This window comes from Melanostigma gelatinosum (assembly GCF_949748355.1).
Source record: "Melanostigma gelatinosum genome assembly, chromosome: 14".
NCBI lineage: Eukaryota > Metazoa > Chordata > Actinopteri > Perciformes > Zoarcidae > Melanostigma > Melanostigma gelatinosum.
In genome coordinates this window covers 12,000,534-12,072,622 of record NC_136647.1, presented here as the reverse complement: position 1 = coordinate 12,072,622, position 72,089 = coordinate 12,000,534, and the positions used below count along the sequence as shown (strand labels likewise).

Sequence of the window (72,089 nt, the reverse complement as noted above, 5' to 3'; positions counted from 1 at the left end):
ATCAACGCGACCGGTGTGAACGCAGCATAACAGTTGAGAATCTACAGCAGTAAATCCAAAGATTTGAAAACATGGTATCAGGAATTTGTTGTTGATAGAGGATTGGAGATGTTTCCTCACTGGTGCTGCGAGCAATCCATTTTAAAAACAACTTATGCATTATCTACACGCTTATACTATTAAAGCTTTGAACTGCAACTCTATTTTTTCCATTCGCTCCATCAAAAGCAGACTAACAGTTGATAGAAACAATGCCATCTGAAATGATAAAATGTTTGAACGACTGGATGCGAATGGGGGATTTGCTGCCCCCAGTGTCACAGCCATACGGTATCACATTCTGCAGCTGTAATATTTGATAGAATCACATCCATCTCTCAATCTGCATTTTAAACACCCACAAGCGAGAAGCAGAAAGGTAAACACGCCTGCACACATTTCCCTCAGATCGGCTCAAATGTACAGTATACACACACACACACACACACACACACACACACAACTACGGACACTATATTGCACAATGAAAAGCAGAATAATTTAGAGGATATAATTGGAAAGAATAGAAGAGGCAATGCAGAGGAAGAAGGAAGTCAGATATAATGCGATGATGAGGAAAATACAAAAAAAAGAAAAAAAAGACTGCAGGCGTAAACGGAAGGCAACGACGAAGCAAAAGCAATTGGAAATGCAAACTAACACCATAAGCACTATCACAAGTACGTGTCAAGCCGACTTATACTGTTGAAAAATGAATGGGACCAGTGGGAACACCGTATGGAGTGGTCTCGTGTGACGTCACAGTTTAGCTGTCGGCCATGTTGGAGTACACACAAAGCCACTGGCATGCACGGCTGAGTCGCATAACCTATCGGTGGTGAACTTTTGTGCTGTCTTTGGTTGTGGCAGCAGAGCTGATAGACAAGAAATCATTCTTTCGTTTGCCAGCGGTCATTACACATCAAGGAAATGACACGAAGGAGCTATCCAAGCGACGTCGCGAGAAATGGCTGTCACGCATCTCTCGAGATATAAAGGAATGGAATTTGGCGTACACTAGAGTATGTGCGGATCACTTTATAAGTGGTCAGTGATTTTATTTACAAATTCGTTTGTGAACAGTATTTAATAAAGGAAATATAAATTAAACTTTTACATGAGAAGGTTACCGAAGCTTCATCGGCCCGTGACAGCAGTCGGTACCAGAGACGTGTCGAGCGTGTACAACAGGCGAAACACAGAGATGCAGCCTCAGCATTGCTTGATATGAGTTTAACGTCAGATCATATATATATGTATGTATATATATATATATATATATGTGTGTGGGGCGGGGATGAAGTTAGGAGTTAGTTGAAAGTGAATTCCTACACACACGCACACAATGACGTGCATGTACAATGTAAACAAACACACGTGTCTGTTTGCACTGAGTAAACATTGAATATTGCTAAATATCTGACCAGATCTGTATATATTAACCCTTCCAATGACGAGATGAGAATTGTCGACGACCGTTGCTTTGACGTCTCGGACCCATCCACTGACAAACTGATTATAAGCGTCGAGCCCTTTGTAGCACTCCAGCTCGTCTTTTGTGTAAGGACTCGGGGTGTTCACGAGATACGTGTAGATGTTGGCGTAGTTTACCGATGGAAGATAAGTAGGATCGGCACTGAAACCATCTGCACTCATCGTATAGGGATCCAAGTTACCAATAACCTTCAATTTGACCAGGTAGCGAACCTTTGATGCACTATCCAGTGATTCAAAGTATTGTATTTTCGCCGCACTTCCTTGCTTACGCGCCGCCATGTAGGATCTGTATGTACTCCAACATGGCCGACCGACCTCGTAACTAAGGAGATCGTGACGTCGGTGAGACCACTCCATTGGGAAGTTTAACAATGTAAACTCACACTACCAGCTGATGAATGACCATTGTCATCTGTGACGATGTTGAGGTTTGAACAAAAGGACAATTGCTTAATTCTCATTTATCGAAACCCTTTGTAGTCCCATGTAGTGCGTACTTCACCAAGACATGAAGGCCTTAAGATATACGTACACAAAGAGCTAAATGTCATGGTCATGTCACCTTATACAATAAAACATAAAAGTTTAAAGGAACTAATGAAACCTCAAACCAAGACAATTCAGTTTTGTCAAGTGATTCTCAAAAAGACACACAAAGACAAGGATACAAAGTCACAGATACATACAGACATGCACATACAGTCCAAGATGCTCTATAACACAGTACACATTTTTACGCATACATTAAGTAGCAAATAGCAGCTTTATAACCTATTAACAGATACAGCATGCGGGACGGAGCAGCACATGACGATAAAGCTGTGGCGGAAGGAGGCAGAGAAGCATGAAGCAAAGGGCAACACACATGAACAAATAAAGTAGAAGAGAAGAAATCATTTTGATTACCCTTAGGGACTGAATACACACTGTACGTTACAGCTTACAGTATATAACGTTTGACCAATCAATGCTATAGGCAGACTGAGAGAAAAACCAATCAGTATGAAACAGATAACAGTCAAAGGAGGAGAAATGGCAGAGAGTCCAGGTCCAGGTGGAGGAAAACAAATCAATCTCTTTGTATTTTTCCAAAAGAAAAGGAAGGGTAAAAAAGTTAACCTCTATGATCTATGGTGTGAAATACGTTTCACGAGTGTAAGAAAGACAGACAGACAGCAGATGATGGAGAGATAAACAGTGCATGCACATACACACTGCACAAACTGTATCTGAAGATTGTGTGTGTGTGTGTAGGTGTGTGTGTGTGTGTGTGTGTGTGTGTGTGTGTGTGTGTGTGTGTGTGTGTGTGTGTGTGTGTGTGTGTGTGTGTGTGTGAGCGAGTAAAAGAAACCGCTTTTAAGATTCCAATAAACTAATGGTAACATTCAATGTTGGAGGAAGTACTCTGATCTCCACTTCTAGCAAAAGTAACAATAGTATCGTGTAAAATACTAATAAAAGTACAAAAGTTTTAGCGTCATATACTGAAAGAAGGCTACCAAAATGAAGTTCATCCTATGGGGGACATGAATATCTGTACTAAATTACTCTAATCCATGCAGTAGTTATAATAGAAATGTAATACCCCTGTCCTACATGATCAGAAGTGTTTGCTCCATAAATTGATGATGAATTGTGTATTACTATTAATGATCAAATAGTAAAAAACACACGAGTAAAATGCACAAATAATTAAGTTGTTGTTGCGGACATCGTTTTTCACGCACTGATCAATTTTGAGATACTTTACTTCGATAACGTCTTTTTGTGGAAAGAAACCATCTGAAATACACATTCCGGAGTTTTTACTCAATGTTTCCATTTGCATCTGTAGATTTCTCCTGAATTCACCACAAGGTAATCTTAGATAATGCCTCATTTGCATATTTCAGAAAACTTGTCGAACAAAAATAATTGTCTTAAACTGGGAAAGTTTCACGGTGAAATCTATTTGTAAAAAAATCCCCCTGTTCCTGGGGAGTCTCCCTTTCACCATCTTTATTCATAAATGTTAATTCATACAGTATTAAAGAGGACTGCATTGATTTGTTGTTGGTACCACAGGACAGAAGACTGTCTCCCATGAGGACAGCTGGGATTTTTGTTATGAAAAGGTCAGCCTTGTCAAATACGACAGACACTGCTCTCACAATATGTTCCAGATAAAAGGTCACGTATACAGAGAGACATGAGGACAAACGCATACGTACCTGTGCGTCTGTGGTTACGCACAGAGCTATACAGACACAGAATACGGCTCTGTCCTCTGCTGACATTTCCGAACATGTTGTTCTTTACAGAGCCGTAGCGTCCTGGACAACCTGACATCTGCCGATCACATCTGTCCATGTCACTGACACAAACGAACACTAAAGGCTGGACACATGTCAGCACATGATGTTCATATTGTACCGTAACCCTCTCCGTCCAGTAATCACTCCCCGGATCAGCACGTCTCCATCCTCAGCTCCTTCAGCCATTTCTTTTTTTCTGTTCTCCTTTTACCTCTCTGGCCACACAATACATCAAACACTGGAGTGATCCAACGCAGGGGAAAAAAAAGGAAAGAGATGAGGGGAGTCTGAAAACAAAAAGTAATATCCACTTCACAGACATGCTGCAGATGATTCCCGCTTCATCCTCCATCTCCTCCCCTTTCTCGCTTTCCCTTATTGTGGGAATGTATTACAGGCGAGGTGCGTGTTCACTTGTAAGTAAGAGAAACATCGATTTTTCTGTCGCCTTTCGAGGACAACCAAAAGATAGAACGCTGCGCGGCGCCTGATCAGATGCTTAGATGCTCAGATGCTCCAAACATAGTTTGTTTTTAAGCGTGTGTGTGGTGGTGAAGGCGCCTCTTAGTATTAAGGATTTTCAAGGTTTTTGCTAAACGTTAAAAAACGGTCCCGAGTTTGGATTTGAGATGAAGATGAAGTGAAGGGTGGGCAAGGTTAAGGCTTGGGGTAAACAGTTTGGGAATAGAAATATGGGCTCACAGAACAATACATGAATGTCTGTGTGTGTTTGTAAGAGATTTGTAATTTGTCTGCGCTGAACCATGCCCATTGTTGTCCTTGTAAACTGAGAGCAATGAGTGTTCCATTGAGGATGTGTCTGATAACAGGAGCTCTGCTGTACGACTCCAATTAATTCTGCTCGTCTTTTTCCTCATGCTCTCTTTCCGTTCATCTCTTTCCTTCTTTTCAAATTCTCCTCTCGTCTCTCAGGTTATGGTGGAGTGGAGTTACTGTTGGTGCTGTGTGGCCTGGATCTCTCTCTGCCCTGCCCTCGCCACTGCATCTGCTACACCTCACCTAGCACCGTCTCCTGCCAGGCCCACAACTTCCATGCCGTGCCGGAGGGCATCCCTGCCCAGAGCGAGCGCGTCTTCCTGCAGAACAACAAGATCCAGCGGCTGCTCCGCGGCCACTTCTCGCCCACCACCACCATGTTGTGGCTTTACTCCAACAACATCTCCTACATACAACCCTCCACCTTGCATGGCTTCGACCGCCTGGAGGAGCTCGATCTTGGGGACAACCGGCACCTGCAGGCTGTTGCTTCAGACACCTTCCAGGGCCTGGGGAGGCTACACGCCCTGCACCTATACCACTGCGGCCTGATCACCCTGCCTCCAGGCATCTTCGCGGGCCTCAATAGTCTCCAGTATCTCTACCTACAGGTACATGGATAACAGCCGGCTTTTATCTCTACTGTGCTTTACATCTGCCACCAGAATCTGATTATGGTGTAATCTGTCCATCAGCCTGGCTCAGCACTTACCGCATATTCTGATTCATTTCAATTGGACAGTGATCAAATGCTCGCCGTTATCTTGAGTACAGAGAAAATAGCACAAAGCAGCTCTTACATACATAACCTACAGCATAGCTTCTGGGTTAAACCGCTGATAGCAGTACAGGAATGCAAATGCAGGATTGGGTATACAATATCATTATTTACTTTGTGGGTTTATGAGGAGAAAAGACTCTACTATAAGGATCTCCTCTCCATATCATTGATGGGAAAATCGATTCATATCGCCACTGAGTGAGTGGGGTGAAGTTACAGCTTGGATAGCATACGTCATCAGCTTGTCAAACGTACAGTTTGTGTGTGTGTGTGTGTATGTGTGTGTGTGTGTGTGTGTGTAAGAGTACCACGAACATTTCCGACGGGCCTCCCTTCCTTTAACAGAGCCCTCGACCTCAAACGCACCACTCAAAGGGCAAAGAAAATCCTTTCTGAGCCCTCTTATACCGCTCACCACTTTTTCAGCTACTGCCCTCTGGAAGCCGTACAGATCATTCTGCATCAAAAAAAAGGATACAGACTTTTAATTCCTTGCATAGCCCATCTATTACCTGCACTCGATGTGCTTTGTTAATGTATTATGTGCAATCAGGCAAACCTATTCTTTGTGCTGTATAATGTATGTATGTATGTAATACTGTACAGAACTGAGCTAAAATCTGTACAAGAATCGACTACTGCTGAAATCAATGTACAGTAGGATAATAATGTTTTTCCAATAACAATATATCATAATGCAGCGAATGTATCTTAAATTACTCATACAGTATCAAAGTGGTGTTCAATGCACTGCACCCCATTTTAAACTTCTCTTTGTTTGTTTTTACCGTCCATCCTTCCCCTACGTCCTGGCAGGACAACCAGTTGGAGTTCCTCGAGGACGATCTGTTCATCGACCTTCTGAACCTCAGTCATCTCTTCCTGCATGGCAATAAACTATGGAGCCTTCGCCAGAACACTTTCCGTGGTCTGGGGGTCTTAGACCGCCTGCTTCTGCACCAGAACCGAATCCAGTGGGTTGACCGCCAAGCTTTCCATGACCTGCGGCGCCTCACCACCCTGTACCTGTTTAATAACTCCCTCACTGAGCTATCCGGATCCAGCTTGACTCTACTGCCGGCCCTGGAGTACCTACGACTGAACGACAACCCGTGGGAGTGTGACTGCAAGGCGCTGTCACTTTGGGATTGGCTGCGTAGGTTCAGAGGCTCCACCTCAACTCTGATGTGCGTCTCACCACCAGAGCTGGCGGAGAAGGACCTGAAAACGCTGAAGAAAGAGGACCTGCCCAGTTGCCTGCCAGCAGAGGGTCATGCACACGGGGCCCCTGGTGGGGAGATGGAGCACGGAGATTCTTTGAACCACCTGAATCGTCAAAGAAACCATCACACCCACCATCAGCGGCCGTACTTGCCCCACGGGGATCAGTACAGCTTGCCTTCACCCTCGCCCCTGCCGCGGCCACCCAAGGGGGGCCGCAGAAACTGTACCCGTCGGGGCCGCAAGGCAAAGGGGGGGCTGAATGAGGTGCAGGTACTGCGGGAGGCGGGTGAGAAAGACTATACTCCAGATGGAGGTAAATACGATCTGTCTGGAACTGCAAGGAGGAAGAACAAGTGCATCCCCAGAACTTCTGTCGGCCCACCGAGTGGGGTCCAGAGAGCCAATAATAACGCCGGGTCACACTTTGCAGATTATACCTTCAGTTTGCTAACAGCTCTGCTGCTGTCACTCATCTCTGTCATCCTACGCTGAGACAGGAATCGGCCACTTTTCCAACCTTATGATTAAAATTTGTCCACCCTGTCCTGGCTCTTTCAATGAGGCATGTGTGCATACCTGTGGAGTGTGTACATGACTGTGTTCAAAGAACTTTGTCAAATATCTACTGAAAAGGAATCCCTGCTGCATTAAGGCAGGAATCTTCATGACTCATAATCAAAACGTGGGAAAACAGGGAAAACAATTGAACCTTTTGCTTTGATGATGTCACCTCTGGAAACATCAGGAAAACGTAACATTCCGTCTCTGTGGCATCGATTGCTTCACTAGATCCACGCTCTTATGAAAAAAACGTACAGCCACATCAAATAACAAGCCAATGACTCATTCAAGTAACAGCGAGGAGACAACAAAAATAAGCACAATATGGATCAAAACAGCTCAAGGCTCTGACTCTATGTTTAGCCCTCCGCACAATAATGCTCTCTCAGAGCACCCTCCGTCTGTCACTCACGCTGAGATGAAGACAGTCATTCATAACTGTCACACTGCTCACTCAACGACACCTTAAGATCCAGAAGCAAGATACTGCACGACACCAGTGGCAGTAAAGTGAATCATCGTACTGCCATCGCAGTAATAACTGGAATCACTGTATATCTAGTCATAAAGGGATTTTACTTGCATGTCTCACAGGAAGGTGAACCCACTTTGATTCACATCTTTAGTCTCAACTCACTAAAACACCACTGGTGTTGTGACGCATTTACATAACTGACAATTCTTCAAACTAGTCCTAGTTAAAAGGTGTGCTTTGTCCTTGCAACACATCTCCTTCAAAGCCATTCAGAACCAACCTTTCATTGTAAAGAGCCAACCGGTCACAGCCAGTGTAAATGAGTGAGTGAAGGAATGTCTGTATAACTGTTTGTATTGTGTGAGTTTGTGTCTAAAAAAATACAACAACAAAAACAAACAAACACTGAAGCCATGCGGGTAGAACGACAATAGATAAGAACGCCTCATGAGAGCGAGTGGCCAAGATGGACAAACTATGGAGGTACGGGACGGCTTCATTCACTCTTCAACCTCACTGGCTACAAAACGGAGGCTTCGACGAGCCTGAGAGGTCAACACATGCAGGCCAACGGACAACCAGAGCCTGGCTCACAGAACGTCTGACTTCCAGTACTTGGGGGCAGCTCTGTAATGCTGTGGAGGCGAATGAAAAGAAGATATCCTTCAAGTACAGATGATTCAATCCAAACAGTCACAGGAATGTTTCAAACGCTGGGGGGAAAAGAAATGGCCCTACAATCAGGGCGGAGTGATAACCACCACAACATACATCCTGCAATGGTTTAAACTACTGCACAACAAAAAGCAGCTCAGAATATGTGATGATCACCACAGGGCAAAGGGACTGACAAACTCCTGCTGCACTCCCGTCCTCTCTGGTGTGTTTCATGTGCTCCAAAACAGGTGGACTCGACAATCTGTACGCACCGAGCGGAGAGTTGGATATTCATGCTGCTACATCCGAAAAGGCCGCCACTTTCTGAGGCTCCTTCAGGATATAACAAGGACAGGGAGGACCACGGGACACGGTGTTCTGTATGAACCGGAGCGGTTCAAGCACACACACACACACACACACACACACACACACACACACACACACACACAACCCTAACGAAGCCCGATCACCTTCACAGCCTTCCTGTCACACTGCAAACTACTAACCCCGGTTAGTCCGGGGATTTTCAAATCCCACAGCAGAGCACCACAGGTTATGACTTCAGACCTGAACTATTTCAGAGTCCTTCACTTAAAAGTCTCAAGTGCACAACTACAATAGGTGAAACCTGTACAGATACACACGGGCCATCCGGGTACCTTAACTAGCCAGTAATGCTAAAAGTCTTTATTTCTTTTCGCATTACAGTTATAAATTCTATTTTAAGAAGGAGCTGCCCTTGTATGCAAAATATGACGACGCTAAAAAGCTAAAATCATGGCATGCTGACAAAAAGCACAAAAGGTTATCAGTACGGTTTGCCGGCGACCTAAACACGCGTGGTTTGGCGGGGAATCGGAGCGCAGGGGCCACATTTGTACCCTGCTAGTGTGCGTCTCCTGCTGAGCCCCGCCTTTTTATGTCTAACTGTCTAAATGTTGGGGACGAACAGAAGCCCGTCACTGGTGTCATTCTTCTGACATGTAGGATTAGAGACCCCCCCCCCCCCCCCCTCTGGTGAACTTGTTTGTGCTGCTGTGAACCCAGAGGTGATGTAAATTGTGATGATTTTCTTTTCTTTTTGTAAAAAAAAAAAAAAAAAGAAGAAAAAAAAGGGAGAAACTCTCCGCTGTGTCTCGGTAGTTCCCTAAATAAATAAACATGGAAGCCAGGAGCTGGAACTTTATTTTTTATTATATAAGATTATTATCATTATTTCATTTTTTTGTATTGTTTTGCTGACTCATTCAAGATACGGTACACTAACACAACACTGCCCCCCCTCCTGGTCCTCCTCTGTGCTTTGCCATCCCCCTATTCATCCCTCTGTATTTCCCTCCCTGCCTGCTTGCATTTCTCTCCCTCCTGCTCCACCTACTCCTCTCCTTTCTCTTCCATCCTCGTTGCTGCCTCCTTCTATCTCCTTATTCTTTTTCTCTCTCCTCTCTTCCTTTGTGCAGCCCACATGTTTTGTATGTGGTTGTCAAACAATGCCAGACTCAAAAGCTGTTTATAAATAACATTAAACAGAAAGTGTGAGGTGGTCTGTGTTTGTTTGCCTCGCTTTAGTAACATGCACATTTGTGTGTGTGTGTGTGTGTGTGTGTGTGTGTGTAGGTGTGTGTGCATGCGTGTGTGGTATGTGTGTGGCTAATAGACAGACCTCCAAAAAGAGCCCTGAGGCTGACTGATAAGACGGTGAAAGGAAAGGAAAATTGTTTTATCGTCACAAAAAGGTAATGGAATAAGTGCGCAAATTCACCTACTGCTGCTGGGAGAGAAACACACCCACATTTACCCAGGATGTATTTAGGCCTCCTTTATGCCCTAGTTTCACTCATACGCTCAGCAGCCTCACATTAAATATGCAGCAGAATGACTGTCAGCACCTGCACGCACACACAAACTCAAAAAACTCACGCACCTGTCGAGCTGTATTAGCTGTAGGGGGGGGGGGGGGGGGTGAAGGTGAGATCAAATAGAGCGCGAGCATGTGCTGCGACCGCTTTGATCGCTCGCACAGTGTTCACATTTGTTGTGCACGAGCGTTTTGCACGTGGCACCGGATTGTTGGCTGTCCGTTTGTGTATTATATGCGCGTGTCCACCGGTGTACCAAGTATGCCCACTGTCACAGCAGATCCAGCCTGACAGCCGGCGAGGGCAAAGGGAAGAGATGCACCTCTGAGAGACAGTATCACTGCTCTGTTTGTAAAACAAAGCTGACAATTGGGAGAGGAGAAGAGAGAGAGAGAGAGAGACTAAAGCACAAGGAATAAAAAGGCAGAGAGGTGGAGATGTCTGCGGAAGAAACCCAATTTTTTTTTTTATATATATATATATGATAAAGTTAAGGGCAATTAGAGGCATGTGAGAAGTTTAGGAAGGAAGGGTTTTAGTGAGAAAACAAAGTATGTGAGAAAACAAAGAGGACGCACAGGGAAAGACAGAAATCATCCATAGAGACACATGTATTACAGGCCTCATGATCAAACAGAAGAACAGCTCATCCACTAGTTCGTTCCCCAAGCTGAGGATCTGAAATAGCCGCATGTGAATATTTATATATGCCTATGTTCCCTTCCAAAGGCAAAGAGGCCAAGCTAAATTGATTTCTCTGTGCGAATCCCCGAAGAGTTGAGACTAGGCAAGAGAAAAGAGCAAGGGAGAGTGAGAAGAAAGAAATGAAGCACTAGAAAGAACATTGGGAGATTTTGTGAAACATGAGGAAGGTCAAAGTGTGGGGCCGGAATGGAGGCGACGAGGACGTGCTTTCCTGTTCGATCCAACCCGAGCTGTCGAGGGGAAACAAAACGTCCGTTTCCATTAAAACCATTCACTCGCACTTTTGCTGTACATTTATTGACGGCTTTTACTCCATCTTAGTCCAAACTCGCCACACCAAGTTGTTTCATTGTTCAACATGTCTTTCTCTTTTTAAAAGGTTAACAAAAGTTCATGTGCACATTAACTAAAAGGGGAGCAGTCAGACACAGCTGGAGACAGTTAACCTTTTCGCAGAAGACACTGGCACCAGGAAATCTGAGAAATGCCATTTGAATCCGTCTTCATCATCTGCTGCGCATGCTGAATCATGTCAGTGTGTTTTCCTCGGGTTTTACAGTCTTGCTGCAGCTTCTTCAAATGTTTCGTCATCCTGGACGAATGTTCAAAACAACTGAACTGTCTCTGTATCTGCACTGTAACACGGCGAGCTGCGTTGTCAGAAACTTATATTTGTGTTTCAAACTACATTTTGAATGCACTGCTCCCTCATCCAAACTATCTCGAAAAACAGATCGAACAAATCAATTGAAGCACATCTGTAGAGAAGAGACAGCTGAATAACACTGACGAACCATGCTTGGATATTTGTGGGCCTAAATAATAAATACTGCGGAGAGCAAAACAAAGACAGAGGAGACCGAATGTATTTTGGACCAAGCATACATTAACAAGAGTCTACAGGAACACTGGCAGCTCTGTGAGACTGTACTTAAGCACTTTAGAGCTAAATGCCAACATCAGCATCCTAATTTGCTCACGATGACGACACTGAAGTAACGTAGAGTAGACGTAGAAGAAGTGACATGAGAGGGTGGAGCGTTGTACAACAGAACGCTGAATAAGACATTTTTAGGTTACCTTTCATGAACTGAAAACACACTGAAAGGGTTGAAGTTGTAAGACAAAAACACAGACAACTCCTACAACAGACAACGCCGTAGTAGCGACCTGTCAATCACAAGGTAGCCCCGCCCTAAAGCACAACCTGCCTTATCGTCTATTTTACTCGAAATGGGACTATATTTTACTCAATGAACAACATGCTCGACTTGAAACTATAGCGATTGAGATCATAAACTCATGTCCACAATGTTTACTGAGGTAATAATTCAAGTGAGAAGTAGAGTCATGTGATCATATAATCATGCCAACATGGGTGAAGGACTAAATGAAGGTATTTGATTAAAAACTTTTGACCTGATGGTGGCGCGAGAGGAAAAGGCAGGTGGACTCATCCTCTGGGTACAATGAATGTCTGTACAACATTTCACAGCAATCAATACAGTAGTTTTCGAGATATTGAGTAAGTGTTGGATCAACCAGCAAACTGGCAGACCGACATTGCCGTTGTTGGAGCCACTGCGTTCGCATGGCTTAAATGTGTCAGTGGTGGTAAATGTTTGACCAGAACACGTAGAAAGAGAAGACCTTTTGGCTTGAAGCAGCTGCACATGAACATGCGGTTATATCTCAAAGCTTTGCCGATCTGGACCCACACTGGCTGCCCACATGGGACTGTGTGTGGCTGCCTGAATGAACAGCAGCCTGAGCAACTTGTCTGCTGCTGCCCCACAAAAGGTGCTTTCAGTTCTACTGAAAGTGCTTAACTGTCCTAGATTAGACACACCAAGATCCCAGTGCCCTGCGCAGATTACTCACTTCAAGATCTATGTGTGAAAAGAAAACCTGTAATCTAGATGCTGTCCCAAACTCATTCCTACGCCACAAATCCATCTAGATTATTAATTATTTGCAGCTTTTAAAGCAGTGACTCATTCTCTTTTTTGTGTTTTTAAGATGCAGAAGTTCACACCCACCTCCCCCCCCCCCCCACCTGGATACATGTGAACACAGAATGTGTCCACAGTTGATATCTGAATTCTACACTCCACTCTGATCTCGTGATGTTTTCACGAGCTCACACCAAGATCAGCACAGCAGAGGTCGATCGCACAGTGATGATAAACTTCCTCCGAAACCACATTATAGATACAGAGCTTAGATATTATGTGGACGTGTGCTTATTCCCCGGAAGAGCAACTCCAACCAGAGCGTGGAGTATACTAATTAGTGCACCGATACGGATCAATCTAAGCCCAACGATCCACTTGATTTGCAGCAGCAGCAGCAGCCTGGCTAAACACATGCGCTGCATTTTCACTCACTGACATGAGCACATTGAATATCAAACACAAATACATACCGTGGACCAGACAATTACAAGCTGCTAATCATCAGCACATCAACATAAAGCATTGCAATGCATCAGCTAAACAACATTCAAATTAAAATAACAAATAAAGGAAGTAATCCATGCAGGTTATGCAAAAAGATAGATGACCCCAGACTACCACGCATCTAGAGACTGTACATTATTGGTTAATATGGAAACCTTGGAGTGGGCCCAACATAGGAGGCGTTTTCCTCCACAAAACCATCCTGAAGCGACATGATTGGACAGCTGGCAGGTGTGTCCTTATAAAAGGCGACATGAGAAGTGTTTGAAACATGCAGTTGGCAGACGGCAGCATCAGCAGAGCAGAAGTAAAGAGGAGGCCCAGCGGTACAGCTGGTTTCAACAGACCGCCTCGCTGCAAGGCTGCGTATAACCTGTGAATCGACAGTTTGAAAGCACAAAGTCTCAAACGGGAAGTACCATAACTTCACTGGCAGAAATAATAACTGGCAGATTCAGCCAGCTGTAGCTCACTATTATTATCCAGAGACTTCACTAACATATTAGCTTAATTGCACTTGTGGGTCAAACTGCATGGTGTTCGGTTTGTATTGGTACGCTCGGTCAAAGATAGTTTAATTCGGCAACTATTATTTTGATGTATTATAATAGCATTGCCCTTTTTGGAGTACAAGCAGGGAATAGCTAAAACTCAATTTAAGTATCCTCAAAAATATACTTGCTAGGTACTGTATACTTGAGTAAAAAATAAATAAAAAATAATTGCAATTTATCGCTGTGTTGCTGTCCAGTACTTCGTGAAAAGCAGGCAGACTTCATTGTATTTAGAATAACAGTCTCATTGAGAACAGTACAGAGATGGGCCGGCAAATTCACCATATGGCAGACAAGAGTACTTTGCACCGAGTACGTCTCAGTAACAAAGCCTAAGTTATGAATAATTATGAATCTCAGCACACAGAGCGATGTTCACTTTTAATCCTCTTAGTCCTGAGTGCAAGGATCAATGCTGAATCAAATCACTGTGAACTCTCTCACGAACTTGGCAGATCTTACTCATATTGCACGTCTGATAAATGGCCGCATAGGAACAGAAATTCTCAGATAACACATGCATGAGATTGGAATAATCAGAAGAACAAAATATAAGTGTACATTCCCGGCAGCCAGTGCAGCAGCTGTGGCACAGCTCTTAACAGAGAAGAGTCTGTGAGTATCTCAAAGTGCAGTCGGCCGCGATACAAAAGGGCCAATCAGGCCTCAGAGCACACAATACTGAGACCGTCCTTCTTAGAAGTCAAGAATGACTTTCGTCTGGCCGCGGATGACGTTCAGCTGTAATCCTCTGAGCCCGGAGTGCAGGTTTCAACTCAGCACCGCTCCATTTTTGATCGTCTGTGTCAGAAACTGTCCGTAAGGTTACTTACATGGCTTCTCTTGTGCCATAAGTAAATCACATGAGGTCAAGAGGCCAGGATGTGTTTCTGTGTTATTTGAGCGATACTGTGAGATTTGAGGAATTTGTCCCACAGTATTTTAAGACTCAAGCGTGTGGTGTTCTAGCATGAGGAGTGTAAAGCATCGCATTGTTGAGAGGGAGAAAATGGAGCAGTCCTCTGGAGTAGTATAGTTTATATTCTCAGGAATGCTTTCAATTAAGGGCTTCTCTCTTTCCCTTATTAATCAAAGTATAAGCATTTGGAAAATGGAAACCAGAGCGAGAGAGAGAGAGAGAGAGAGAGAGAGAGAGAGAGAGAGAGAGAGAGAGCAAGAACAGTGAGCTAAGTGTAGGTGGCTTGTGCCTCGAGCGTTGTGTGTGTGTGCGTGCACATCTTTAGTGTTCACATATTGGCAGACAAAACAGTCAGGAGGAGGGAGAGAGCAGGGCGGCAGCAGAACTCAGAAACTAACGGAGAAACAAAAGAGCTTCTTGTCATTCTCATCCTTATCTTTTTCTCCACTTCATAACCTCGCCCTGCTTATCTGACTTGTGTTGCAGATCCATCATGTTTTAATCTGTTTTTTATGAGTCTGCCTGAGCCATGTGTGTGTGTGTGTGTGTGTGTGTGTGTGTGTACGTGTGTGTGTACGTGTGTGCGTGTGTGTGTGTGTAGCAGAGGGCAATGTGTATTTGGTGATCATTAATTCCAAGTCACGAGACTGCTCAGTGTGTCCTTAGAGACCAAGGCTGATGTAGCATTCATGTACATCCTCAAGGCAGGAATACTATTGACTTGTTGACTTGTTGTAATTGAATGTTGCAATGGTATTTATTGACAAATCCTTTGCAGGGATGGTTGCCACAGTATTTATCATCATTATGAATAACAATTTTGTTGGGTGGGCAGCTTACTTGTGGTCCAGCAGAAAGTAGTTTAGAGACGGAGACTGGAACATGTAAGCAAGCATAACAGAATTAATCATAGGGATCATCAGTGCCGTACACTGCATGTATATCATCAGTGTTGCTTCTCTTCTTCTTTTAAACCTTTATTCAAACAAGTACAAGTAAGATTACAATCATTTTTCAGATAATTTTATCTAAAAGAGCAGCATAACATGTGTAAAGACAACGAATATGATGCACACAATATAAACAAGCGGTGTGAATTGCCCCACTCTACACAATAGAGCAAAGAAAACACAGTTCAGTTCAACTTTTAAAAAGGCTTTTGAATTCTCAGGTGACCATGGAAATACAAAACCTTTGACTGAGAGAGTTAAGTGAAGTCAGTTCTTAAATACTGACTTGAATTCATCAAGAGCAGTCACCTCAGGCAATTTCACATGGAGGGAGCAGCATATTTAACCCCTCAAACCTCTCTGACGTGCCGTCGTTACAAACCCAGAGAACTTAAATCTAAAAGTTTCCAAAGTTATCACATACATCAGGCTCAACTTGGGGGAAATTAGCATTCTAGGTGGTGCAGCCATAAAAAAACATGTACTTTGAATATTTCACTCAAGTGTTAACATTATACAGGTGCAATGAAGGGTTGGAACAAGCTCATACAGAATATATATATATATATATATATATATATATATATATATATATATATATATATATATATATATATGTGACATTGTGGATTAAGTCGATTTTCCAACTTTAAAAACTGTATGTTAAGGAGTGAAATGCCAGAACACAGCATTGGTTGTTTGTTCAAACGCTTGAAATGATCCAGGTTTACTTTTGCCTCAGAAGATCTTGTGCATATAGCGTCTCTTCTCCAGCTTGTGAAACTAGACGAAGACTGTTGCTTCCAGCAAACTCAAATATACATATAAACACAAATGGGACAGTTTGTTCAACATTCATATGAAGTTCCTCCCTCACCTTGTTATCAGCACGCATCCCACTGGCTAGCTCATGGCCGCCGCTCTGCACTGGGCTCATACAGCAGTAACTGCTGATAACGACATCCCAACCCGCGTTGCTCCGTGGAATTATATTATTGTCACTCTCCCGCTGCCCTCAGGTAAACACTGTTCGCTCTTGTCAGCACTGTTGCTGGTTGTTTGCGCTGTTATCACCGTTACCTGCTAGCGAGCTACCTGAAAAGGCAAAAGATGTGCTCTGGATTCCATGCAGAGAACCTTTAACTTTTTGACGCAATGTTTTGTTTCCTGTTTTTTTACCCAAACTAAATTATGGCAATTTGATTTGAACCTTTTACCTCAAAATTGTTCTTAATTGTACAAAATAACATTTGCAATTTAAAACTGCACAGGGGAAACCTACTATTACTGCACAGCAGTTATAACACGACTCAACGTTCTTTTTCGTATGCAACAGAGTGACCAAATGCTAAAGAATGAATTCCCGAGAAACGGAGGGAATCTATCCATCACTTGCTGGTTCATGATAAACTCAATGGAGCTGCGTATTGCTCACGCTCTTCTAAAACGTCCCCCGAAAAAGGCGATCCAATACTCATTGCCACTCACTGAAGCTTTTCTCAGCTCCCCATCCAAGAGCCCATTAACATCTGAAGAGAAAGTGAGGGAATTGAAATCTTTCTTTTCTCTTTTTTTCCTTCTTTAGGCAGAAAAGCTGTCAGCAGATTATGTTGGAGGACAGCGAGTTGACAAGATTTGTCAGTATTCACTCTCTTCCTCCCTCCTGCTCTCTCTCACACGCTCACACACACACACACACACACACACACACACACACACAGCAGGGAAAGCCCATCGCCCTGACAAGCTCTGACCAAATAAATAAGCGAGCCACGAATGAGGATAGAAGGATAAACATGCAGATTTACATGTGTTACACTTTATTTGCCTCTCTTTCTGTGCTCATCATCCCTGCCTTACTTATTGCTTTTTGTTTCCTCCATCAAACCCTCTCTACTTTTAGTTTTCTCCATCATTCTGTCTGCTTTTGTCTCCCTCACCCACTCTCTAACTCTGTCACCTCTCCTTATGTCTCACATCTCAGTCCCCATCCCCTCCTCCCTCTTCTTTCCTGTCAGATGCCTATGATTCACATTCAAAGTGTAAATACATCCTGCTGTTCCTCTCTTTCCTTCCACCCTCTCACTCTTACCTCATCTTCACGCTTTCTCCCCCTCTCTCTCAGCTGTGCTCCTCTCTCCCCCGTTCTTTCCCTCTCCGCATTTCTTCTTCTTCCACCGTTTTTCCTCCTGTGCCTCTTAGATAACTGTCTTCGCTGCAGACACTTTCATCACTGTGAGACCGATAGGAACGGAGGGTGTGACACCCATCCGTGACACCGTGTCAGTCCATCTTCATCCCTCTGTGAGGATTCCTCCCATCTTTTATTCTACAGCAGCTGTCTGAGATCCATCACTTCCACCATCCTCTCCTCCTTGTTGCTCTGTGAGACTTTTTCTATGTTGTGCTGTGACAAAGTTGTTTTAACGTCCTCTCATGAAGGCCTCTATATATACACATATGGTTCATATATGGTTCAGTAGTTTCACCAAAACAAACAAGACTGCTATGTAAGTTCCCTTTTTTTAAACAGAGATATTTAAGGCATTAACTTGAAGGATTTGGGAATGATTCAGTCATGTGTTCAGCTATAATCATGCAGCATTGTCTCATTTTGACTTTCTAACCTGTAGTTGTGTCTTTAATTGTTAATTGTGAGGGCTAAAAAATATGGTTAAAGTTATGGTAACCTTGATAAAATACAAGAAGCTACATGAGTTTCTGGCAAAATCAAATCTCTACTTTACCCGAGGCTACCGTTCAGTCAATTAATGAGCCCCTGGTGACCTTTTCTGAAAAAGAATGGGAAAGCGCTAACATTGCATCGTGGTTGAGGTATGAATGCACATGAGAAGGGGCACAGATGTCCAAGCCAAACACATGAGACAATAATAGATATTATGGTGCAGTTGCTGTTGTCTGTCTGTAAAGCTGCTATAGTCAATGCTATTTCCTACATCAACATATGTGAAAGGGGTCGCTTATAGTGACAAACCCACTGAGAATTATCAAGCATTTCTGCAGTTGCCCTCAGCTCTACGGAGCATTTTTTAACTCATTGGTTCACTCTTAGAGCGCTCGTCAGTTATCCTTTCAGTCGCAGCAGGCAGCTGTTTTCAGCAAAAGTTTTTTTTCTAAAAACTCAATGTACACCTGACAGACAAAGTGAGCACCTGATGAACATAGTGGAGCATTTGTGGCAGCTAAAAAGCCAGATATTTCTCTGATAGCCAGTGATGCTCCATGTCATTGTAGATAGTGGATTTATGCTGCATCTGTAAATAAGCAACTCTCGGCGCTGTTGGATTTAACTGACTTAGTCGTGATTTATAAAACGTTTGTTGATATTTTGATATCATTGTGATTTGATTGTGATATATGTATATATATATAATTTAGTTTCCATTTTGTGATTGAGTAATGTGACCTATTTATATACTTAGGTACTCGGTGTAATCAATCTGTTTTTATTATTTCCAGCCAGTTGAAGGCCCTGTGAGGTAGAAACCGGTCTGTATTGAAAAACCATTGACATGCCCCACTAATTTAAAGTAACAGCTCTCCTTGCTCTGTCCAGAATCTTTCTTCTCTGAGTAAAAACACTTGCCTCACTAACTAAGCTCACTTAGCACTAAGCTCTTCAGCTGATGTAATATTTGGCCTCAGTGGCTGAGAACATATTACAGTATCTGAAAACATCATATGAATGATATATGGCTGTTGTTCACAATTCAAAAGAGAGTTCAGAGAAACACAGCACATTTTCTCTTCATACATTAGCTTACAATTCACAAGGAGTTCGCTTAAGTCACGCACACACACGCGCACACACACACGCACACACACACACACACACACACACTTGGGTGACTCAGACAATGTGCTCTGGTGATACCAGATTGGGGGGGTTGGGTTTACAGCTGACAAATACAGCTGGCCATGTTGTCCACCAAACCATTTGTTCTGCAAACACACGTCAATGCTCCAGACACAAAAAAACAAACGCACACATTCACAGTCGCCCACATGCGCGTGGAGATGTTCACTTAGCACCAAGTTCTGTCAAAACAAATCCAGCATCGTCATGATCACTTATGCAACATGAACTGCCGTCATTTTCCCAAAACATGGCCTTTTTACTTCTGCTTTTATTGTTGCACTACAGTATTTTATTTAAATCACCAACTACAGTATCGTTTCTCATGTTAAATAATGCTGATCTGACAAGGCTCCAGTCTGTTCCCATATGACTGATGAACCATGTGCATGTTCTGTAAAATCCTCTTGCTCAGGCCTTCAGTTCTTCTAGATCAGCACTTTCAACACGAATAAAGATTCCTCTAATTTTGGCATGAGAGACAACTGATAGAAATCGGACCCAAATTTTTTCTTTCACGTAACAAAACACAGTCCATTAAAAAGTCAGGCAGAGGCATGCTGCATGAAGTGAAGCTCCATCCAGTCCTCGTTATTTCTGCCTGCCCAGTACCACACATGCAGCTATTTACTGATGACAGCTAACTTACTCCACAGGCCGGGAAACGTTTGCGCTCTCCTAGGACTTCTGGGTAGAAGGCACACAAAAACATACATACATCCATCCATGCCTCTCAGGTATTACTCCTGAGGTTATACTGAGGTTAACAAGACTATCTGGAACAGGTGGTGGAGAGGAGGACACTGAAGGAAGTATTATCCACATTGGATAACCCGGACCACCCTCTCCACCACCTCCTGCAGGGACAGCGGAGCACTTTCTCCAACAGATTGATTCAGCTCCGCTGTCACAAGGAAAGACACAGGAGAACATTCCTGCCCTCTGCTATTAGACTGTACAATAAATCACTTCCGGCCAGATCATCCTTCAAATGATTACGGTTGGCGATCTTTTGCACTACTGTTTAGTTTTAGTTCATTTAATACCATTCTATTTCATTGTATATACTGTGCATTTTTTCTGCATTTTTTATTACTTTATGTTCTTTAAATGAATGGGTTCTGCTCTGTTATTTTATTGTATTGTATACTGTTCATTTTCCATACTTTTATTTTACTGTGTAACTTCGTTCGCTGCTGCTACAGACAAATCCCCCCTGGGGATGAATAAAGTAAATATCCATCTACTCACAGACATTCACACTTTTTGTCTCGGGTGTATTGTCCCAGAGAGATAGTCCTGCTCCCTCATAAATGTTAACCTACATTGTACGTGCGTCCTAGTTCTGCCTGGTGGTCTGCATAACCGCTCTATCTTATGAACAGACACGCACACTTTAACTATTTATTTCGGCTACAGAGCGGGTAACCTCAGTAGTCCTCTCATGCACTTTGACCCTAAATTATTGTTAGTCCCACTGAAATCAAGGATCAAAGATAACTTTGATGTGTGCATGGTTTGTGTGTGTGTGAGTTACAAAATTGTATCTAAAAATGTCACGGCTAAAACACTGCACTGTACAGTGTGAGTGCAACTGAACTGTGGTTGTGTTGGACTCCACGTCAAAACAAATACATCAGCCCTTTAGCACCCTGTCTTCACAGGTCTCTCGAAGAAGTCAATCAGACAACTGCAGATGATCCAGAAAGCTGCTGCCAGCGTCCTCACTCGAACAAACAGAGAGGAGAGCATCACTCCAGTTCTCAGATCTGTAAACGGGCTTGAAGGTTGGGGTGTTGAAGGTCCACAAGGAAGAGCAGACAATGCAGGGTGGATAGGACAAAGCACATTGACCCACTTCCGTGGCCTGGGAGTGGATGAACTGTCGACTGTCAGCCGGCTGTGTGATTTACGGAATTAGGAACCAATGTCAGTGCAGTGGTGTACTTCTCCCTGTGACTGCAACCTTCTGTGAGTTTTCCCCTCTGTACCGCTGTGCATCAAACAAACACACGCTGAGCAGACGGAGGTGTGTCACTGATTGAAGCAGCCTAATTACATGTTGCCTTCTCAGTCAGTGCTTTTGGAAATCATAACTTAGTGGTTACATTATTCGTTTTTATAGACGAGTCTGAATGCAGCATTTTACATACAGTATATTTCAGCTTTTTTTTTAGCTCTCTGGCTTCTGCCTGGAAGAAGGAACGTGAACAATGTCCTCCTGCAGTCTTAAGACAACACAATAACTCACTGTTCCCATGAACAGCCTCACTACAAGACTATAAGTAATGAAATATGTCATTATTCCTCTGCGAAACACATCTTTCAGCTGCCACAGAATGATAACCTTCCCTCCAATTATATCCGTGCGCCAGAAACACGCTGCGAGAAGAGACTTCTTTGTGTTAAAGTAATCTACTGTGACTCTTGAACGAGGACAAAGAAAACGGCTTTCTTTGGAAAAAAAGATGAAAAAATAATAATTTTTCTGATGAAATGAAAAATCCTCGTGAATGATCTCAACATTTCATTGGTTTCTAAGTGAAATGGGATGCCTGATTAAACCCAACTCATTAGCAGAAGGTGCAGGATAAATGGAAAGGCAAAGAAGTGAGAAGAGAGTTTCTTTAGACTGAAGACAAAACGACCAGAGAGGATTTCTGTTACGTTATTAGACGTCTCCATTTAAAAAGGGGAGAAGATGCCTCTTACAGAGGATCAAAGGGCAGATGCCATTATTAGAGCACATCCTAATTTACACTCTCCTATTTTACTATCAACATTTTGATACCTAATTTGATGGAACAACAAATACGAATTTTCCTGTAAGTTTTATTTTGCTAACTTCTGTCATGTTTGAGCCTTAATGAATATGAATGCTTGCTGCCAAAATGTTTAAGAGTTTAAGCAATAAACGTTTCAGTTTAGGTTTTAACCACTTCCTGTAATAATATGCATTTTAATTCAACAGGGGGAGGCTGGGGAGGACAACTGAGCACAGCCAGGTCTATATAGAGACACAGGCTGTCCATATATAGACCTGGCTGGGCTCAGTTGTTGATATCCATGATTGGAGGATGAATGGAACATGTGACTATAAAATTGATGATGCTGTATGCAAAGCTCACGATCACACAGCGTATTCTAATACGAAGTGTGTAGATACATTTTCCCAAGAGAAGATCTCCCAGTCCTACAGCTTGTTGCTATCTACACATATTCTGCTTGCCTTATATAAATATTTGCTGTGCGTTTACAGAAAAAGCTGCTTTTCTTTGTACACTGCCATGTACCTTAAAGGGGCTCAAGCATTGTTGCATTTAACCCCAAATATTAAAAGCTAGAAAAGAGCGAGGAATAGTTTACTGGATAATAATGCATTCATTAAAACTACACTCATTAATAGTTCAAGCGTATCATAAAAAACTGATAACACCCAAGGCAAGTGTCACATAGTTGCAGTTTTATGAGACATCAAAAGAATAGAATATTGGAATTCGTGTAAAGAGGGAAATAGCAGCAATATCTTCAAGGTACGAGCCAACGTTAATGATTTAAAACCATATCCCTACTAATTATCATCAGCAGTATTCTGTGTGATCTGTCATCTGTAATAAAGGATATTTGTGTAAGCACAGAAAGACTGGTGTCTCTTGATGTTGCTGATGCTGACTTTGAGTTCATGGTTTTTTTTTCAGCCAGGAAATCCAAAAGTTTGCAGAGTTTGATAAAGAAACAGCTGCTGAGTGTTGGTAAATCATGTAATCATGTCTTTAAGCTTTGAGGTCCTTCTTTGTGATCAGTTTTTCAAAAATGTGTCATTAAAACATAGAAGTAGTCAAATGTTTTCGACATGCATCTCACCAAAATGAAAGGTCGATATCTATCCGTAATGCCTTGCAAACATGTTGAAGCCATTTCATACCTTTTTGAAACTCTTCCATTGGAGGTTTTAAATGTTTTTAAACTTATCCTCCAACAAAGATGTTTTTTTCCCATTTTCTAACACCAGAACAGTCAGCAGAGTGGAGGAGCAAACATACATTTTTAGGGGACAAAGAAAAGAAGCAGGTGCACAAAGACAGAGACACACCCCATCTGTCTCTTGCTTCTTCTATTGTGCCGGGTTATGCAATACTCTCTTTGAAACTGTTTTTGATATGTCACATAAACCAAACTGTTTTGGGAAAGGATGCAGCAACATGGGGTCCAAGGCAAATTTCCCTACAGGGACAATGAAATACTCCTCGAAGGTGCCGCTGCCGCTCAGCGTCCTCAAACACGAAGGACAGATGCTACACCTTATGTGCAACCGTGATAGGTTTTCAATTGAGTCGACTACTTTTATTCCACTTTCTATTGCTGTGTTTTTCATCTCTTCCTGTGTTCCTGTGTGAAATTCATGAACACTTAGCAGGCAGGAAAGAGACTCGAGGCTATGATGATAATTATAAAAAAAGAAGACGTTGAAATAATTGCAGCATTTTGTGAGTGTGATTGATAAGCGTGGGCTTTGTGTGTGTGTGTGTGTGATTAAATAAGTGAACTCACATGCTACATGTAGGTTCAATTTAAGGCAAAGAATGTGAGCAGGTTGATATAACAGCACAAGGAAGAAAAGATCATTTTTACACATTAACTCCACTCTGACAGCCTCTATTCTCCAATCCCCCATTTAATATAAGCCCTTTCATTTCTCTTTCAAATCTAATTCAATACAAGGTTGCGAAATTCCAGTATCACCACCTCCTGAGATTGCGTGTTCAGGAATGTGGTCGGCAGCATTGTTGCTCACTACCTCGTGCACTGATAATCTGGCTGAATAACAGCTTCAGGCATGTGGTGCGTCTGTGATTAGCCACGTCCCTCTGGGAGAAAGACGTATGAGCTTAAAGCTGCATTGTTTTATTCTTAATCAGATACAATGAAAGCTCAATAGCTTGACAGACATGTGCTTTTATGTCCCCCCCCCCTATTGAATGCATATTTTATTGTTTGTTTAGATGTATCCTGCTTGAACAGTAATATTTAAAGGGTGTTTGACTGCTTGATTGAATGATGTACCTGAGATGAATCCACTCACTCAGAGGAGAGAGCCTCCACACCCTCCACTTCCTCACATTCAGTACGTACTGCAAACTCAACGCGTAAGTCTCCGTAGGGGTGTAATTACGTTTGTGGTGTACACTGGGTAATTAGCCGTGTTTCTACTTAGCTCTCAGCTGGAAACGTGGAGAGGAGCGAGCAGAGCAGCAGACAGCAACACCACATCATCGGCAGACTCTGATTCCATAGCCGGATAATGCAATTCCTCAACAAATCATTACAAAACATATGCTAGCATAATGAGAACTATCCATATGCTGCATAGACAATCACCATGGTTCCCTTTGATGTTTACCCCTCCCCTCCTGAAGCTAAGAAAACTAACGCACCAGGCAAGGAGTTCTCCACACCCATGCACGGTACGAGGATGTGAGGATTTCAATTCTGCAATATTAGTTTTGTTTTCAGACAATCTTCCATCTGATTTGGTTCATTTAAATCAGATGCAGCGGGGAGCACTGGAAAAGACAAGCAAGCAGACCTTTTCCAAAGGTCAATAACGATGCACACAACACCTGTACTTTGTTAGATTTGATCAATTATTTCAAATGCCGAAAACATTAAAAAAAAAATAATAATTTATTCTGAATATTTTGGATGAAATAATTGCTTTAGGCTGCTGTGAGTGTCGTTATGATGCACGGTAACCAGTTCCTTCATGAGTGTATGAAAAGCCAAGTCACAGCCATCTATGCAGACTTCATTGTAATAGCACACACACACACACACACACACACACACACACACACACACACACACACACACACACACACACACACACACACACACACACACACACACACACACACACACACACACACACACACACACACACACACACCTCTTTCTGACCTGATAATGGAAACGTAGAATAAGAAGCATCCCAGCAGGTGCATCTAATTCTGCAGATAAGCAAACAAGGGGGAGTTATAGATGTCATCTCTCTGAGATCAGATATTAGAGGTGATGCAGATAGAAGCTTAAGAGAGTTATCCACTGGCTCATCCTGAAGACACTACAGGTGCACACAGAGATTACATCGCATGGACTGACTGAAACATGTTGAGCCACTGGATGGGTACAGCGGGAGGAATAATTAAGCATACTGAAGCTAAATTACGTTTGGAAATATTCAAAATCTTGCACGGTTGTCATGCTCAGACCACTTTGAGGGTGTAGTGGGTGAAACGAGGTGGAGCTGGTGAGGCAGGCAGCAGCGTCAGATGGGAAAACACGGGGGGAGCCTGGTGGACAGGTGAGGAATGACACTCGTACCTCCAGCCAATGACGGTTCACCCAAATTACAAAAGAAACAGTTTTGGTTTTGCTACTGGTTCTGTATGCATAAATATCAAACTGTTTCTTGGATTGGATCATCGATGTCTTACAACAAGGCATTAACGTGATATAAAAGCTAATTTAATTTAAGGCGCCACATATTCACTCGCGGCAATTCTGAAACTCCCACACAAGGACACGAGATTCCTCTTGAGAGAAGACTTTGCAGTGAATCCGCTTCCAACGGTTCTCCGTATCACTGATTGAGCTCCAAGAAAAAGAAAAAAAAAGACTAATTTGATTGATGATGACTGATGCGAGCCCTTACCACATTCTGATAATATATTTCTCATAATCGCAGCCGGTTTCCAACTTCAATTGTGCCACATGCCTCCAGCAATGAAATATCTAAAAGTCAGCTGCCACAGCTTGAGCGCAGCCCTCTGCACCATTGATTCTTTACAACAGAGCCCAGAGACAGCAATCTGTGTCTCGACCGCAGTCACCAGTCACAGTAGACAAAAGCACACTGTTATGACTAATGCCTGCTGCGATTCACACCGTTTTCTCATTCCGTTTCCTTTAAATGTATGATTCTCCTGCTCTCACGCCATTGCTCCCGTTCACTGACATCATAAGAGCAACAAGTTCTCCTGTCCTTTCACTGAGGGGTACTGCAGGGCCTTCTGGGAAATCATTAACCAAAACGGAGGTAGTCCACACCGTGTCCCAATTCAATTCTATAAACATATTATGACACACTGTATTCAATATATTGCATGATTTTGGCAATTACCTGAGAATAAAATAAATGATTGTATTTTACCATGTTTACCACAGAGTGGGATTGTCTGGGTTAAAAGCACAACATGCCCTTTGAGTCAAGCTACAAAATGAGTGCTTGGTCCATTCAAATGTGGCGCAGTTATCACTGAAAAAAACACCTAAAAATGTACATAATTTTCACCTAGAGGGTCCAGAGTCCACCCACCAAAGTCCCACAAAATCTGTGGGAAGCACTTTGTGAAATTGGAGTCGGACTGGACATCAGGAGCACCGGAGGGCTGGGACTCACTAACTCAGCTTCCCATCATGCCCTAGTGCCCTCTATGATCCATGGCCTCCAGAACAACACATAACATACAAGCGTCTTCTCATCAGATGTCACTATTGACAGGAGAAAAGCAGTTTTCTGATGTTACACCTCTGTGGTAAAAGTTTGCTTGGCTTGAGGCACAAAAACAATTGTGGTTTGGGTACATTGTTAAGATAATGGGATCTTTATCATCATGGTTACAACAATATAACACTTGGTAATGGTTACAATGAGCCATGTTGGCCTCTGAGGAGTTTCTATAACAACTTCACAATACTCACATTTACTACGGCCGCTAGAGGACTCACTTTAATGTGATCATGTTGTTTTGGGGCATTTGCTCTGGTTTTTCGAGGGGAAGAAATTCTCATAAAGCACCGTCGTCCACTTTTATGTCACTTTTTAAAAGGCAGTGAGGCGCTGTCTGGATAGCACTTCAGAGAATGGGACTCAAAATCACTGCCCCCTGAAAATGAAATCAATGTTATGTTTTAAAACATGTCTGGAGACGATCTTTAACTGCGGAAAATCATAGGATTTTTCATATTGTACACAAGAAGATCATGAGGTATAATTCCATCCCTTCATCATAAAATGATTCCTGCTCATAGATCACGACAGACGCATGGCATTTAACGTTAGATTCATATCTTAACCCCAAATTCCCACACTGGAGATAAAATGGGCAACACGAACTGCACCAGTCTGTAACCAGGACCATTTCTAAATCACTCCGGGTAAATGCAACAATCAAATAAAACATGGCACAGAAAATGGCTTTAAAGAGTAACATACCCAAGTCAACATCAAGTAAAAGCTGATGGATTAATGTGGCAAATATTCAGTCTATGATAATGTTTCTTGTGTCCAATGGTGTCAATTAAAATGTTCATTTTTAGTAAAAGAATTAATTGACATTTTGACATTTAATGTAACACTCCAGCTCCCTCTGACACCACTCAAAGCCACCCGGGGAGTGCTCTTTTATCTAATTATCCATTTATTAGGTATGCATGGCATATAAAACATGCCATCTGCCAGTCATCCCGTTCCGACTGAGATAGCTAATGTCCAGCTTAAACACCATACACTATGTCATTACTGCATCCAATAATATCCCCATTCAAGTTAGGATCCATCATGTGCCTCGATTCATGTTCACAGCTTTGTGAAATGGCAATTCTAAATCTTTCCATCCCTGGGGCGTTATCGTGGTACAGGCACATAACGTGCACAGTGCACGCTGGCCTTGGTGTTGGCCTTGGCCTCTGGCTCTTCTAGTGGAGCAGGGGGACAAAAACGTACATAAGCCCTCAGGCCAAATGTGCTTGTGGTGGAGGGAGAGAGACAGCGGAAGGGAAGGTCTATTTAACTGGTGGTGGGAAGGAGAGAAACAAAGACAAGAGAAGACGAGAGGCAGCGCGAAGCGGAGAAAGAAATCGATGAGCTGAGAGAAAATGATGACGATGGTGCTGGTAGGAACAACTGATGCTGTAGGTGGACAGGAAGAGACAGATAAGGAGAATAATGGAACGAGTGGGGAGTTAAAGGGGGATCGGCTAATTTATGTAAAGAGTGGAAGGAGGCAAGAAAAGAGGGTTGTGCAGAAGAATGGCCGCCTACAAGAGAGAAGAGTTGAGAGCGAGAAATCTTCACCTACACGGCTCCCTGCCATGAACATGTGACATGGAAGATCCTGCAGAATACCTGTGCTGCCGCCTCTGGAACCCTTTAAAGTGGGATGACTGAGATCAGGCAAACACTCACACACAGGAAACAGAACCTATAAATACCCTTGAGAGAGTCAAGTGTCCTTGATATCACTGAGAACTCTTTGAGCAGAAACAGGCAGTGAAAATGTTCCGTTCCTGCCAGTGGATGCACGTTTTTGGATAAAACAAGATTTCTGAAGTTATGCGCATCAAAGCACAACATTCACTGGCTGAGTTCAGCTTCTTTTGCCACAGACTTTCTGCACATATTTGGTAGAGTCTGAGGCAATAAGCCAAACGTACAACAATGTATCAAATGACATGAATGAAAAGGGGCCACACACACATACAGATATTTCCCTCAGCATTTGGTTCAGATTTAAAACAGAGCTAAAGGAGGGTGCATACCGCCACAAGCAAGACGCCAAATGAATGCTAATGTTGCTCTGTAACTGCTGGATGTGAAAACAAGCAACTGTTGGCTAAAAATGTGCAAAATCAACTTAACAGGTCAATGTTGTGTTCACTTGTTTCAAACGAGCCTATTGACAGCTTATATTACTGTAAGTAATAAAACACTTCATGTTTACTTAAAACACAGTTTAAACACAAATTAAGTACCACAAGAACATGATTAATAGATTCAAATGTGCCTTACTCTTCCTCCTTGCCTCACAGTCGGCCACACCTGCAGTCCACTTTAGATGACGTGAAACACTGTGATTGGCTCATAGACATCCAATCAAATACGTTTGTGCATTTGGGTGGAGTCAGATGACACCAATCGTAGATCTGGACATCCTAGAGTATTTCCACAGCGTGGTATTAGTTCTTTTGCTTACATAAAGGTTCTGAATCTTTCTTCCACCGCTGCAATTGATACCGTGATTATTGGTATTAGGTCATAGAGTTTGGTAATATGTTAATCCCAGCATAGCTCCACCCAACGTCAACCTGACTCGAGGTCTTAACAGAGGTGACACCTGTGTGGGTGTGCAGGACCTTTGAGTGTGGGCATCTTTAAGGACTTAACCAAATGTGAATGCCACATGTACACAGTACCTAAATATAAAGGCTTCTTTCCGGTGTTACGCCGACAACACACGTGTCGAAGACCTGTGTCTCCGCTGTAAACTGATGGTTCCAGGTTGTGGGGTTACACAATGTAGGCATTGCATGTACTGGTTCTGAGGGATGATGGTCTCTTGCAAAGTCTCACACACACACACACACACACACAGCAGGGCTTGACTGAACTACAGTGTCTTTTAAGATAAGACTGCGGAGTCTGCGGTCACATAGACTGTGATCAGGGCTACGACCTCCACGATAACCGCGGCTCATTTCCATTCGTTGTCCTTGTAGCCTGACATTCTGCAGATAGAGAGAAACTGCATATTCACCAGACTGAAGGTCCCACATTCCCAGAAAGAAGATATGACAACCTCACCAGCAAATCAGTTCACAAACTGCTCAGCACGTCCCATTCGATAAAGTTCTCTTGGGGGTAATACAAAAAAAATGTATTTCTCTTAATCTCTTCACTGTGTCCTCCTCTGTCCCATCATGCCTTGGGGCTGCAGACTGACATGTCTCCATCTTAAGTCTCAATCACCAGCAAGGCTTTAAGTTGGAAATGACTTTCTGATCGCACGGACTCCTTTTTAGAATTGCTGAACAGAACACAGAGTTACAACCGCTGCACCTGCTTATGCCAGGAAAATAAAATGTCTTGGGAAGGTTTCAGAGTAAAGCTTATGTGAACCGTTGTTTTGAATTGTGTGGGGCCGTTCCCTTTTGTTCAGCAGCGACACATGAATCAAAAGCATCCTTTTATCATTCACTTAGTCCTTTTTATTTTCACTTGAGGTTCAAAATGCAGTCTGCGTTACACGTTGGGCCACGACGCTGCACGCATTAGGTCTGCTTGTGTGGTTGTTAACAATAGATAAGAGACTCTTTGGCCTCAGAACACAGAAAAGAAGGAAGACAGAGATAATGGAACAAGTTAAGGGAAAGGTGACACCAGGATGAAAAGATCAGTGTGTGTGTTTAATCTCCCAAACCTCCACACACTCAGCATGGCAGCAGGCAGGAGATGCTCAGAGACGGCTTGCTGCCAACATAAATCAGTGCCATGCCCTTGAGCCACACCTTCAGCAGAGGCACGTCACAGAAGCCGTCTGAATGGATACCAACAGCGAACAAAACGTGGTTTCAACTGTTAATACTTTCAATTTGACAATGATTTCAACTACAGTGTAAAACAGCTATGCATGATGCAGCTAAGAGGAGACTAAAGCCTGATTCATCAGTGAAATGTGATTCTTAAAAAGGGTTTGTGCTGGAATTAACTATATGTATATATATCTCCTGATAACAAACTGAATTGGATGGATTAATCAACACAAAATGAATTGATTGAACTCTATTGCAGCTTGTTTGTGTGCAGTTACTGAGGCTAGTAGCTGCTGGGTGGTCAGTAAATCCCTCAATGCATCATTTTCTATTCCCCACACGTGAAACACAAAAGATGTGACGTTTGTGTGAGGAGGATTTGGGGAAATTGGGTTGTGATTGTGTAACAGTGATGAAGACAACCACTGATTTGATTGCGACATCCTTTATCACTTTTCTTATTTAGAGGTGCAGAAACAAACCAAACACTTTTTTTATTCAAAGAATAATTTTAATAAGCTGAATACACAGTCAGTAAGAAAGTTAAAACAAATGCCAACACGTGACACGTCTCCCACGCACACTTTGGCCACAGAACAATGAAAATTAAATCAAATCCGACTCATCCATGTCTTACTCAAATAACACTGAGCATCACCACCACATATTGGAAACAAAGATGAATCATTTGTATTAACAAAAAAAAAAAAAAAAAAAACCCTGTGGGAGCGTGTACGACACATGAATTATGATAGAAATGTGTGTAGATCTGTGTGTAGATCTCAAACACAGTTCTGTGTCATCAAATTGTGAAAGCTCGTTAAATGTCAACAAATTTAAACGGTAAGTCATTTCCATCATGTTCCAGTGTTCAGTCTAAATATCAGTCTTTTGTTCGGCTGCCATCTAATCAGATGAATCACTGACCTGACCCCCCCCCCCCCCGCCGCCTCTGTCAGATATGCTCCATGTCTGAAAAAGCCGGACACCAGGCAGAGACCAGAAGAAGAAATGTTGAATCACCAGGCAGCCGCGTGGATGACCGGGACTATATTCGGCCGGCCAATTTGCGGATGTTACCGAGGAGCCTCCTGCTGTATTCCCTGTGGTCGATGGGCTGGACGTCCATGACTGTTACCTTCACTCGGCTCTCATCCTGAGGAGGGGGAAGAAAAATCTTCAGTTAAGTGGAGCAACATCTGATGAATAGACGTGTCAAGCCTCTATGATCAGCATCATTCAAGAGATAAACGCTGTAAGAGAAAGCACTGAACCCAACAGGTCTCTGTTTGAATGGTCTGTGTCAGCGGTGTAAGCCACTGCTGACACGGTGGAGTACTGAACGGTCCATCTGCTCTTGGCTGGTCTGGACGTGGCTTTCTGTAAATCAGTGGTCCCACATTTTTTACGGCACACCGTTGTAAGCAACGGATTTCATAGGCAACATCTGTATCAGCATTTCTTTGAGCTGTTTTAATATGGACACATCTTTATCCCGCTTACTCGGACGGTCACTATTTTTGACTGCACGCCTGGAAAACTGACGACACGATGATTTTGTTATGCATTGCTTCGTTCTTCTGTTTTGAAATGTTGTGAATGTAAAATAATTTAGTTCATGGAAGACTTTTTATGTGGTGAAACTTAAGATTCGCATAATAAGCAAATAATGAAAAAAATAAATCTTACAGCGTCCTTCGCTTGTCACCAAGGCCCCACTGTGGGAACCACTGCTGTAGACTACAGATACCTCTGTAGATACAAATGTGTGTGGTGGAATGCGTGGATGTGCTGCAGGTTTGCTGGATTGATGCTTCATAATGAGGTTATTAGGAGGTAATTCAACTGTAGTAGGACAGCACTGAAGGCCCAGGTATAAAATCCACGGCCCGCCACTGCTTTTTGCCCATTATCTTATATGTGGTGTAACACCTCTATTAGTATTTTCAATTTGCATCTACCCGAGGATAGCAGGAAAATTAAACAATACGGGGGGGGGGGGGGGGGGGGGGGCTGCCGCCGAGACAAAGGTTCCACTTGACGAAAGGTGACAACTTATTTAAAAATAATGGTCTTTCAAAGGAGGGGAAACTGTGTGAACGACGGCTCGTTAATTTAATGCGTGGATAGTAATATTCCAATCGCATCAGGAGAAAACAATTACCCAGGGGCCTAACATTCAACCCCTACCCGGCGACTCCGTTTCAGACGGTGGGGTTTGTCCTCGAAGAATTAACACAACTTCTGGATGCTGGCACACGGACTAGACAAAAAAAAAACACACCTACACCCCCCCCCACACACACACCAGAAGAATAGCAGACACACACCTTTTAGTGGCTCACAGAGAATCAGTGAGATACTGAACAAGGAAATGACATGAAACTGAGGATCCTAGCTGAAATTTGGATAATTAAAGCGTAAAGAATACAATAAACCGATGTATATTATTGAACTATCTTCTGTCAAGTTGAATTAACGTTTCTTAATAAAAACACAATGAGCGTCATCAAAAGTACACTGAAAGGCTGCTGCATCGTTAAGTGTCTTTGATAATTGTTTCACCCACACAGTCATGAATGCTCATTGTCAGATACGAGTTATAGAAGAAAGTAACAGAACCAATTATGTAAATGTTCATATTCAGAAAGGCTTTGAGCGGCCGCCTCGAGGAATATTTCTGTGCATCATTTACACTGGTGGCTTTCACCTTCAGCCACAAAATAATCTTCTCAACCCCCCTTTCACTCACACAAGGACGGAGGAAAGACCCGAATGTGATGTTGACAAGGATTACCACGAGTGTGGTTTGTTGATGATGTAAAGTGTGTGTGTGTGTGTGTGTGTGTGTGTCTCTCTCAATGGCCGGCCTCTGACACTAATGTATTCATTGAGACTGAATCCATTTATTCACTTCAGACACATTCTCACGCACACGCACACAAACCTTATACGTCCACATACATTATTAATACAGTGTATTCAAAACAAACAACCATCCAGCTTGGAATGGACTCAAACACTCACCAGGACCGGGACTCAATATATTGCATCGAGTTATTAGTTGGAAATCAGATACACTTTCCCAAATTCTAAGTGCATTAATCATCTTTGGTAGCCTTTTAAACAAATGCAGATCCGATGTTTATGGGGAAAATGCAGTCATCCGAGCAGTAAATCCAATCCTTCACGCCAAATCTGATCATCACCATCATCTGAATCCCATTAACTCCACTAGGAGATGAGATGGGCCTCTGCTACACTGCAGCGCTGATTCTCTGCCCACTCTCGGGCCTCTACCTTAATGAAACATGACAGTCAAGATGGAATTATATTTAAATGCTATATTGCATTTTTTTGTATATTGGTTTGGCCTCTAATCTACCTCCTAAACGTTATTTGTGTATTTATCAGTTTTAGGTTTATACCATATGTTATCATTGAAGTTCAGCAGCTGTTTCTTCATCATAAACTATCAAAGTGGACAATGACTGGTGATTAGCAGTGGTGAGGGTACCGTGTGCTTTCAGAGATCACTCGACGTGGCGATCATGCAACAGCAACTATCAAAAACATATTCCATCTAAACAGAAGGATGGAGCTGCTGCCTAAACATAAAAGAACAATCACTTCCTGTGTGGAACATCAAACGCTCCAATCTTCAAAGCTCCGGACTACAATAGCGGTAAGTGGCCCGTATGCTTCAACAGAGGTGCTTGTTGGATGGCCGAACAGCGTCTGAAATCCTCTCACCGCACACCTTTCTGACGCCTGACAAAAAAAAAACACTCCAGGTGCTCAGAGGATGATTTACAGAGCACATCCGGACTTGTATCCTACGACTCTTCCTGTAATGCAGCCATGAAGACAAACTGTATTTTGAGTGAGTGCACGTCCTGACCAACACTTCTTTATTGTGGTCGGTAATGAAAATCGCAGCATCTGCTGAGGCTTCAGGCTCATTCTGGTCCGATAGTGAGTAGCAGTGGTGTGCTGACATTTACTGCAAACAGACGGGCAAGACCATTTCATTTTGTGAGTGAACATTCCTCTTCAATGTCAACACTTTCGGTACACTTTGTGTAACTTGCCCTCAAATAGGCTTCTACATCATTTTCCAGACGATAAAGAACTTTGTGCTCCTGGGAGGTTTTCTTGGAGTCGGGACACAGACCGTTCAGAGCTCATCCTACATTTCAATCATTCCACTGACTCTCGGCATGTGCCGCCAGTATCAAATTAGCCACTGAATAATTAAGCTAATTAGGCTTAGACAGACAATAGCTAAATGCTAATTAGTACCTAATTAAGAGAAATGAATCCACAGCTGTATTTGTTTTCAGTTACCCAAAATACACTGGTGGATACATAACAACTCCCTTGTCACTATGATGCTAATTGAAATGGTTTTGGATTCATGTTGTGTGACTGACGGTGCGTTATGATTGTATTGCATTGTGCGCATCTTGTTTAGTGGCTTTAGATAATAACAGACGACGAGTCTGGTTGTTACAAATTCATGGTTGGCAGGCAGGCGGCCTATTCATTAAAACACCACACCTCGATGTATCATGCTCAACAGGAGGGGATGCATCGCATTAAACAATAAATGTTCACTTCTTCTTTGTTGTATTCACTGCGAGGATTCATTATTTGGAAAGAATCCCTCCCACCTCTACCTGCAACCGCTGCTGATCCATAAAAACTTTGTGCAAATAAAAATACTGAATCAGCAAAAACCACAAACTTTGACAAATATTAAGTGCTGCAATTTCCAATTACACACAGACACACACACACACACACACACACACTGCAGCTGGTCGCAACTTTTTGGTTTGATTGTGTCATAAGACCATCGACTGTTTTTAGTCCATTTCCCCAGAACTACTAATAGTGCACTGCTGGTGCATTTGCTCAGAACAGCAAAAAGACGATTTGTGACAGACATACACGAACCAATGAGGGACAAGTATTCCTGCATGTAGAGATCATTAAAACATTTCTCCCAGCTTGCAGGACAATGACGAGCACCACTGTCCGTCATTATATTCTGCTCTTTCATTCCTGGGAAACGAAATTGCATCAAATTCTATTGTGCTCGTGTTTAAGGCAACTTACGTTGTACGTCTCCAGCTTGACTCGGCTCCTGAAGATGTAAGTTGTGAAGTTGATTTTCTGAAAGACTTCATCGAATGCAGTTTCGTCCTTACGAGCGCACACACACACACACACACACACACAACAATGTAAATACAGAGTCAGGGCAAATGGTTTACAGGAAACCGGGTGTGGTAGCATATCCGTGTGTGTGTGTGTGTGTGTGTCTCACTGTGTCTCTGAGCTGTCCTAGTGTTTCTGCACTGTGACCTAACAAGATCTCAGCTGTCTCCTGGAAGCATGTCACCCACTGGTTATCCCCGAAGTCTGCTAAGTTGGCCTGAGAGTCAGAGAGAGTCAGAGAGAGTCAGACAGAGACAGAGAGAGAGAGAGAGAGAGAGAGAGAGAGAGAGAGAGAGAGAGAGAGAGAGGATGAAAGGGCGAGAGATTATTCATGTGTGTACGTTTGAGTGTGTATGTGTGATCACATCAGTTACAATCTTCCTCAAAGCCAGCGGCACAGCAATTATGACAAACCAAGCGTAAACGACGTGCACTGTATGCACTTACAGAAAGTAGGAGTCTGTATTTGAAGTTGGGGAACTCTCGGTTACACTTTTCGCAGCGGTACAGTCCGTTCTGTTGGTCGACGACCTTCTTGTTGCAGTCTGCAGATGGACAGGCCTGGTACAGACAAGTCTCCTTACGAATGTACAGCACTGTCGCCAAACAGCTGAAATAGTCCGCCTGAGAAGAGGGAGCAAAAATGGGTGAGGGAAAAAAAATATCTAATTGTGGGAATTAGAGCTTCGAGATCAAAAAAAAAAAAAAGAAAATACCAAATTACATCAAACATCAAAGACGCTGCAGTGTATTTGCAGGTGCTGCCCCTTTAGACAATATTGTGCGGAGGAGAACTCCAACCTGCAAGTCAAGTTATATAATGAAAACAATCTACCGAAGCAGACCTTAAACATTAATTACAATTATTTAAACTTAATTTTAGAAACTGTTTGTGCTGCAATATTATGCATTGTATTGTTATTCTACACTTTATAGAATATGAAGGTAGAGGTCTGGTCAAATGACGTGCCTTAACCAAATCCTGAGCAGACACATTTCAGGAGCATTGCATTAAATGCAACAGCGATAGTAGTCCCGCTGGAGCAGGGAGGAAAGACAACGGCGCAGTATGATTCACCAGCTAATTAACATTGACCTTCTAAAGCATAATTCAAGTCACAAAAAATGTGGTAAATTGACAAAACACAGGATGACTGCGGCGGGAGGAAGGAAGTGATGATAAAGGAAGAATTAGGGTACCATTGTTATGGATCATTTAGCTTCCCTGTTTAACAGTCAGCCTTTCAACGTGTCGCCGGTTGCTCGTAGTACTGGCAGATGTTAAAAACAGAAGATGACTGTAGCAGCGCTTGTGACTGCTTTATAGCCTCGGTTCATTAAAATTTCAGTACATACCCGTCTGATTCGTTTTTTCAGAGTTTTAGACTTGAAAATGTGTTACGAATACATTTTCACTTCCATTGTCAATGTGGAAATAAAAAAAAACAATTGCACGGAGAATTCAAGCCTAAACCTCTTTGACAGACATAAACAGCTTCTTCTTTCTGGCTGTGTTTGAGAGGCCACATGAGTAATATGCCCCGACGACAAATACACATGAGCAATCGCAACACATAATTGTCATCATCAAGTCCAGTTATGTTTACATAAAATGTATTTGTCATTTTTCGTTGAGCACTTCTACCTGGCACATCTTTAAAAACTATTTAAAAACGAATTACAGAATTGGTCGGTGCTGGTTGAGGTACCATCTTCGAACGCACACATTAAAAGGGATTCAAACACGTGTGATTTTACAGACTTTTAAAATCCATGTTTTTGTATGTCAGGAGAACAAGTCCGAGCATTGCAAAAGATGTCGCTAAGCTTTTCAAAAGCACAAATCTTTAAAAAAAAGCTGTCCAATGAATGGACAGGAACCAGAGACCCCATCAAAGCGTTTGGTATGTAGGAGGCTTCTTGCTAAAGGAACAAGACGCCAGGTGGCTCAGGCTGCAAGGACACAGCGAGGTTTCACTCGGTCACAGTACGAGAGGTAAAACTCACATCAGTGTTTGGGTCCGATGATAGATTTCAGCACACGCAAAGCTTCAAACTCCTTTCTGCTGGGGCACAACAGCAGATTAAAGGGTAGCTCTCCTGCCCACTGTGACACATTTCCAGTGGGCGAAGAAACATCAGCAAAAAAAATTAATTAATTAATTAAAAAAAAAGAAAAAAAAAAAAAAAAAAAAAAAGAAACTTGGTCTGGTCTGATGAATTCCAGTCCTAACAAGTTCACTCAACCACACGAGGCGATGCATGGCATGCATGGTAATAACTGTACAGGCCTTGTTCATTCATTATGACCATCATGTAGCTTCAGGCGACGGGTGAACAAGACAATGCTGCCATCGGTACGTAAAGTGTGCCGGAATGGTTCCCGACAATCAAGTCAAACACATTAGAGAGAAACGTGAATTCATCAAATCGTTAAGCGTTTGCGCTCCGCTCTCAACAAAAATGGTACAAGTATTCTTTTGTCATTTTCTTGTATGATCACGATTGGTATTTTTACATCTTAAATTTGCAGCACACAGCAAATGAAACCAAAGCCCATCAAACTGAAGAGGAAGAGCAAAAGTGCTGCTTCTAGTGCAGGCAGGACATCCTTCAACAGTTTTAATAATGCGAATAAATAAGCTGCTTAGTGTGAAGAGAGAAACATTAAATACAATTTAAAAACTAAAAAAAAAAAAAACTTGGTATCATCAGTAAAACTGTTGCCAACAAGTCAGTCCAGCTGGTAGATGCACGCTGTTTACACATCTCTATTTGACTTCCAAACAATCTTGGAACGGTTTAAAAAGAGAGCAGAGGGAGTTTGAGAGCTCCATGCATAATAGATGCAGGATGAGACAAATCCCTTTCTCCCCCTCGAACACATAAATTGTGCTAATGCACACACACGACTATGCAAGGTTATATGCAAAGGCCGAAATGTACACATTTGCAATACAGATACAATGGTCTGAACTTCTCTCAGTTCTGAATTTAAATTAAAGTGTAAACGTCAAACAGAATCAAATTAAAATGCAGCGATGTTGCTGTAATTCAAACAGATATTAGCACCTAAAGCGGCAGAACTCGCACTGTGTAAAATCAACAGCTAAAAACAAAAAAATGCAAACTCGGGGGGGAAAGATGCTGTTCTCCCATCCTGTGGAGAAGCACAGCATTCAATTACCATAAATATGAATAAGAAGAATGCACACAGCAGTTGAACTGTGTCTCATTGGGAGGAGGCGCGCACATGTAGACGCCTGCACACACACACTCATCCGGATACAAACAAGCACAATGCTGTAAAATACGATGCACATGTAAGAAACCACAAAAAAAGAAAGAAATCCCTTTTCCAAGCTTCACCAGAGGGTGTTTCTTTGTACCGGGAGAGCCGGCCTTGAACAAGACGTTGGAATCACAGCCAGCATTTAAAATGCATTCTGAACAACTGCAAGCGAGCGCCGGGCCAGACTCATTACTAATGTTGGCCTAAATGAGTCTATCAAAGACTCTAAGACGCCGCCCAACTTCACTCTCTCACACACACACACACTTTCTGTAAAGTGTACAGCAGGAGCTTCGAATGTGAAAAGGCCGTTGTGTTCTCTGCATCCCGTGTGAGATGATTGATGTTGTCCTGTGCCCCCACGACCTCTGCAGAGACCGTCAGTCAGACTTAGAGGTCAGCCGGATCTGGACCGTAGCGCTTCCGTCACAAGTAGACCACTCAAAATGAAGCCCTTCATTTGTCATCATCTCTCCCTTTCCTCTTCTGGGTCTCTTTTGCCTCCCTCTGTATTCCGGTGTGTACACAGAAGCCCGAGGGCGAAGTCTTAACCCTTAAGCACACCGAGGAGAACCTAGAAGAGCGGCATGACGCTGCACACAAAACACTAAAACATGTGCAAGAAAATAGTTTTCATTCTTATCACACCAAATCCCCGTGTCACCTTCTGGCACCTAAACGCAATGAAATGTTGTATGTGGAAGGGCAACCAAGTGAAAATCTACTTCACATAATTGACGTGGCTGCACATGCCAACTTTAATGCTCGTCCCAAAACCCCGACACAAACACACACTAATTAGAAATAGCTCACACACACACACACACACACACACACACACACACACACACACACACACACACACACACACACACACACACACACACACACACACACACACACACACACACACACACACACACACACACACACGGGTAGAATGTCAAATTAGATTCCTTCAAAGTATAAGCTAATGATTTGGATTCCATTATTATTATCGAAGCTGCAGCCTCAGTGTGTGATAGACAACCTCTTCCTTAAAGCCGTTCAGTGACAGGAACGGTCGGGCGCTCAGGGCAGGGAGAGAAAAGAAGACGAGACAAAGAGAATAAGTGAAGGTAAAAAAAATAAATCGGTGCTTTAACACATTCTCATTTTTAAATCTGCCAGTTAACCATTCCTGTGTTAACCTTTTTTTTTTCTTCCTGTGGCCTTGTTCCCTTCCATCCATGACGTTTAAGTGCCTTGATTTTCTTCCCATCTCTCCCATTCTCAGTCTGCACTTCTTCCCTTCTGGTAATGTTATGCCCTATGGGCTTCCTCAACTCCAACACATAATTAGAAATTTTCATCAGAAACGACATTGGTCTTGAAGCTACCCGTAAGTGGCTTCCAATTTAACATGAGGGATGAGGGAGACTAGTCGGGGATAAACCTAATTAATTAGATGGAAAGTGTACGAGTGGCACACACCACCTCCATTCACTCTACTTCTAGTTGAAAGCGTTGCATTATTCTGTGTCTTGACACTTCTTAAAATGGCACAAGGTTCAATTTATAGAGTTCTCACATGCCCCAACAGCATGTAGCAGTTCCTGCGACTATGTGAGCATCACTATCTCTCTCCCACAGCTAAAACAAGGGAACCATGACTGTAATCCATGAAGTCAAAGAAAGGCACAGCCTGAAACAGCTCTATTTACAATGAATGGAAGACTGGCTGTGGATTTATGTTTGACTAAACGCTTACATTCAAACGAGACGGACAAATGTCTGGTCACACAAAATCTTCTCTGGTTTTAAACAAGAGGCCATCAGCGTAATCTCTGTATGGCTGAACAAAGGCCGTTAACCTGTTAAGTGTTCTGACTCCGTATGATGCTTGCCCGATGTCCATATGTGTGATTTCCTACACTTCTTGGAGATGCTTCGCGATGAATTCCGCTGTGGGTTGTACTGTATGTGCGGCTAGAGAAAGCATAAGCCATAGTAAGAGCACGCAAGTGAAATATGTCAAGGAAATGCCAGAGTCAGTGTTGTCGCAACATGATGGATTTGTTCCTGTGTTACTGCAAAACGTTGGGTTTAAACAGTAAAGCTCTAATGCTTTGATTCTCAAAACCCGTGTTTACTGAACGATGTTCTGCTACCAAACTCTGTTGTGCTGCAGCTATGCTGATGTTACGTCATCTGTAGTTGCTTTTTTTTTTTCTCCATTTGTCTTCAAACAGCAGCCAGCTGCCCAAGTGAAAGAAGGATTATCTGACTCGCATATCAATCTGCTTCCAGGCAAATTATTTCATGAAGAACCGGCTCAGAGATCCAAATAATACTGCAATGCAGACGATCTACTGTAGATCCCCTGTTCTCTCGAAACGTAAGTCACATAAAGCCATTTAAAATAAAGAGAAATAGTTAGTGTAGAGGAATCAGTGAGAGTCGTGCAGACTTTAACACAGATAGTCCACCTGAGGCCAAACTAAAGTATGCACGCACCGCCATGTGCCGTGTGTGTGTATCCACTGCACCGCCATGTGCAGTGTGTGTATCCACTGCACCACCATGTGCCGTGTGTGTGTCCACTGCACCGCCATGTGCCGTGTGTGTGTCCACTGCACCTTCTCTCCGTGTCCCAGCTGTTCATTCTTGACGTCGCTCAGCGTTTTCCAGTTCGTCCTCGCTCCGCTGCCCGCTGACCACGTCTCAGTCAGGGATTGGCTGTCGATGGCGTATCCTCCCTGGTCGTACCTATAGTGCGGATATTAAAAACACACAGAACATATTTGCAAATAAACGTACGCGCAAACAGTCTTGCACACCATACACACATAAGTGTGACATATGACATGGATTATTAAGAGTGTAGGGAGACAAAGACAAAAGAAGAGGAGGGTTTGTTGAGTCAAATGAAAAACACAGAGCATGCTTGAGAACGCGATCCCTGGATACTGAGGTGATTAAAGTACACAAGACACCATCAATATCTGTCTGTGAACATGTCCCTCTTTGCGAAAAAGACAGTGTGTTTGTTCATGTGTATCAAGGTGCATTACATTCACAACTCTGCTGTTAGATACTGCACTCTATCTGATTTTTCCTGTGAGGGAGATTCTGCACTGTATCTGCTATTATCTCAAAGAAACCGCCTTCAGCAATGACAGAATTACTCCCTTACTCCCTTAACTGATTTACAGCCACTGCATCTGTAGCCCGCTATCTCTTTTATCAGACACATGGCTGTCTATCGTGGACAAATGCAGTCATACTTCAAATCAGCTCTTTACATTTACATAATTGTTTGTCCATAAACACCGTTTCTTTGCCGAGGCAAAGAGAAAAACAACGCTTGCCAGTCTCTCTTTGCGTACCCACTCCATCTATTCATTTATCATTTTAATATTCCCTTTAAAATCTTAATGCATCAGTGTGACCCTTGCTCTGTATTCTAGCCGAGCAGAGCAATCTAATCAAGGAATCATCCAAATTCATCAGTTTCCTTCAATGATGCAAGCAGGCCCGGTCAAAGCAAAGCACCACATCGCATCGCCACAGGACCGAGAGAGTCAGGCGGACACTCTTTGTCTTGTGAAGTGCAGACCTGCATGTTAAAAAGGAGGGTTCGCCCTTAAATTACATTCACCGCTGTAAACTGGAGAGAGGACCAAACGGCAACTGAGATGAGGGGGGAAAGTCATTGATTCGAGAAGAATGGAAAGTGGAACAAAAGGAAGGAGGGGCACTTGTTTTCTTTCTTTAATGTCAGGATGCGATGGTGTATTGACCAGAGACAAATAAGATCACGATTAAAGCTGGAGCAGTGGAGCCTGTCCCCCCCCTCCCCCTCCAACACATACATACAACAGCAATAACTAATGCAACACACATAAAAATGGCTATTATTCATGGAGCAGCAAGCCAAATATTCATAAACCGAATATTAACGACTGAAGGTGTCAACAAATTAAAGCCCACAGGTGCCAACAAACCCAAACCTAGATTTACTGCATTTGCACGTTGAAGCTGTGGCTGTTTGATGCACTTTTCTGGCCAAGAATAGCTTTCAATATAACAACCAAGCAGTCACATGCATACTGAAGCATTGATACGTGTACACACACACACACACCAAAAAATGAAAAGGAAAAAACGCATTTATATTTCAGCGGTGGCCAGACTTGGGAACAGCCTTAATGAGTGAATGAGTCATCATTTTAAATCCCTCCACAGGAACTGCTGATAAGAATCCAGTTTGATGCGGCTCACCGTGTCCCATCTTTCTCTGCACGTTCAGCAGCAGTTCAGAGCTGGAATCCAGAAATATCTGTGTTCTGCTTTCCTGTTATTCCCTCCCTCCATCCATCCATCCCGTCTACATCCTGTCTCGAGTCCTGCTGGGACTGAGGAGGCACATGCCATTAGGCTCCTGACACTTTGCACTTTTTGTTCATCGGCGTGTGCATACGTGCGTGAATAAACCCTGTGTTAAGTATTCCCTCTAATATATTTTACATAGAATCAGCATTACAGCAACGAGAGGATACAATCTCTCCATTTGTAGCGATTTGTCCTTCCGTTTACACATAATGTGTCAGGAGGTCTGTGCACACTATACATACCAGCGTGAGCGAACAATTTTGTATGTTTATGAGTGTGTGAGAGTGTGTTGGCGTATGCGTGCACACCAGCGTGACTCACCAGGCCCGCAGACTAAACGCCTCCGGTAAGTCTGGGTTGACCATGACTGTTGAACTGAACGTAGCAGAGAGAGATCTGCCTCCAAAATCAGACAAGCGGGCTCCTTTGATGGCGACCACCGGCTGCCGAGAGCCGTCAAACTTCTCGGCCTGTAGAAGCAACAAAGTGTGTCAAAGACGTAATTGAGGAGAGAAAGATGGAGAACGATAGGTGGAAAAAGCAGTTATTGTCTCTTTAATGTTCGGTCTGTTTCTGCAGTTTGCAGGGACCAGAAAGTAATACAGCGGGTAAAATGAGTAGTGAAGAAGTCACCACTTTTCTCAGTAAATATATTTCCAACGGTGCTATTGACATGAAATGTTCACCAGATGTCGGTAACAACCCAAGTAATCCATACATGCAAAGAAAACCAAAGAAATAAGTTCAGAAATTAAGTTGTGTAATAAAATGGAATGACACAGGGAAAAAGTATTTAACACGTGTACTGAAATGTATTTAATACTTCGTACAAAAGCCTTTGTTGGTAATGACGGCTTCAAGACACCTCCTGGATGGAGAAACGAGTCGCATGCATTGCTCAGGTGTGGTTTTGGCCCATTCTTCCACTTCAAATCTTGAAGGTTCCGTGGGCCTCTTCTATGAACTCTGATCTTTAGTTCATCCCACAGGTTTTCTATTGGATTAAAGTCAGCTGATTCGAGCAGTTGTTACCGACATCTGGTGAAAATGTCACGTCAATAGCACCTTCAGAAATATAGTCACTGAGAGAAACGGTGACGTGTTCAATACCTATTTCACCCGCTGTACGTGGTATAGTTTGCTTTTATAATTGGACAACCTACAAGTTAATTTGAAAGTCGCTTCTGGATTTTGGCAAAGAGGAGGGATTAGCTCTCGCAGATTGAATGAGTTTAGAGAATAATAGCGCCATTTCGCGCAGTCGAGAGTTATTTAGCCTTCCGTCTCAAATCAGGGACTCTGGTCCAAAACACTCCTGAAGGTCACGAGAATGATGTGACCGGTCCAAATTCAACAGCCCAGAGAACCCAATCGAAAGCCTCTGTATGCAAGACCACACACACAGATGGATGGGCACCTTCATAAACACACGATTTATTACAGGATATCCCTGAATACAGAGTGAGTGAGAGAAAGATATTATTACATCCTCTCCCCACACTGTGACCGCAACCACTTTGCCAGTTGTGTCCATTAGGTTGAGGACCCTCTTGGAGACTTCTCTGCTGTTCTTCATAGTGATACGGGATACATCGTCCGCACTCTTGCACACTCCAATCACATCTACGGGCAGAGAGAGAGAGAGAGAGAGTCATTTTACACCTCCATCTGCAGATTGCTCATGAATACAGGCAGACAAATAGTCTTAAGAAAGATAAAGATGTTGCATTTCGTGAGGAGAGCCTTTTGAAATGTCTCCATGTGGTGTTCAGTGTAAATAAATGCCTCCTGGATACATTCTACGTCGATGTGAAGTGGTATCACATAAGTAGTGAAGACCCCAAACACAGAAGAGTTGACACTCTTGTGATATTGCCGAGTCACAGTAGACCGACATAAATGTCATAACCGGCTCGCTAACACCCAGGTCCACACTGCAAACCACAACAAACACTCATTCATGTTTCCCGTCACGCTCAAGGCCGCAACACTTCATTCAGGATTACGGCGCTGAAGAGCAGTCACTGCCGAGCTCTAAGAAGGTGTAGAGCCTGGCCTACCATGACTAATGTGAAAAACCTTAACCGAACAAGACAAATGCATTCATAAAGTGCTTGTGTACTACGAACGGGCTCGTCACAAGGTTACTGAAATCAACGACAGTAAAAGATTAAATCAAGAATCTGTGCCGACAGGATGAATGCATCTCATTGCTACGACATGAGTTAGATAGTCTGTGTGTACAATTATATTTCTACGATTGAACCTTTAGTCTATAAATGACAAATGGTCATGACTTTAAAAGAGTCTCCTTTTACATTTACAAAACAATTTCATCCATTTGAAACGCAGCCAAATGTAAGAAGCTGTAAGCAGCGGGGGTTTGTCATTTCACTTGATGAATAACTTACAAGTTGCCCTCAGGAGTTTTCTTGTAGACAAGCAAAGTTGTGTGAACTTTCAATGTTACTTTCCAATACACACTGTTTGAGACTTGACAAATGTGTTGAATGCATTTTCTTATTCATGAAACATTTGCAAAGCAATTTTTTTATATTGCATTGATTACGTCCATGTTTTCGAGCGTACAGTCGTGTTCCTCGTCTTTGTCGCCGGATTGCCGAGGTTCTTTGCCGCCATCCGCCGATCACTGAATCGTGTGAAACATGCGGCCGACATATGTATTGCATTGTGTGCGACCCACTCGAAAAACATTGCTCCATAGCACTACTGCTCGTCACAGATTCCACAGGGCTCAACAATGATCACAGTTGTGTTGGTTCATGTTCCGCCCATCATCTCATGGCGTCAGACCCAATGCCCATGCGTTGTAGAAAACGATTGGACGGAATTATAATAAAGTTTGCAAACCAGTCACTCTGAAAATCATCCTCCTGTCTGCTACTTCTGCTCACCTTTCTCTAAACTCTCTCCCCCTCCTCTTCCTCCGTCTGCGCTCTCTCAGCCCCCCTTAATTCCATTATGATTGAGACGACGTCACCCACCTCTGAACTCCATTATCACCAGAGGAACAGGCTGACAGTTCTCATTACCATGTCATAATCCCCTATTTAACAAAGGAGCAGGAAGAGCGGCGGTGGAGGGAGAGAGAGCGAGCGAGCGCGAGACGACACATGTAACGCTGCCCAATGCAAACACACTCCTCCGGGTAGAGGCCGTTATTGTAGGAAGGTGACGAAACGGACGTGCGATCACATGTGCAAACTGTGCTCATGGAAACTAGGGCAACGTGAATAAACGATAATTTATTCTGTGATCGGATAGCTCCTGGTTCAGATTAAAAAGAGCCAAATTTAGAAAACCATGTTTGTATTTCTCAAACATAAGTCCTCACCCTCGAACTTGCATACGGACCAAGACCAGTTTCTTAAAATGACACCCTCTACAGAAACGTCACCGTCGTACCATATGCATCATGTCACTGAAAATATTGAGCAGAGTGCCAAAAAAAGCGCACGTTGAATCGCTAATTTCAACCCCAATCTGTACTTGGACCATCCTAATTTACCCGTCACCGAGATAAGACATTCCCGTCAGGCACAGAGGGCAGACACTGCAACCAACCTTCACGAAAACAGTGGAACGAGCGTTATCCTCGTTTTATCTCTCCTCTTTACCATATGCCTGAATTAACCTTCCCTCTGACCCCGTCATAACGCAGTCTTTCAGGACACCTGGTACGTAACAGACCGACCCGTGCCTGTCCATTAACGGTGTTTTTTTAAATCTATAACTTGTAATTGCCTGGGTTGACAGAGCTCCTCTGAGTGAATTGAGTTTAAAAAAGGACATCACAATTAACTCCATAATATATATATATACAACTAAAGCTTACTGCAAAGTTAATATTTTGTCGTCATTAACATGTCGGCAAATAGATGGAGATCTTTTAATTGGAGTAATTCGGCACAATCTTGTACAGTTCAGTAGTTGTGGGGAAACTCCAGGTCTGTATGCAGGTCGCTGTTGAGTATGTTCCTCTGTAGCATGCAACAGCGTTGAATCCCCTACTGTAGGCTATCATTTTCTCTCATCCAATATCTCCATGACCGCCTTTCATATTAGTCACGGACCGCTTTGCTTTAGAAAGACCTCGTTTAGCATTTCACTTCACCTCGAACCATTCCCTCTTTACTTCTGCGCCGATCATCGGGAGCTGTACTAATTCATATTTCAATGTAGCTCCTCTTAGCTACCCTGATCTCCCTCGTCAATGTGTTTCTGGCCTGGTTGTACAGGATCCTGTCCCCACTTCTGTAGGCCTCCTCCTTGGCCCGACGAAGCTGCCTGAGTTTTTCAGTAAACCAGGGTTTATTGTTGTTGAACGTGCAGAAGGTTTTAGTCGGCACACACATGTCCTCACAAAAACTGATATACGATGTCACAGTGTCAGTGAGCCCATCCAGGTCTGTAGCAGCAGCCTCAAAAACACTCCAATCAGTGCAGGCAAAGCAGGACTGTAACTCCAGCTTTGCCTCGTTGGTCCATCTCTTCACAGTCTTCAAACAGTGATCAGAGAGTCCCGAAGCGGCACGGGGTACTGAGCGATATGAGTCCTTTATTACAGTGTAGCAGTGGTCCAGTGTGTTTTTGTCCCTGGTGCTACACTTAAAAAGCGCACACAGGCCAGTTGACAACATTTTGACAAAGGTGAGGATTTGTGTGTTTGTATGAGTGTGTCTGAACTATAGAACACCATCTAAGAAAGGAAATAAATGACCAAGTTGTGTTATATTTTTTTGATTGCTTGGTCCGGTTGTGTGTCGCACCCAGACCCTTATAGGAGGTGGCCCATTGTGAGCTTGATCCCTGGGGATGATTGGGCCCGTTTATTAGGAATTGAAGGAATAAGGCGACCCAGCCCTCCAGCTCCACAGGGAGCAGTCAGAGTACCCCCAATGGAGCTCCAGCAGCCAGGGACAGTGCGGGGCGCGATCGTCATTGAGAATTCATATTGAGGTGGCGGAGTTGTTTTAGAAAGAAAAAAAGAAAAAAGTAAAAATTAGAAAGATGCGGGTGTGTGAAGGGGTGACTACGTAAAAAGAATACAAAAAGGAAGATTTAATATTCATGACAAAAATCAATAAAGGACAAAAATGTATAAATAAATTGTATTTTCACTTGTGAATGAAACCAACAGCTAACTAACGTGACAGTCAGCCTTACCTGGCATTTTTATGGGTGTAGATTTATGTAAATGCACAAATCTCATACATGCCCTCATGAACATATCAGAATTAAACAAGCAACTATCTATAGAGCGATGCCAGCCCAAGGGAGTCTATTAAGTCGAGTAAGCTGTCGAGCAAAACATTATCGACAGCCTTTTTACTCTTCACACAGATACCAACACAAGCCGCTTCCTCACCTCACCGGACGACTGCGCTACTCGCTGGGCTGTTGATGGTCTTTGCTTATGATTTTCAAAATCGATGTGAAATACATGGCATCCATTCAGGAGTGTGGTAAACATGTTCCTGTTACTTTCCACCAAAATCAATCTCTGAATGAATTTGTAGCAAAACAAATTAAACACGGTTGCTGGATCAGTTAATTTCCTAGTTTGGAGCGGGAGTGAGTCATGTCATCATCTGAGCCAACGCAGACTGTTGATTGGGTTTGACACACAGCTTTCTCAATCAGTTGATTATGAATGTTTGAGCCTTTGTTGCAAAGATGAGCATGTGAACAAAACTATTTAAAGCTCTTCACTGTTCTTACCCCAGCTGTCCTAAAGTGCTCACTCACTGTTACAGCTGAGATGGAATAATGCAAAACAATATATATGCAAAAATATACACAAAAAACTAAAATGTCTTCCTGTAAAACAAAACTAAACACGACATATGCTTACATAAGCTTGTACCAACCACTCTCAATCAATAATACGACATCCATTCAATCGATCTGCAATGTTTCGGGACAAGGCAGGCGAGTGTGGAGCCACAGTCCAGACATTCTAAGCCTGCACACTTTAGCGGTCCAATAAAATGCAAAAGGGTTGATTTTGAATCCCTCTTGTAACCGTACACCACTCAAATATTCTGTTTCACTGGGGGAAGATGCTCTAATTTCTGTTTTACTGAGACTTTAAATCGTTCTTTCATTGGGAAATGGTAGAAATGTGTCTCGTTGGTGAAGATTCTTCTCTTACCGATGATGGTGTCCTTGTCTCTGTTCCCCAGCTCAGCGATGGGCACAAAGTCACAGTGCAGAACGGGGATGTCTTGACTGTCGTCACATGGCACGATGGACGACTGAGCGTGGAGGGTCATCTCGTAGTCGTTCTTCAGCGTGGTGTACTGTTTGTTGGCTATCTTCAGGGTAGCCTTGGTGATGAAGTACACCTACGGGGAACGGGCGAGCAAGGTGAGTTAGACCCGATCGCACTACGACCACTTTATAGATCCTGCAAAAAGGAAATTACCACCACAACAAAGCTTCTGTTCCACCAAACGCTTTTAATACCAAAATGAAAAAACCCTTGAGGTCCAGCTAAGATGCAGTGTCATATCAGGCCCATCACTTCTCTAATTCACCAGAAAATAAGTAGCAGCGAAGAGCAAGTCTGCTAACCAGCACAATTCATGCTCAATATGCGAGGCACACACTTCCTCATTTGCTCTTCAAACTCTCCAATATCCCCTCTCACTACTTCTCAGTTTGTCTCTCTCGCTCTGATTTACCCTACACAGAGATAGGAGCATGAAACTAATGTGATAAGCATTCCGGCTGCTCAGAGCCAGTCACACCCACTCACTGTTCTGTCAATACTCGGATCACGAAGGGAAGACGGATTCATTCCTTTATTTATCTTCCGAGGGCAGAGGGCACAAATTGGATCTGGGGCCGTGTTGGGAGTCACTGCCAGTGGCTGATACCTGAGCCAGTGTGACTAGCAAAATGATGGCCGGGGGTTAATTGAGTTATTAAGCTCTGTGGGCCAGACTGGGTTGAGCAAGAGCTTTAACATACAGGAACATGCAGAGGGCTTGTTCTCGGTGGTCAGACTGAGCGCAACCCAGTTTAGCACAAACAGTCTGTTGCATAAACAATAGCCTGAGCCGAGTGATAACTCAAAAATGTTGGCATCTCTCACCGTCTGCATACAGATATATATTTATACACACACACACATCTGTATCTTGCATTTTACTTTTTGTCACTTAATTGATGGTGTTTATTTGTTTAACCCCCTTAATATCTACTGAGTGCTTGACTTCACGTGGAAAAGCATTACTACAAGGTCCATTTGACAGCTGCACTATTTCCTCAGAAGTATTAATAAGGTTTTATCAAATATGAATTGGTCCTTAATATTCATGATTATTTCAAGGATCCTACGGTCAAGGTCAGAAGTCAGCATTGCTGTCAGTTATGTAACAGCAGATGGAGCTGGTGGGCATTACATGCATTTCTAAAAAAGGACAGTAAAGCAGATAGTTAGACAAGATATATAAAAAAAAAAGGACCCTGTGGATGAAAGATGATCTGTTAACGAATGCTACCTCCAAGAATTTGATATTCAGATCATTAATATAGCAACATATTTGCTGTAGGGTGTCCCTGTTCAGTGCAAAGATGTATTGTGGATTCCAGCTGAAGCGAATATGAAGCTTCGGCTGCCTGAATATTTCAAATTGACAGGCTTTTCAGAATGAAATTCCTACTTTGCGTTTAAACGGACAGCGTCTCCATACTGAGTGGTGCCTGAGGGATACATCTTGGTAGTGACATTGCCAGGACACACGATGGCTACAAGCCTTCACGTGACCACCACTAGGATCTAGATACTGACTTAATTAGGCTAACTGGGATTGATGAAGCCTCATAGTATCTTTAGAATGCACTTCAGCGCAGAAGATTGGATTTTTTTTTCTCCCCGTATCTTCCAATGTAGTCGCTACAAATGGATCGCTTCAATTTCAGTATGGAGCGGAGGAGTGATGACAGTGACCCATACACATTCTAATCTCAGTATCAATTACTTATGTTGAGGAGAATCTCTAGAAACCCATCCGCCACGGTGAACACAGCCTGCAAGACAGGCAGCCATTTCTGATACAGTAAAAACAACTTTAAGCCAACGCTTGCACAACAGCAAAAACAATACAGACAGCTTTGAAGTCTTCTCACGCTGCTCTCCACAGCATCCTCCATGCCTCATGAATCCACTCAAATGCTCAATGTGTCTGAAACGCATATATTTCTGTAAAGTATTACAGCACTTCACAACATCCTCTAATACTTGCCTCTGGCTCATTCATTGGCCAGAAGTCCCGCAGGCATGAGAGGGTTTTGCAGAAGGGTTTATTATGTACCACTTTACCTCGGATAAAATAGTTGGAGGAGTTGTGTGTGTGTGTATGCATGAATGTATACATACATACATCTCCTCCAACTAATTTATCCGAGGTAAAGTGGTACATAATAAACCCTTCTGCAAAAAAAATAAATATATATATATATATATATATATATATATTATGTAACGCAATACGTACAAAAGTTATCATTTTTTAAGTGAAGTTTCAAAGAAGCTCTTCTCACTTCAAGTGAGGATGGATATGGGTGAGTGGGATTTGCTCACCTTGCCTTGCTCCACTAGAGAGAAAAACCTGTCCACCTCGTTGTTGAAGGCTGTGATCTTGATTTCTCCCTGTTGACGAGCACATTTCCATTAAACGGATAAAAACCAACGACGGCCATGTGTGACGTATGTTGACATGCATGCACGTGAAGAGATATTGAGGCGTCTCCGCTCCTCTACTCACACTCTCATCCACCATCTCAAAGGAGAAGAGCTTGCCCTCTCCTCTGGAGTTACTCCAGGTGCGGATACTGGATTTGTTGGAGACTCGGGCTCTGATAGTCCACCTAAGGATGTACACGGGGCAGACACTTGTAATGTAACACTAATAATGAATCAGTGCTCACAAAGTACACGTCAACAAAACTACACAACCGAAACATCCCAGCATGTCCTACTCTTTTCCAATGAAAGCAGCTTGCAACACTAGCTTCAAAAGTTGGTAAATCTAGTGAGAAAGTTGTAGAACACCGACGCAGTAGGAAACACTGGCAGCGCTTCTGGTCTCCCTCCAAAGCAACTCCCCCAAAATTACCATTATACACGTAAAACTATCATATTTTAAAAGTGATTTGACAGGTTTATTATAGTCTTTATAGCCAGGTTGTTCTTGTTTGTTTGTTGGGATGGAAGAGAATTTCAACAGATAACAAAAACACACATTACCTTCCCTAGCTTTAAATGTTACTTCTGGTTAGTGGGCATGTTAACAAATGTTTTACTCTGTCTATCATGTTTTCATCAACAGATTCATTTCATGTGACTGCACACAGAACACTTAACAGAAAAAACTAAAATAAAAAATTACAAACGCTTTTCTTTGACCAACACATGTGCAACTTAACCACTTAGAGTTGCAGTCTAAAGGTCAGCGCGTACAATGAAGAACGCTGCAGAGACACTTGCTTCTTTGTTAATGAGCGCCACACTCAGCTCACAGTCACCAACGAGACACACACACAAAAAAAAAATCCGAGTCTCTTTTTAAAGTTCCAGGAGAGAAAAGAAAAAGAAAAACATATCCAGCAACTTTCTTTTCAAAGAGTGAACGCGGTGTTGTACATCTGCCAACTCCTGGTTGCATTTAAAATGTGCTTCTTGTTTCCGTTTTTAACAGCAGCCAGCCAAGCTCGGCAGTTTACGCAGCAGTGAGCTTTTTGACTGCGTTGATAATTGTGCAGTGGAGGATATTCATACCATAACTTCGCCTGCAATTAAATCCCCTATCATGAGAGCAGCTGCTGGCCCAGAGTGAACCCCATGCCCTGCTCAGTGTGGATAAGACTGCTACACCAAGGTTTATGGCAGCCAAAAGCCAATTATAGTCTGCTCTAGATGCTATTACTCAACACCAGCAGAATGGGATGAGAGAGCCATGCAAAGGGCCATGAGAACATACACAGCATCCCTATATAATCCACCGAGCGAAACACTTGGTGTCACACAAACTCTCGCACTTTTCATTTCACGTAAGCATACGTGGAGGAACCACAGCTGCTGAAGTCATCGGTTTTACTCACTGTAGGTACTCCCCAATTTCAAAATTAGAACAGTCATCAGTTTATTACAACACCTAGAGGCACAGTTATCTTTACAGCTTCCAATTTCAAACAGGGCTACGTTTATCACAGCCCATACATGGAGGGAGAGTTGACAGGGTACCTTTACTCCGATCTGAAGAGCTACACCTTGCGCTTGTCTTTTTGTGGCCAACTTTAAGGTCAGAGACTTAAAATGAAACGATAAGAGGAGAAGGGGGGGGGGTGGAACAGCAGTAAAATGTAACCCTGGAGGAGGTAAAGAAATTGTGAGAGGGAATGAAGAAAAAAAAAAAAACGAGTTTGGCCAAATCCCCAACGGGCCAAATAACAGAATCAAAACCTCAGCAGGAGACCTTGAAGACCCTGCAGTACCTGCCTTTAAAGTGTCCGTTTCTCAGGCAAGATCGGTCATTTCATTTCATTGGAGATGAGCTGACGAACATGCACACGCAGACATCCACAAGTACATGCACGTACACATCTCCAAACATGCCCTCAAGTACTACTAAGAAAAGGCAGCAAACAGGCAAGTGGAGTCGCAGCATGAGAGGAAATAGCTCAGCTGTTGAACGAGCAGCAGAGGAAAGACGGCGTTTGCTTAGATTTTAGGAGGAAATACATGCAAGTCGTAACTATCCACCTCGAAGTGAAGTCGTGTTTAAAGACTTTTACAGATACCACACATGCATGTGAATGCAGGCGCATGCAGAAATGGACACATACACTTAAACTTACTTGGGTAGGTAGGGGTTCAGGTCTGCAAGACTAATCACTTTAGATGAAGGACCTGGAGAAGTGCTAGGTGAGGCCTTCATGGGTGAGGCCTTCATGGGTGAGGCCTTCATGGGTGAGGCCTTCATGGGTGAGGCCTTCATGGGTGAGGCCTTCATGGGTGAGGCCTTCATGGGTGAGGCCTTCATGGGTGAGGCCTTCATGGGTGAGGCCTTCATGGGTGAGGCCTTCATGGGTGAGGCCTTCATGGGTGAGGCCTTCATGGGTGAGGCCTTCATGGGTGACTTTCCCACAAAACCTTTTTCATGGCCTCGGGGAGGAGAAAGGGCTGCAGGGAAACAAGGTGAGATACTTACTGCACACAAGCACTCCAAATGTACAAGTTGACAATTTAATAGGAATAAAATATTAGTACATTTATTGAACAATTGTTCTGTATTATTTATACAAAACTTAAATATCTTCAGGTTTGATTTTAACTGACCAATCACTAGAGATGTCGGGGTTGTTGTCCCATATAGACCCGGTGTTTATTCTGAGTACAATGTTTTAGATTACGTGTAAGGGTTAAAGATTCACAATGAATTGAAAAGAAGTGGCAGTCGTAGCTTAACGTTACGGTACATACACAAATGAGGAAGACTCGAGAAGAGTAAAGAGGGGCCGTGACTCGCCGACAAAGATGCAGGGAAACAGAAGCTATGCCAGAGTCTCTACTAGCCGTACGACAGTTAAATAATACATTTTTTCCAAACATCAAAGCAGAGTGCTGTTCGGATTTCAAAGTAATACTTTTAATCAATTTAGAACAGTCTTGTTCGTCGCTTTAATGTCGCCTGCAGCGGTCTCCAATGACGTATTTTTTAGTCCTGTGTTCCTGCGCTCTGCTGACAGCGGCTTGACACTGGGCGTTACCACCCATGGCGCTGATTGGCTAATCGTTGTTCAACCTCGTGGCTTGATCATTTTTTTTTTAATGGCTAGACCGCTGTTTCATGTCACGATGGCGGACAAGTCAGTCAAGTTGAACACAGTGGAGTGGGCGGATTCAAAAGGTCTGTCACTACTATTCCATGAAATGAAACAAATAAAAGACTCTACTGATTAGCATTACACTATACCATTGCAAAAATGCTACACATTGTTCCTCCTGTCAAATTTGGTGCCCATTACCCCAAATGCAAGTTGACGGCCAACAAAATGAGATTCAGATTTGCTAGTAGCGGCTAATGTGGGCTCGAGCCGACGGCCTCAAGCAGAAACGAGGTGCGTGTTCATATTCTTTAAATCATTTTTCTTCATCGAATGTCTAAAAGTTTCTCAAACTGTGAGCTACGCATTTCATCAAATCCCATGTAAAGGTTATGAAGCTACCGATACGTATCCGATAGACCTACCAGTTCACCAGGCGCCACAAACTGAAACACTTCAGAAAATGATTTCAGCGATTATAAAACACCAGTGATACTCTCACCTCATCATGTAAGCAGCTGCCAAAATGATAAGCTGCCCGAGAAAGTTAAACTCTCCCCACAGATCTCCCTGTAGAGTTACTCATCTCCCTTTTAATAACATCAGTTTGTGCCAAAGAATGAAACCGTTTTTCTTCTTATGCAACACGGCCAATCAATTATTCACTTCATAATTACTGTACTTGTGCCTTCTGGTAGAAGGAAAACAAATAATTAAGATTAGTTGTCAGAATATCAATCAAGGACCTACACATTTATTTGTAAATACTATTCTTAACCTGTAAAGATTTCATATTTAGTTTGAGGTTAAGAGGGTATTACGCTCATTTTCAAAAAGGTAAAATGGTTATTTAAATATATATTAAAGTATGTATGAAGCTCAGATGCTTTTTACAATCAATCATAATGTATTCATCATGGTGTGTAATAAAAACCCTAATGTCTAATCAATCAAGCAGAGCTTTTTTTATAACAGTGTCCTCGTGTTTAATTACTATATTTATATCATCAGTCATGGTAAAGTGTGCGCGTTCTCTGAGACCCAATATAAAAGCTCACATACCAAAAGAAAAAAAACACAACTACTAAGAACAAAGTAAAGAACAAGTTCCCTTTGTTTCAAAAACAACTTTCTGCCTTTATATTTATTTTACTCACGATAATGCCAGAAAACTTTTGAGAGTTCGAGGCAGCCCACTGAATCACAAGGTGTCATTCTCACCTCCCACGATAAAGTCGCATCAGCCCCACCATCAGTGATTCAGGAGAGACGGTTGGCTGTTGTCAAAATATATCGCCGGCAACGCCTCACTTTGGCACGATCATATTGAGGAACAGCATTTGCGGGAAGAATTGTCTGGGATAAAATAATGTCATTCCACAGAGACCCCTCCCCCGATATGAGCTCCTGTACTGGAGCACAACAAATACTCACCTCTATGATACCCTCCTTTGCAGGTGTGTGCTATATACTCCTGTGTGTGTGTGTGTGTGTGTGTGTGTGTGTGTGTGTGTGTCATTCCTTGGGGAAATCACAGCTTGAACAGCTATTTTCAGGCGAGGAGTAATTAACATCAATATTCATACACACGCAATCCGAATGGAGTGTTTAGAGGGAAGAAGCAAAAGGAGAGAAAGAGTTGATAGGTGTTGACTTGGGGGAGATACTATAGGAAGAGAGAAAATTTGAAATCTAGAGACAAGAAAAAGGCAATAAATAGAGAAAGCGAGTGTGTAAAAGTGTGTGTGTGAGCGAGAGAGAGGATTGGAGGGAAAGAGTTGCGAGGACAAAGGAAACCTGCAGCGAACAGTTAGTGATGAATAATTAATATATTTTTAACTGCACTTCAACGAGTGCAGATCTCTTTTTGGAATTTGAATATCACCTGCGAAACAATTTGAAGGTAGTCTATTTCAAGGGCTGCTGCTGCCGATGAATATTTAAATGAGAACACAGAACTGTCAGTGACTACTGTGTCACAACCTTTGGCGCTACACCGAATGCTGGAGGAGGAATAGCTACAAATTAATTTCAGAATACTAATACAGAGAGTCAAATGTTGATGTTACGTCGCTTGTGACTGACGGAGCTTACAAGGAATGCCATAAACGACAATCAATGCTAAAAACATCTGAAAATATATTCCTTCAAACACTGCTGACACCACAGAAAAACTGTTATGACCACATCCTCTCACTCCAACGATGGCAGAGGTCAGACTTCACTACAGAGCAGAATGCCCGGAGGTGACAGGGAGTGCTTTCCAGGCAGCTAATTACACTTTCTCCTGCCCCTCCCCTCCCATACACTTATTCTTGCCCTGGAAAATAACCACGGTCTTCATCAAAAGACGATATGTCTCGGAGAAGACGAGCGTGGAACCACAGGCGTATCCTCTAAAGGCGTATCTGATGGGACAGAAAAGGAATAGACAGCAACATTGTTGCATAAATGAAATACGAGAAACAAACGGCACCAACGTCAGCTCTAACCTTTTTTAAATATTTAACCGGAAAATAAAATCTGAATCGCATAAGAATCAGAAAACAACTTTTATTTTCTGCCGTTCTGCTTCAAGTAAATCTTGGCTCAAGAGCAGCACAGTTGCAGTTATTATTAGTCCTGTAATATCCAGCCTGCGCAGGATAAAGCTACTGTACCTGCAGCCTTTCACAGACAAATTGAACATTTTACTGCGCCATCTTGTCCGTTCCATTCTTTCAGCAATAAACACATTTATTTGTCCATTGACGGTATTTATATCATGCCCTGATGCAGCAATGGATCAGTAATTGCTACTGGAGCAGCAGCCTTCTCTTAAAAATGACCCTGAGAGAGCGAGTCTTTGCTGAAGGAGAGTGAAGTCTTCACACAGGCTGGAACCCAGACACTTAGAGAAAACAGCAGCCTACCCAGTCATTACATGGCCCCGCAGCTCATTGGAAACACTTCATGTGTTGCACTTAGCAATCTTGTAAATGTACACGAGTGTCTCGTTTTACTGGAAAGGAATCAAAAACATTCAGCAGGAGAAAATACTTTGAGATGTTAAGGATGCCGCTCGTTTTGGGCTCTTAATGCAGGACCATGTCATCAACAGACCAATTACACCGAGGAGCAGGTTCTCTAGATCTGGAGGGAACTCTGAGGTAACACGATTCAAATGATTTAAACTAGGAAGGAGTCTGATAACCTCCTGAATGCTAAGCCTCATCCTCGCTCAGTCAAATCTCTCTGTCTCTGTGTGCATCACTACGAGGGGATTCAGTCCACAACACAATATTCATGAAGCCATGAACTGGAGGAGCCATCGGCCCACACAAGCTCCCTCAGTCACAACACACTCACACACCTACACACAATATGTACCAAGCACTCATTATCCACCCACATGCCTACATCCTCCACCGAGGAGGACTGCCGGGTACGTTTCTGACACATAACAATATCCATGTTGATGCTGAGAGCATTCGGTGGTCTAAAACAAGTGAGTGAAACAAAGACCGAGCTAATAAAAGAAGATCCAATAAAACACAGGCTACTTTAGGCATGATACATGGCACCAGCCCTTTTGGCAGAGACCCAAGCATTATTTGGCGGTCCTGAAATACGGTTGGTGGTAAAACAGTGAAAGGTGCGAGTTATGGACTCCACTAGCCGCAGTGGCCAGTGGGCAAGATAGTTTCCTGCTCTGCTGGCAGAGCAGTAAATATGATAAAAGTGCACAATGTCAGAAGAGAATAGCGCACGTCGGCTGAAGGAACTGCGTTCTTCCACCTAGTTGTGAACTCACTCAGACGACATCCTTTGAACACCTAAGAGCAATGAATATCAACAGGAATGAAAACCAGGATTTACTTGCGAGTCCATAGAGCTGGTTTAAGTGCGCTGCAGTAAACGCGATTGAAAACTGAACAAGAAAACACTCGGTTGGTCCAAAGTTATGGATGCAGAACAGTATTGAGGTTAAAAAAAAAAAAAGTATTGAAAAAAAACAAGCGGAGGGGATTGCAAATCAATAATCAGCACATTTCTCTCACAAGGTAAGTAGCTCCCTCTGCTGGTTACATAAGAGTTCACCACATTATTCAGACCACAGTGTTAAACAATGTTGAGATCTGAGAACAGAGTGAACTCTTGAGAAGCAGAGGGGTTCCAAGAAACCGAGACAATTCATCATCTAACCGTGAAGCTCATACTTTCGTCCAAATTCTGTTGAATTTGGAAATCCTAACTTGTTTTCCTGACTTCCTATTATTAGTCATTAATACGGTTCGGTCTTCTATAAGCAGTACATTTGAAGAGTCTTCTGCATGACGTCACAATAAAGAACCAATTCTGTGACTTCTCGTCAACAAAACTGTATTCAGCTTGAGCAAAGGCCTAATGCTCAAATTAGATCTTGTTTGTATTAGTGAGGTATTTAATTGCTGTAATCGGGCACAGCAAATGAGTACAATTAATCTATAAGACATGTAATATCATGAACGGAGAGCTTGAGGGCCTCTGGGTGCAGCAATGTTTTGCTGTTTAATGTTTAATTTATTCAGACATCTCTGCTTTGCATGCAGTTGCTTGGGGAAAACATCCAGATATATTTTTAGTACCGGTATCAACACTATTTCTGCCATTGGCTAAACAAAAAACGCACAATAGAGATTTTTTACACCTAAGTGACTCCGATAACTTTAGCAACCTCTGTGTCTGTCAGCGTTGTATCGAGTCTGCATCAGCCTCATGCTACTCTCTTGTACATGGAGAGCAATGGTTCAGCTGTTGCATATTCTTGCTATATCTAGAATGTCAGTGCAGTAATCAATACGTGTGCGGTTGAGAGATACAAGTTCATCCAATTTGTTTGCTGTAGAAAAGTTTCTACATATATACACACACGTGTCTACATATATACACACACGTGTCTACATATATACACACGTGTCTACATATATACACACACGTGTCTACATATATACACGTGTATACATACACACATATACACGCGTATACATACACGTATATATACGCGTATACACGCGTACACACGCATACATACACATACATATACACATATATACATATACACACACACACACACACACACACACACACACACACACACACACACACACACACACACACACACACACACACACACACACACACACATACACACACACACACATGAAATCACATACAAAGTCTTTGCTGTGACACTCACTGTTGTTGTTCTTGTAGGAGGGTCCGGGTTCTGCAGCAGACGGAGGGGATGCCGGGACAGACTTCTGTGGAGATGATGTCTTACCTGCAGGTTGAACAAACACCATAAAGAGACCTGCAGACGCTGTTCATTACCGTGACTAACTTTATGCATTTTAAAAGAATAATACCAGCTATATTATACAGAGTGGGATTTCCAATCTTCCCTCCGGTTTTCTCCGCCGATTGCAGAACCTCCATGTCCAGCACAACCACCACATGCCTGGAAGAAAGTTACAATAATGCCAAAAGGGGAATTACACGCAACAAACAAACATGGAGAAGGGAGCAGGAAGTAAGGACATGCAAATGAAACCACATACCTGCCATCTGACAATATGTTCCTGATAGTCTTCTTCACCATACACACACAATTAGGTGCCAGGATGTTCTCTTCTGGCAGATGGTTCAATTTTATGGCCAAGAGGAAGGCTACATACACAAACACATACAAATGTATTCATGTACAGCAAAAAAAAAACAAAGTTACGTATGCATCATTGGTACTTGACCATCTTCTGAGGTGCACATTTGCTTAGAGCTACTGTCGTTCTTTGTAATTTATGATATTACCCTTGTTAGATTTAACACACGTGTCTGTCAACTTGCTACCAAAAGGCCAAACCCACAGTCTGACTGTTTATTGGCTTCTGCAAATTACTCACAAGAACAGGAGTGCCTGCCATCACTCATCATGAGCCGGAACCTGGTCAAACCAGAACCACTGGGGAACCACTGGATGTTCTGACAAACACGGAGGGAAGGAAGGGTTGTAAAAGTAAAAACTCTCATCATGACACTAGACATTTGACAGATCCATGAGGATGTATTCATTCTACCACCCTGTGTACAAACCATATATAATCACAGTAATATCAAAGATAATCTTCATATAATTACATTCAGCTGAGAAGCTCTCTCAATGCTTAATTGATTATCTTTGGATATTAATTAACAATAGAAATATTTCAATACAATACACCTGGATTGTTTGGTAAAGTGGACTCTCAGAATGTACTTACCAGCAGCTGCAGCACGACATCAGTGTCCGATTGTGAGCTGTTGAGCAGAGCCTGGACAATAACATGGACTTGTTAGTTTCTACTGCCTCACACTACCATCGTTTCTACTGCCTCACACTACCATGCTACTAATACAAAGTTATAGTACAACATTACTAGAAAGATTCATGAAGCGTTTTGTACTACTGTTAAGCAGTAGTGGACAAACAGAGCGGGACTAACGTTACATCAGACTGTCCTGGTGTTGTGAGTTATCTCATTAGCTGGCATTGCTAACAGCTGCAGCTAGCAGATCCACACTGCTAAACACTATAGGCTGGTACTGAACAAAAACAACGTTTATATTCAGTTGTGTACATTTGTATGCTTACTTCAACTGCTCCCTCTGTGAGTTTTACACTCATGTCGCACCGGTAAAGTAACGTTAGCTCTCCAAGCAAGCAGAGTTTGGCTTTATTTATGCGTCGAGTTAGAGGTATGGAACCTATCGCGAGAAGAGCGACACAAACGATATTTCAACACCGGATATGGCACATTCGTGCCTTCAAAATAAAGGAGTACATGTGCGCGGCAGACATGATTGCTCTTAATGTAAAATTGGAAAAGTAACTTAAGTTACCACGCTAATGGTACTTGAACAACACACTCGGAGGTATATTTTGAAGGTTTTGGTGAGAAACTCCCGTTTCAGTCAAGCTAACTTGATAGTCGTGCTCCGCAGACGCGAAACGGACTCGAAACAACCCTGAACTGTCCACCGGGTACTCATGTGGTTTACTTGTAGTTCATGATGGATCTTCCGTGCGTTCAGTGGCAAGATCATGTTGCACAGAAATGGATCGGACTCGACCCCGAGCTGAAGGAAACTTTAACGTCCCAGCTTGAAGTAGATGATCTTTTCAAATGTGCCCTGACTCTGACAACGTGAGTAGCTAACGTTAGCTTACTCCTCTAGTTTGTTGCTAATGACTTTCCAGTTTATATCCGATCGATCTGAAGAGTTTTGATCACGGCAATGGCGTTGTTCTTTGGACCCATTGAAGCCATTTATATTATATTGACTCGAATTGGTTTTCAGAACTTGTCTAGGAATAAACAGTAAACCCACGCTTTCCTGCTGCTGGAGAATATTTGGATCATAGAGAGACAGTTTCTCTGTAATTTGTCTCCGTTTCTGTTTCACAGCCCAGATGATCTGGACTTTGTGCGGTCGATCTCTTCAGGATACTCTGCACAGAAGGATGCAGAGCTAGCAGCCACATGCAGGGAGAAGGGGAACTGTAGCTTCCAGACCAGAGACTACCCTGCAGCCGCTCTGCACTATTCACAGGTGACGTGAAGATATTCTTCTATTGCTCCACATGAAAATATAAACTTCAATGATTCTACAATTACGCATTAAATCAAGAGAAAGGCCACTATTCAATTCTATGATATTATGGCTATAACTATAACAATGTGAATATAATGTCCCTGTAAACTGGAGAGACAGCGAGATCCTTCTTGTGGCACTGGCACCTCTGCGTCACTCAGCGTCAGTCTGTGGCACGCAGCGTCACACAGCGTCCCTCTCTGTCTCTCAGCGTCCCTCTCTGTCACTCAGCGTCCCTCTCTGTCACTCAGCGTCCCTCTCTGTCAGTTCAGCGGAAAGATTCAGCTGTGGCACGCGAGCATAGTTCGGCAATTGTCAAGAAGCTGCGGAGCTGAGGGGGCGGAGCCACATTTCCTGAGACATTTCCTGAGAACACCCGTTGTTGTTACGACAGATCAACTTCCATAAATCAGTTTTATGATTTTAGTTGAGTCACAGGAGCCCCCTGTTCTCTGTATGCACCCTTAGAGTAAGTACGTTGTACTTTTTTGTTTCTCATTCATTTTATTTCAGTATGATTTTGCTGCTTATGCAACAAAATGGAACATAATACACTTTCCAAATTATTACTTTTATAGTCACTTACAACAATCGGCTAAAATAATGAAAATAAATCATCCGTTTTAGAATCATTTAAAAGTATATATTAAAATTAAGACATAAAATGTCCAATCCAAAAATACATGTTTGAAAATATCTTCACTCTTCCTCTGCTTATATGTATATGTATGTCAGTAGGACATATGTTAACTGTTAACAGTTTACAGCATACTTAAATAAATATAAATAAATACAAAACACACGCACACTTTGTACACACACTGCAGCAATTCTTTTGCAGGAATATGAGCATATTTTCCCCCTCTGGCATCAATATTGTGATGACTTCCATAACAGTTCAACTACGTTTATTTAACACAAGTAGGAAATGGCATTTAACACATGTAGCGTCCAAATCTTTAGCAGTAAGTAAACCTTTAGTTGACGCGTGTTTCTTGTCTTTTGCACATATCTCACACCGACGCCGCTCGTAGATGAAAAGCAATACGTGTTTTATTGATCCATTTCCTTCGTACAAGTCAGTCAATCAACTTCCTTTCTCCTAAAAGTATGCTGATTACTTCGACCTACTATACGTATCCACAGGTTATCCACGTAGATCGTTCCCTTTAACACGTTTTATAACACGATCCCAAACACGTATTGCTTTTCATCTACGAGCGGCGTCGGTGTGAGATATGTGCAAAAGACAAGAAACACGCGTGACAAGAATCGTGTTTGTATTTATTTATATTTATTTAAGTATGCTGTAAACTGTTAACAGTTAACATATGTCCTACTGACATACATATACATATAAGCAGAGGAAGAGTGAAGATATTTTCAAACATGTATTTTTGGATTGGACATTTTATGTCTTAATTTTAATATATACTTTTAAATGATTCTAAAACGGATGATTTATTTTCATTATTTTAGCCGATTGTTGTAAGTGACTATAAAAGTAATAATTTGGAAAGTGTATTATGTTCCATTTTGTTGCATAAGCAGCAAAATCATACTGAAATAAAATGAATGAGAAACAAAAAAGTACAACGTACTTACTCTAAGGGTGCATACAGAGAACAGGGGGCTCCTGTGACTCAACTAAAATCATAAAACTGATTTATGGAAGTTGATCTGTCGTAACAACAACGGGTGTTCTCAGGAAATGTCTCAGGAAATGTGGCTCCGCCCCCTCAGCTCCGCAGCTTCTTGACAATTGCCGAACTATGCTCGCGTGCCACAGCTGAATCTTTCCGCTGAACTGACAGAGGGGGACGCTGAGTGACAGAGAGGGACGCTGAGTGACAGAGAGGGACGCTGAGTGACAGAGAGGGACGCTGTGTGACGCTGCGTGCCACAGACTGACGCGTGCCACAAGAAGGATCTCGGCCCTGCTGGTAAACTGGTTGAACATCAGATGTACTGTACATATAAATTGTTTATAATTTGCACGATGTAATATGCACTAACAACCCGCTTCTCTGTCTCCTCGCACGACAGGGCTTATGTTTTGCTCATCAAGGTTCGGAGCAGCTGTCTCTGTGCTTTGCCAACCGCTCTGCTGCGCTCTACCATCTGCAGCGCTACCAGGTAAAATGGCAACATCTTCACCCGTTACAGAACGAGACAGTGCTGTACTTGGGGTGTCATTAAAAGCTGCTTCTTATTTGTTGACTGAAAACGGGCGTGGAGACATCCAACGGATTGTGTGATCAAATTCAACAGCACTTGATTGCAGGAATCCTGCAGGGGAAAATCATCATGTTTTAATTCTATGTAAACAGTATCTCACATCCTTAACATGCTGCAGATGATTTGCAGGAGCACATAAATAGGTGATTTGATAATAATATCTCAGTATTTATGTGAAAACTATTTTTAACTTGACCTTTTCACATGTATCATTGAGTGTCCTGATAATAATCTATTCAGTGGTCTTTTGAAGTTTAAATACAACAGTAATCAGTAAACACTCCTGCCATTACGTTTGTAACAATGACGACTCGTTAGTACCACTGAGTGACCCACAGAAATTGCTTCATCATCACTTTCTCAGCCTTGTCAGGTCTGCATCTCTGGTTTAGGTTTTTATCTGTCTTAAAGCTAAAATGTTGACTCAAATAAGTTATGAAATCATTAGTCATCTTTGTTTTACTCACAATCTTAGATTTTGTAGTGACTCACACACACACCACTTTTTCTGTTTTTCTCTCAGGAGTCCCTTGATGACATTGACAAAGCTATAAAGAATAGCTACCCCTCTCATCTTTTACACAAACTAGAGGACCGTCGCACACAATGCCTCAAGCACCTCTCTGTAGGTCAAAAGGCAAAAGAGGATCATCACAATCCTGCCTCAGAGAATCACAAAACTCCAGACAGAGTAAAAGGGGCATCTGTTGGACTTCTCACATTTGGGATTTGTCCTCAAGCTGCTGTTGGCTTCAGCTCGGAGAGAGGTCGACACCTTGTGGCTGCAGAGAGAATAGCAGCTGGGGAGGTGATCCTTCATGACAGGCCGTACAGCTGCGTCCTCATACCAGGGATGGAGGAAGTGAAAGGGAAGGGAGGAAGACAGCACGCAGAGAGAGGAGTGTTGTTTGGAGTGGAGCACAGGCGCTGTCACAGGTGTTTGACGGAAACACCGTGTCCCGTGCCGTGTGAGGGGTGTAGCTACAGCCGGTACTGTTCAACTTCCTGTCAGCGAGACGCCTGGGAGGAGCACCACCGCTGGGAGTGCCCGCTGGGAGCAGATCTGAAGACGATGGGTGTGATGTCGCAGCTCGCTCTGAGGGTAACTCTAAAGGCGGGGTTAAAAAACATCCGAATGGCCAGAGATCCAATCAGAGACGAGCACACGGAGTCGGAGCCAAGCGGTCGAAACGGAGAGTCCAGTGATCCGTGTACTTCATACTGCGGGGACTCGTACCCGAGCGTCTTTCACCTGCAGCACCACCTGAATCGTCATAGCCCTGAAGTGCGTTTCCTGTGTGCGATTACCGTAGCGACACTCTTCGTAAAGCTAAGCAAAGCAGGACCCCCGCCTGCCTCTTGGGACCTTAGTGGACCCTCAGGGGCAGACAGACAATCACCAGACCAGGAGGGAGGTATCGCAGATTGGAGCTCGAACCTGTGGCCGCTGGGAAGTGCAGTTCTGAGGCACATCCTGCAGCTGAGGTGTAACGCGCAGGCAATCCTCATGCAGCAAGATACAGGTTACTGGTTTCACAAGTGTTGTAAGCTTGCTTCACATTGAGTTTTGTCACAATGAAAAAAAATCATAACTATAGTACGTCAGAAACATGGAAGCAGTTTGTTCTAGTGATGCACCGATCTGACTTTGATCACAGAAGACTTTAGAAAAATTTAAACATTTGAGATATTAGAACAAGTAAATTTGGGGAATTTTGCTTAAAAATGTCAATTAACCATGTATCTGACCAAAGCTGTTGCCCTAGCAGCACGTTGCCAAAGAAAAAAAGAAGCTTTTCCAATGATTGAATCTTCAGCTTTGAATGTTCTTGAGTTGCACAATGACCTTTTAGTTTTCTGGTTCTTCCATCTTACAGGAGCAGCAAACTCACCAGTGCAGTCCAGCAGGGAAATCCGCATTGCCACAGCAATATTCCCAACTCTCAGTCTTCTGAATCACTCCTGCTGTCCCAACACCAGTCTGGTGTTCAGCACTGGAACCAGTCTGTCTGCAGACTTCAGTGAGAGTGTGACGGAGCACAGAAGCACAGCCCGCGGAGTCACTGTGACTGTCAGAGCATCCAAAGCTATCACTCCTGGACAAGAGATCCTGCACTGCTATGGTAAGAAAATCCTATGAGTGCAAACGGATTGTTAGGGCGCTGACATATTTCTGGTTTCTGTTTGAAGTCCTTGTCGTATTGGCCAATCACGTTCCAGCAGGCTTTGGCTGAATGCAGGTTAACAGTCCATGTGGAGAGCAAAAGAGGCGGAACGCATTGGCCCAAATGCAATTTCAGAGCCCACCGGCTATCGTCTGACGATGATTTAGCTTCTTTTTTTTTTGGTGTGAAATTAGCTTGTAACGTGGCTACTTGTGGAACAATCTGGTCGTACACGTCATCGCTCAACTCCAACTCCAGTCTCTCATGTCCAGTTGCCAAATGAAGTGTAAACAACGAGCAGTGCACAGAAAATAAGTCTTTGCCCGGACACCCGCTGGCTACGCTGTGACCCCGGAAATATAGCCCCTTGCCCCCAGAGGCTGATCAGACAAACCGATAGCCCATGGGTTCCGGGAAATATGGTCTGTTTCATTTTGTTTGTCACCCAGCCCTGATGCAGCACTTCCAGACACCACTCTCCACGGAAATGACTGTGTCGTTGCTTCCAGCGGTGTTGTTCTGTTACTTTCCTTCTGTGAGTTATTACTTGTGGAGTTATCCTCCCTCCTCCCTCCCTCAGGTCCACACAGCAGTCGGATGGCAACCCGACAACGGCAGCGTCTCCTGCAGGAACAGTACTATTTCCTTTGTCGGTGTGAGGCCTGCACCCTGCAGCAGCAGCAGCAGCAGCAGGAGGAGGAGGAAGATGAGGAGGAGGGCAGACAGCAGGGGTCGGGTGTTGGAGGCAGTCCTCAGTCTGGACTCCTGTGTGGCAAGTGCAAAGGATCTCTCAAAGTAGGCGTTCATGAGTGGTTTTGTTTATGTTTTCTTACAATCATACATGATTAATTGTACTACTTATTAATGAACTCCATCTTGATTGTTATATGAATTTCAGAAGAGCAGCGAGGACGGAGGAAACGGATTTATATGTTCGCAGTCATCCTGTGCTCATCGCGTGTCTTTATCTGAAGTGAGCCGCAGGCTGCAGGAGATCAGGGTCGACCTGGAGAAGGCCGTGGACCTCATGGAAAGAGAGAAGCCAGGTGGTTGTGAAAAACTACGTCCAAATGCTGATCCAGAATGCAGATTCAGTAATGTATCATTAGCATTTGTTCAGAAGGTCTTTGCAACATCCCCGTGTTATACTTCTGCTCCTCCCTCCTTCAGATGAGGCTCTGAGACTGTTGAGAAGGACCCGGAGTCAGCCTGGACTGACCCTTGCAGAGACACACCCAGTACAGGGGGAGCTGGAAGATGCAACAGCTAGAGCATATGCTACAATGGGTGAGAATGATCATGCATGAGCTGTGTGGTTGATACACCCCTACTGTTCTGTAGGTTACGGCGCACTTTTACGATTCATGGACATCGCTACGAATTGGATAAGCTTGTTAACGGTTACTTCATGGAAGGTTGCCACTTGTAAAGGGCTGGCTCTAAAAACCCAATGCACTCTGGGGATTTTATTAGCTTTGACATGCTCCAATGGAGTGCTAGAGATGGCTCACTTCGGTGATTATTACATTTTTCAACAAGATTCCACTACTCTAACGCTCTAGCAACCAGCAGGAAGACAATGCGGCTGCTTATTTTTAGGTCAAAAAGCCAGAAAAGCAATAACGTAATTCTCACGTCCCCCCCCCCCCCCCCTAGTTCTCTTACGGCTTTTTTCTTTTCTGCTTCTCCTGTAGGTGACTGGAATAATGCAGCCTCCCATCTGGAGAGAAGTGCTGCAGCTATTGGCTCCCAGTACGGAGAAGACAGTATTGAATTGGGTCAACAACTCTTCAAATTAGCTCAGCTGCACTTCAATGGGTGAGTGAGTTGTACAGGGAACATTTTCAGAAAATGCTCTTTTCAATGTCTGAAACTGTCCTACCGTTGTATTTCTGTTGACTGGCATGATGAGAAGAAATAAGAGATCTGTGTATCTCTCCTCTCCGTCTCACAGCGGTGCCAGAGGCCCGGCCCTCTCCGTCATCCCCAAGGCCAGACAACTCCTCTGCCTTCACGGTGGCCCTCTCTCTCACCAAATACAAGAGCTGCAAGCTATGGAGGACTGTCTACAGGGGTAGTCCTACATATGCACAAGATCGAAAATCTTCACAATATAATTCATTTTTAACTCTGAGTGATACAAATATGCAAACATTTCTGATTGTGGCCACTTGTGTGTGTGTATACAGGTACTATTATACTGATATACTAATTTAGTCGGTATGAAATTATACAGTTTTAGAAGTGACTTGCAAGTCGGCACAGCCACCAAATGACCGCATGCATGCATGCAGTTGATTGTGGCTCTCTGACCTCCTGGTGTCTGAATGTACCCATCAATAATTTCAATTTCATGCTTCAGTGGTAGTCTTGCAGTGTGAGGCAACTTATCCACCAGGTACTTCCTGGGTATGCATGTACTTCTCTGAATTAAACTGAAGTAAATGTGTGTGATTTTTGTGATTGGGGGCATTTAGTTTGAAGCCAGTCAAAGGTCAGTCATGGTTTACACTGAAGCAACTAAATCAATCGATTAAATCTGCAAATACCTTCTGCTACGACATACACATACAGGTAGCCCTCTGACCTTTAGGTGGCAGCAGTTATCCACCGACAAATTCAATTTCATGCTTTGGTGACCGGAAAGCCAAATGTAGCTCTGACCTTCTACACCTTCAACTTAAAAGTCGTTATGACTATTATCATTATCGCTCAAAGTCTTTACCATCTTTTTTTTTCCTCTCTCCACTTGTAATCAATTGGTAACCTTCTATGTAGCTGGTGGATGTAACAGGAGATGAGTGAAAGCTCCTGTTGAGACAATAAAATCTTGATCACAGCTGGACCTCCTGAAGCCTCTGCCAGTTAGACATCAACAGTATCTGGAGGGCAGCCAATTCGACAGATGTGGAAGAAAGTCGAGGTCAAGAAGAGAAGAAACTCAGGGGAGAGGCAGCGGGTGAAATCAGCTGAGGTGTATAAAGTCAAAAACAGGGCGGGTTCCTGCTAAATATTCCAAAGACAAGGTCGCCATGGGTTTGGGACCGAAAAAACAGCTGCTGGGACTAAACTTCAGGCAGAAGAATAAGACGATGTTACAGGGAATATCTCAGTCATGTTGAAACTCATGACAATCAGAAAACTGAGAAAACAAATGTTTTCGTTATCTTTCAATCTCCTGATTATTTTCTCAATCAATCTGCGAAATGTTCATATTCTGATGACCATAAAACATAAGGAAACAGTGAAACATTCAATATTTAATTTACTTTAATGTTATTTTGCCAAACAAAGCTATACAAACATACAAAACACACTTCAGGATGTTATACTATCATGTCAGAGTAGCTTCAAGTTATTTTCTATTGATACAAAACAACAAATTGACTTAATCATGCTGCCACTCTGCAAACAATTCAAATTTGAATGAACCTGATGTTGTAATTCCATTCCTTGCTTAAATCCCTCTTAAAAATCCAGAGTAGTATAGTAGTAGTAGTCGTATATGTGTTGTACAGTTTGTCCTTTAAAGAGCTACAACATGACATGTCAGATAATGTCTTTATACACTGGGAGAGTCACTGATGCAGACTCAAATCTGCTATTGTAAAGCCAGAGATAGCATTGCTTACATTGAGATAAAGCAATGAATTACACAATAGAAGATTGATCATGTAGCTTAATATCCCCTAATGTAGAGCTAGTAATTACATAGTTGGAATAGCAATTCTAGAGATAATAAAGCTGCAGTATTTGAATGTTGAAGGGTTGAATGAAAAATGCCCAAAGAAACCTGCTGAAGTATTTCTGTTTGTTTATTTGCTTGCTCCTCCGCTTGTTCTTTGTCAGCCAGGAGCTCAGGAACAAAATGTGAGGTCATGTTCTCAAGGAGAAACACGAGCAAACTCAATGTTGGGAAGCAGGGAGGGAAAAGGAGCCGAGGAACAGCCAACATGAGTAGGCCTGCAGACATCATCTCGTTGCTGCTGCAGTATCAGATCGCAGATTCCGTATTCAACTGCAGAGTGCCATTTTGGGCCATTTCCAGCGGCTGTGATCATGGACTTATCAGATGTCTTGTTGTACATAATGCAATCAAAATTGGCCAGACTGCAAACAAAAAGATGTCGCGTGGGTATTTTGTAACAAGGCCTGCTTCAATATCTGGAACACAGACTGACAGAGTTACTAACAGCTGAGTCGACCTGATTCAACTTGTCTTCTGTAAGCCTTTAGCCATCAAACACATGTTTTTATTTTTCTCAGACCTGACAAAGCTCCCTCAGACCA

At 42.9% G+C, this 72,089-nt stretch overlaps 3 protein-coding genes across 4 annotated transcripts in view; 2 read left to right on the top strand and 1 right to left on the bottom strand.

Moving 5' to 3' along the window:
- rtn4rl1a (reticulon 4 receptor-like 1a) overlaps nt 1-7,104 on the top strand; it is a gene marked incomplete at its 3' end in the record, with an annotated part of 64,953 nt that extends 57,849 nt beyond the window's left edge. The window contains exons 2-3 of the mRNA XM_079283625.1: nt 4,764-5,218; nt 6,205-7,104. Coding sequence (XP_079139751.1) covers nt 4,764-5,218; nt 6,205-7,104 — 1,355 coding nt within the window. The remainder of the gene's footprint in view (nt 1-4,763; nt 5,219-6,204) is intronic.
- A 24,454-nt stretch (nt 7,105-31,558) lies between these two features.
- LOC306788066 (replication protein A 70 kDa DNA-binding subunit-like) lies at nt 31,559-62,619 on the bottom strand. Its single transcript, XM_079283394.1, has 17 exons — nt 62,396-62,619; nt 62,025-62,075; nt 61,668-61,746; nt 61,326-61,434; nt 61,134-61,225; nt 60,965-61,048; nt 54,778-55,102; nt 52,686-52,788; nt 52,502-52,570; nt 50,066-50,258; nt 45,377-45,513; nt 44,212-44,360; nt 42,135-42,264; nt 36,672-36,848; nt 36,334-36,441; nt 36,123-36,209; nt 31,559-32,157 (listed from the first exon to the last, which is right to left on the bottom strand). The coding sequence occupies exons 1-17, from the start codon at nt 62,426-62,428 to the stop codon at nt 32,050-32,052; spliced, it is 2,034 nt and encodes a 677-aa protein (XP_079139520.1). The 5' UTR covers nt 62,429-62,619; the 3' UTR covers nt 31,559-32,049.
- An 8-nt stretch (nt 62,620-62,627) lies between these two features.
- On the top strand, nt 62,628-70,148 carry smyd4 (SET and MYND domain containing 4). 2 transcript variants are annotated; one of them, XM_079283393.1, is made up of 10 exons: nt 62,628-62,948; nt 63,210-63,354; nt 65,443-65,532; nt 66,158-67,157; nt 67,512-67,757; nt 68,380-68,594; nt 68,698-68,845; nt 68,970-69,086; nt 69,494-69,617; nt 69,754-70,148. In XM_079283393.1, exons 1-10 carry the CDS (start codon nt 62,812-62,814, stop codon nt 69,875-69,877), a joined length of 2,346 nt encoding a protein of 781 aa, XP_079139519.1. In that variant the 5' UTR covers nt 62,628-62,811; the 3' UTR covers nt 69,878-70,148. The 2 variants fall into 2 exon arrangements, with proteins under 2 accessions (XP_079139519.1, XP_079139518.1); XM_079283392.1 differs by having other exon boundaries at nt 68,698-68,848.
- The last annotated feature ends 1,941 nt before the right edge of the window (nt 70,149-72,089 follow it).

What these genes read in the sequence shown, in the direction of transcription:
- LOC306788066 (XM_079283394.1), bottom strand. Translation starts at nt 62,428, where the DNA reads ATGAGTGTAAAACTCACAGAGGGAGCAGTTGAA. An exon ending in AACATATTGTCAGATGGCAG is followed by an intron (nt 61,226 to 61,325) that starts GTATGTGGTTTC and finishes ACTTTCTTCCAG; the next exon opens with GCATGTGGTGGTTGTGCTGG. An exon ending in TAGGACAGCTCAGAGACACA is followed by an intron (nt 36,210 to 36,333) that starts GTGAGACACACA and finishes TGCGCTCGTAAG; the next exon opens with GACGAAACTGCATTCGATGA.
- smyd4 (XM_079283392.1), top strand. Translation starts at nt 62,812, where the DNA reads ATGATGGATCTTCCGTGCGTTCAGTGGCAAGATCATGTTGCACAGAAA. An exon ending in AGAGATCCTGCACTGCTATG is followed by an intron (nt 67,758 to 68,379) that starts GTAAGAAAATCC and finishes TCCCTCCCTCAG; the next exon opens with GTCCACACAGCAGTCGGATG. An exon ending in TAGAGCATATGCTACAATGG is followed by an intron (nt 69,087 to 69,493) that starts GTGAGAATGATC and finishes CTTCTCCTGTAG; the next exon opens with GTGACTGGAATAATGCAGCC.